The sequence below is a fragment of the Cryptomeria japonica genome, chromosome 5 (assembly GCF_030272615.1).
Source record: "Cryptomeria japonica chromosome 5, Sugi_1.0, whole genome shotgun sequence".
Lineage (NCBI taxonomy): Eukaryota > Viridiplantae > Streptophyta > Pinopsida > Cupressales > Cupressaceae > Cryptomeria > Cryptomeria japonica.
The window spans coordinates 397786723-397858811 of record NC_081409.1 but is presented as its reverse complement, the minus strand read 5'-3'; the positions used below and the strand labels follow the sequence as shown (position 1 = coordinate 397858811).

General features: G+C 35.4%; 2 pseudogenes; both read right to left on the bottom strand.

The window, feature by feature from the left end:
* Positions 1-24072: 24072 nt before the first annotated feature.
* On the bottom strand, positions 24073-24785 carry LOC131875941 (photosystem I P700 chlorophyll a apoprotein A2-like; annotated as a pseudogene).
* Positions 24784-66783, bottom strand: LOC131875940 (photosystem I P700 chlorophyll a apoprotein A2-like; annotated as a pseudogene).
* Positions 66784-72089: the final 5306 nt, after the last annotated feature.

The window sequence follows — 72089 nt, the reverse complement described above, 5'->3', positions numbered from 1 at the left end:
TGGACCCCACCAGTGAAATTCAATAAACATTTGAATTATTTTTGTGTGACCAAATGATGCATAAATGATTGTAATTTTTTGTAACTATTTTATAATTGAAATAAATAAGGTTTCTCCATATCCCAGCAGCTGTAGACAACCTCCATTGAAAGTGATGAGAATATCTCATTATTGGAAATGTCAGGTCTCAAGAGTGCAAGACCATTGCCCTGGCTCGTTGGAGTGACTCGAAGAATCCTAAAGTGAGACTTCATCATTAAAACCAATGTAATAGGGATATGGAAAGGAGTGGTATCAAATATTGTATGGAACGCCTTTCAGAAGCATCCATTCAGACCAAGGACATCGAGTTTGACAAAATTTCCATTTCCAGTAAGCAAAGAACTCACCAAACGCTGCAACAACCACATCATGAAGCATCAAACAAAACATTAGTGAAGTAGTGAGCATGTGTTTGTGTGGTCAAAGAATTGAGATTTGGAATGTTTGCCATTTCATTTCCAATTTGGACATTTGATCTTCCATCTTCTTGACTTTGGGGAGGTGAGGGAAGGTTATAAGCTAATTCTCCACATTTAGAAGGGAGTTACTTCTCATATAAAGCCATTGTTTTGGGACCAAGCAAATGTATGCAAGCATATATGTAGCAGGAGATTGTATGGTCGATGTTTTCTAAGCCCAAAAGTTTATTGGAGCTTGTTCAAACCGATTTGGCTTCCAAACTCATTCATACTTCCCTTTAACATAGTTAAATGGGTACTAGATGATCCTTACACTGGAGAAACTGAGTTTTCTCCAGTTCAAATCTCAGTTTGTTCAGTGTAAGCTTGTTTATTGTATTTAATTCTGAATTTGAGTGTTAAGAAATTTTCCAAGTCCATTTACACATGTTAATGTTGTTACAACAACCAGTGCTAATGGTATTTGTGGTGGGAAGTTTATGTTTGTTTTGAGTTCTCCATACATAGCATATTCATTTCCTAATAGTAGTGTGTGGTATGACCACCCTGTTTACGCATTAGGAAGACCTACACGACTGGAAAGGAACATATCCTACATCTCTCTTACTTATTAATCTATACTTGGCATGCATAGTTCTAGTGTCCATACTCCATGCTCCTAATCATTTATCATTTATACCATGTTATGTTTGATCCATGCCCTAGTCCATTGTTTCAAGCAACCTAACAAAACCAATATCAAGTATCACAAAATTTAGCATTTCTTAAAGAGATCAATCCAAATGCATTGGAGACTAAAGCATTAAAATGAATTTTTTTATCAAATTCATATCATAATGGTTTTTGTATCTTTGTAGAGAACAAATCTTGCAAATGTTAATGACAAGTATTTTCGTTGCCTTTGAATTGCTTGAAGGCCAACCTCATTTCAAACAAAGCCAAAATCAAAAGACTACAACAATAATCCCCACCAAAGGCACTAGACAAGTTCCAAAGTTAAATGAAAATACATTAACATCCATATGAGAAATAAGATCCAATGGGGATGCTCATGTGGCATGTCATGTTTCTTAGTTAATCTAAAACTAAACATATTAGGTATATACTTGTGTATCCTAGAAAAGAAGAAGATAAAATATATAGTTAGATGGTAAATTTATCGCCAAATTTATTATAATTTAGAATTTTTTCAAACCCTACTCTACAATTTAAAAAAAACTACTAAAATTCTCAGCGATTTCAATTACAAAAACATGCAATCCAAGATAAACTCATACAAACGCCAACAGACAAGTGAATGGCTTTTCAATTGAGTAAAGAGAGATTACATGGGATTATTGAAGGGGCCAACTTTGTTGACAGATAACTGTATTTGCGATCTGAGGCACCGTGATTTACTCTATTTATGATCGCCATAACCACCACCCAAATCATGGTCAACTTATCTATGCTCCCCACCATGATTTTGGGCACTAACAAAATGAAACCATAAAAACCCTACAAACCCTAAGCTTGGAGGAAAAACCTTGTTAAGATCATGTCTATGTTTTTCAAAAAACAACTGGGAAAAACAATAGTCTTCCCACCAGCATATTCTTTCTTATACTCCAAAACATTTGTGAGCGGTTTTTGGGTCAACTGGACTAACAGTGGACGTATCAGCTGGTAGCGATTACTTTGACTATAAATTTATAGGTTTCCTAGAGTGAAATGCGAATGGTTTATGCATAGATCCGAAATACACTAGCAATTGCACCTTGGTGTACATTAGGTACACCAAAGAGGTGTGGAAGGGTAATTAGGAAAAATAAACGGTCTATTTTTTGTATACAATTATACAATATATGAACTCAATTGGTTGGTCATTTAGTAGAGGGTGTTTGTGCAACAAAGGTCTTAATGGATAAGTGTTAGCTTCAAATCAACTTGAAATAGAGTGGGAGAGATTGAGTGAATAAGAGAGTTAGGTCTCTTAATTCTACATTTGAACAATAGGTAGTTCATTGTGTGGATAGATACCTCATTAGAGGGATTTGGAGGACTTTGACACAAAATTGGTAAGATGTGGCTTATGAGCCACAAAAAAATAAGGACTATGGGAAAAATTATGTAACCATGATTTAGAGTTGGTCAGTATCATGCATGCTCTCAATTTATTGAGTCATTGCCTAATGGGAATTTTTTTTTGATAAAAAATAGATTGTCATTATTTGGTTTACATATTTAGCTAGGAAAAGTGAAAAATAAATAAAAAGATAGCTAAGCTCAACAAAATTGGATTCATTTTATCATAAATATTATGTCATAAAAAAATGAAAAAATACGATATTATTTTTATATAAATATTCTATTGAGATTCAAAGGATGCATTTGTATTCTATAAAATAAAAATTTAAGGCATACAATTTTATATTTGAGGTGCACAAAATGACATATTATATTCATCTGGGAGTGGCTAAAATGTTGCATATTTTGAAATAACACATTTTTTGGCTTGAAATGAAGGCTATTGTGACTCAATTTGGGGTTCAATAATTTTAGTGCTAAAAGGTAAAAGAAAAACATGGGCAGTATAGTGGCCTATTGTAGATGACATTCTAGAACACAAATGGTTAGTGGTTGGCATGGATTTTGATTTAGGTTTGTCTAGAAATTGACATAGAAACAACACTATTCTAGTTGTAGTAGATAGGCTAACTAAAGATGCCCATTTCAATGCTAGGAATGTTAATGAGGATGATATTATTGTAGCATATAAATTTGTCAAAGAAGTGGTAAGGTTATGAAAGATTGTAGATGTGATTACCTCTGATTGGGATAAATTATTTACATCATGATTTTGGACCATATTGATGGTTGCCTTTGTAACCAAATTAAATTTCAATTGTGCTTACAATCTAGATATTGATGTACAAAGTAAAAGGTCAACTAGGTGTTTGAGGATATATTATGAATAGTTTGCTATAGATCAATCAACAAGGTGGAAATATTTTCTCCATATAGTTGAATTTATATAGAATCACTCATATCTAGATTTGAGTTTTTATATGACAAAAAATATAAAATGTCGTTTGGGTAGAATAGTTTGTATGATGTGTTTCTATTGGGCTTGAAGTACTTTAATAATACCATGAATGATTAGATAATAAGATAAAGGATGAAAGATGTTTCAAATAGGGAAAAAATCCAAGAAAATTTGAAAAGATTTCTTAAAGCCACTCATAGGAGGAAATTGAATGGGAAAGATGATTTTTGTCATCTTCCACATTCAAGGATTAGTCTCAATCGTTGATCATCTAAAGTAGGTTGTTCATATCAAATAGATGTAAAAATATTTAAAAAATAATAGTTAATTTTTAAAAAATATATAATTAAGTAGTTATTCATTAAATTTATTATATATGTTATAAAAATAAATAACAAATAACAAATATATTTAAATCTGTTAATTCTTCTCCTCGTTCTTCTTTTGTGGGTCTGGCGGATGATACCAAAATTGTTCATAGTTTGATTTTTTATAGTGATTCTTTTTTGCCCATTCCAAGGTCTCCTTCTTCTCTTTCCATTTCTGAAGAGAAGATTCAGCTTATTGCTTCAGATATTTTATTTTCAGTTTCTTCTGGTCTATTTGATGAGAATGTTGCAAAGGAATTTCCTGAATTTTCTTTTTCTTCTACATCTGCCTCTTCGGGGCTTGTCCATGATGGTTGTTATTTTTCCTCTTCTCAGCCAAATTTAGTTGAAGGTGTGGATGTGAAACTTATTGATAGTCCTTCTTCAACTATTTCTAATGTGTATGGATTTGATTTCTCTCAGAAGCTAGCCTTGGAACAATCTCCTTCTATTTCCCCCCTCTATTGTTAAAAATCCTAAGAAGAGGGGTTGAAAACCAAAATTGGCTAAAATCAAGGAGGAGATTGTGGCTGGTATTCAATCCACTATTGTAAAGAAATTTTCTTCCCAAGTCAAAACAAGGAGGGCATGTTGCTCTCCTTGTGATAAATGAGGATTTTATCTTGGAATGTCAGGGGCTTAAATGCCCGTGACAAAAGGGGAAGGATCAAGAAATTTCTTGATTCTTCAAAAGTGGATATCATCTTATTGCAAGAGTCTAAACTTTCTCAGGATTCTTTTGATAACATAATTTCCAAATGGTCCCTTTGGAAAGTTGTTCATGTTCCTTCTTTGGGTGCTTTTGGTGGTCTTATAACTTTATGGAATCCTAAATCAGTCAAAGTTGAGACGTTATCTTTCGCTTCTCATTGGCAGTTCTTAAAGGTTGACTGGTTTGAAGTCTCTTTTGTTCTATTTAATATTTATGGTCCGACTTCTCCTTCAGATAAAACCAACTTATGGGATTCCTTATCTGAATTGTTTTTACGATATGATGATTTTTTTATTGTTCTTGGGGGTGATTTTAATGCTCTCCTTTCCTCAAATGAAAAAAGAGGGGGTAATCCTACAACTCAGAAGGTTATTAATGACTTTTCTTCCTTTGTACAAAACAATGCGTTATTCGATATTTTCCCTTCTAATGGTTCTTTCACTTGGACTAATAGGAGATCTAAATGCCAGATTGCCTCTCGCCTTGACAGATCTCTTATTTCCCTAAACCTACATTTGAGCAACTTTTCCTTTTCTTCTGAGATTCTTACCTCCTCAGATTCTGACCATTTCCCAATTTTTCTCAATTTTGATAAATTGGATCATGTCCCCTCTGTTAGACCTTCTTTTAAGTTTGAGAAAATGTGGTTCACTCATCCTCAATTTCTTTCTTTATTAAAGCAATGGTGGATAAGTGCTTCATTTTGCAAAGGTACTAAGATGTTCCAATTTTATTCCAAACTAAAATTTGTGAAATCTCAAATTATGGCTTGGAATAAATTGGTCTTTAAGAATATTTTTCATGAAAAAGAGGTAGTTGCCAATGATTTGAAGGTTGTTAATGAGGAAATTATTAGACATGGCACTAATTCCTCCACTAATGATGCTCAAAAAAAATTGCAAGCTTACTAGGAGATCCTTTGCTCCCGGGTTGAAATCTATTGGCAGCAAAAGTCTCATGAGGTTTGTCTTAAAGAAGGTGACAGGAATACTGCCTTCTTTCAAGCTGCAGCCAAGCTTAAAAGAGCTGCTTCTACAATTTTTAGTATTAAGGATTTTAAGTTTGGTTATGTCCTTAATTCAGATCAGCAGATTAGAGACAAGGGGGTGTCTTTTTTTAAGGAATTGTTATCTCCTTTTTCTTCTTCCTCTATGGATCATCATGTGGATTTTCTTTTAGATTCTATCCCCTCCCTTGTTTCTCATGAGGATAATGACTTTCTTATGAGGCCTTTTTCTTAAGATTCATTCTATTGTTTTTTACATGGCCTCTGACAAAGCTCCAGGTCCTGATGGGTTTACTATCTTGTTCTTTCCGAAATGTTGGGATTTTATTGGTTTTGACTTATTAATGGCTTTGGAAGAATCTAGGAGGGGTGGGTATATCCTTAAAAAATTTAACATCACTTATATTGCCCTTATCTCGAAATCTAAGAATCCCCAAATTTTTGCTGAATTTAGACCCATTTCTTTGTGCAACTCTATTTACAAAATCTTCACCAAGGCTATTTATTTAAGACTTAAAATTCTCCTTCCTCATATCATCTCTCCTCAACAAGGATGTTTTGTTTCGGGTCAGGAAACTCACGAGGGAGCAATTGTTGCTCATGAAACTTTACATTCCATAAATTCGTCCAATATCCTAGCTTTTGTGGTCAAACTTGATATGATGAAGGCTTATGATAAAGTTTGCTGGGCTTTTGTGCTCATAGTTTTGAGAAAATTTGGTTTCTCTAAAAGTTGGTGTAAATGGATCAAGAGTTGTATTTTTACTGCTTCATTTTCTGTCATCATTAATGGAGCTCGCTCTGGATACTTTTCTTCAACCTGGGGTGTTAGACAAGGAGATCCTTTATCTCCTTTCTTATTTATCATTATGGCAGAAGCTTTTAGTCGATTGGTTATTAAGCAAAGGGATTTGGGATTTTGGAAAGGGGTATTAATTCCTAACTCTAATATGTCAATCACTCATAACCTTTTTGCCGATGATACACTTTTATTTGGATCTTCTTCTATTCAAGAGGCTACTCATATTAAATTTATTCTGGATACTTATACTGCTAGATCTGGCCAACAAATTAGCCCCCATAAATCAAAGATCTTCATTTTTAATACTCCTCAGTTGGTGGCTAATAGACTTGTGAATATCTTAGGTTTCTCAGTAGACTCTCTTCCTTCTACCTATTTGGGGATTCCTTTCTTTATGTGATCTGCTAAGTCTTTTTTTTGGTATTTGGTTATTGAGAGACTTAAATCTCATATTTCTGTTTGGAAGGCTAGGTGGTTGTCTCTTTCAGGTAGGATACTTCTCATTAAAATGGTCCTATCTGCCATTCCCAATTACTATATCTCAGATCACTCATCTCCCAGATCAGTCATCTCCCAAATTGAAAAGATTTTTTGATCTTTTCTTTGGAAAAATAACATGACAAAAGATAAAAAGATTCCATTGATTTCTTTGACCAAGATGTCTCTTTCCAAGCAAGTTGGTGGTGCTAGGATTCAAGACTTATCTTAAAGAAATAGGGCTTTTGGGGGAAAACTAGTTTGGTCTATGTATACTAAGCCCCAATCTTTGTGGTGCCAAATTATGCAGGCTAAGTATTTGGATTCCCAGAATCCTGTTAGGATCTTCACAATTTCTAATCCTCCACAAGGGTCTGCTATTTGGAACTTTATGATCTCATTTAGGGAAGTGATCTCTAATTTTCTCTCTTGGCAGGTCCATTCGGGGGAGGATATTCTTTTTTGGAAAGACTCCTGGAATGGCTTTCCCCCTCTTTCGCAGCATGATTCTCTTGTTGATGTTTCAATTGTTCTTTCTCAATCATGGGGAGTTAGATTGGTTGATTATGCAGATAGCGTTGATATATTTTCTCACAAGGTCTCATGGAAGGATCCCTCTACTCTGCCATTGTCCTAGCAGGAAACTCAAAATTTTAAATCTATTTTACAAGACCGAGTGGCTTTCCTTTCTAACATCAAAGATCAACTTATTTTGTGCCCTTCTAAATCAGGAAACTACTCTGTTAAAGAAGGATATTTTTTTGTTCAACAAATGGCCAATCAAAATGCTCCTCATCGTGCCTTTTTGTTCTATTGGAATAATTCAGTATTACCTAAAGCTAGTGTTTTTTCTAGGCTCGCGCTGCAAAATAGAATTTTGACTAGTGATCATTTAGTCAAATTTAATATTGCAACGTCCTTTTCTTGTGTCTTATGTGGTAAAGCTCTTGAAGATGTCAATCATATTTTTCTTCATTGTGAGTTTGCGAGTAGTTGTTGGCATTTTTTCCTCCAAAAGTTATCTCTTTCATTCCCTTTACCTTTATCTTTATGGGACATGTTTCAGTCTTGGCCAGTTTTGTATTCATCTTCTTTATTTGCTTGTTTGTGGTTTATAATTCCCTGTTTAGTCATATGGGCCATTTGGTGGGAAAGAAACAAGCATATTTTTAGATGTGACTCATCGGATTTATCGGTTGTTCTTGGGATTTTGGAAAGAAGTATTATTAAGCAAGTTAATGCTCATGTCCAGAAATATTTTAATATGAATTCAGAGTTCTCTTCTTGGGACAATTTTATGATCTCTTCTTGGAAAAGTATCATTATTCCTATATCACCCACCTTTCCAAGGATTCGAAAAATACCTATAGACAAAAATTCCATAAAATGGCATCCTCCTAATGCCCCTTTTTGTAAATTGAATTTTGATGGATCCTCCCGTGGAAATCCTGGTGATTCAGGAATAGGGATATTTTTTCGTGATCATTTGGGTTCTTTATTAGCATTAAAAGCTATGCCAATTTCTCCTAGCACAAATGATATGGCCGAGGCTTGTGCTCTTTTAGAAGGTCTTGTTATGGCTAAGGATTTGAATTTCAAATACCTTCATATTGAAGGTGATTCAACTATTGTCATTAATGCTTGCAAGGCAAGAAAAGCTGATAATTGGCATTTCAGGTATATTCTTGAACAAATATGGACTCTTATTGATATGTTTGAGCACCTCATCATCTCACATGTTTATCATGAAGGTAATGCATTGGTTGATTGCCTCGCTAATATGTGTTGTGACAAAACTGTTATTGATTCCTCTCGATTGGGGGGTGATTTGATGAGCTTCCCAAACCTATTAATTATATCCTGTAGAGAGTTGAGGATTTAATCTTTCTTATTATATGATTGCTCATTTATACGAGTTGATATTCTCTCCTCTTGGTGAGGTATTTCTTTTCATAATTCCATTTGGTTTTGATTTGAGGTACTTTGCTTTACTTGATCATCACTTGGCACTCATTAATGATGAGTTGGTTGTTATTGATGTTGTTCGTGTGTTTTGTAATGCCCCGCCAGGAAACCCCGAAGGGATTAAGCCAAAACACAAGAATAGAGTGCAATAATTTTTTTTTTAAAAGTTACACCACATAAGATACAACAAGATATCAAAGATTCAGATTACATAGCGGAAGACATCAACTAACACCTAAAGAGTTTCCCAACGAGATTACTTAAATTTCACAATTCACTTAACTCACACAATTAATTCCAATAAGCTGATTATTTAATCACGAGATAATTCTTAATCAGGATAATTTCTTTCAAAAGATGGAGATACAAATCAAAACAGCAAAGATTCATCCATTAAGATCTATTCATAATCCTCATTCAAACTTTTCATTTAAATTAACAAGTCATACATCTAATATCTTAACACACTAGGATTTCATCATAGACATAAGAGATCTATTCAAGCATACTTAATTTCCTTAACAACAACCGAATATATTCCATTACTCTAAGTTACGTTCTTTCATATTCCATCTTATTGCATTTAAAAGATGATTGCATACATGCTTCTACGATAAATCTCATCTAAACCACTTAAGCATTTGATCAACATGGCATTCACGAAGTGACTGAATATAAGCATTTAAAGTTAATTCCATTTATCCACTTAACCATTCTAACATAAGCTAATCATACATGATAAAGCTGAATAAAGGAAACATAAGAGAATACATCACATAACACCATAATGATCTCGGAGTTCACCCCTAAAGGGCTACATCTTCGGGTCTGCTCAACTGCAAGACCCCTCTGATAAATAATAAAGTTAACAATACAAGAGGTTACACCATTACAATCCGGCCATCAAGGCGAAACATAACAATATACAGACGACCGCATCGGTCAATTAATACATAAACGATCCCTGAAAAGAACAGGATCCAGCTGAACATACTCAAAGCTAAAAGCATAAGTCCAGAAGAGCATCCATAAAACTGAGCCATCACCACCCAAGGTCTAACATGAAACCAAAACTCACAAGGGCAGAGACAAAGGACAACCCACAAAGGTACTCCTAACAGGACAAAACAACAACACACTAGCGAACGTAGGGACAAGTGTCATCACACAACCTGGTATGGTTACCATGGCAAGTCTTCATAGGTCCCGGTCCCATACACTGGGTTACCCTGGCAACCTAATCCAAACTTCCGGCCCATCCAAGCCTCGTGTGGACCCACACATCCTCTCGTGAAGACAAGGATGGTAGTTTGCCATTTCAGGCCTTCTCACAGCATGTCGAGTCAATGTTAGCACTCGTCCCATGTGTGAGGCACAATTATCTTACTTAGAGATTACATTCTAATCTACTGTTAGGTTATCACTTATTAGACTCACTTTTGATGGGTTACCCAGCAGCCACTTTGGGCGTGACCCCCAATCGAAAGCCACTTTCCCATACGACACTAGACTAAACTCAGACGAACTCAAAACCAAGGAATAGGCATGGTCAGACGAACGGAGTTCAAAAGAGAGAATCAACCATCTGGTCAAACACGACTCCAAGATGATCATTACTAATGGTACTCTGACTAGAGACCTGACCAACAACGGTCAACCACGAATCATCATTCGACTCACACAAAGAGGATATGACCAAATACGACACTACCACAATACAACAGTCAACTCGGAATCGAGGACTGAAACAGGTGCCCCAAGTCAAGCCATACGACAGGGTCCTATCAAACAAAGCAAAACTTGCCATTTCATAAGCAAAAGCGAATACAGAAATTAAACTCACATAGGAATATTCAACAGATACAATCTTTCCGAATTGATCTAATCATTAAAAGTCGATCAAGTTTTCTACAAGATCTAAATCAGATTACAGTTATCTACCTCATCTAGGGATAGGTTGATTCTTGGTTTTCTAACTCTCTAAGGTTCAAAGCATCGAACAGACATATAAAGCCATAATGAGTTTTTTTAAACCAAATTCATATTAGTAAAATTCAGACAACCATTAATCCACTAAAATAAGATATTAATCTCCAATTAAAATGCCATTGACATACTGGTCCAAAACTGACCTCTACAGTTTCATATTTTTCAATCCCAGATGCACTACACGGATCACGGAAATATAAATATAAAAAGAGAATCTAAATGAAGATAATCATTTCCAAAAGCACATCGTTTAAAATTCAAATATCCAACGATAAGTATTTCACTTGCTTCTCAATACTCAAATGATATGTTCTGGAATAATATTTAACAACATCAATTAGTAACTACATCGTATTTCAACGATTTTCCAATAACATATTATTCTCTATTATTTGAAAACAATACTACCTCAATTAGCCGAATGCTCTAATCAGCTAGAAGGTAAGATATAAACTTATTAATCCAAGATTGGTCCAAAGTATAGCCAATTAATATTCGATGACGAAATTATCAATTTTAGAACTTAATTAGAAAAGTGCATAAGCCACAAAATGAAATTGAATAATAATTAACTTATAAATTTCATTATAAAATTAATTAATATCCAAATTAACATTTATCAAGATATTGCCACCATAGTCCTAATTAAGAAACTAATTTCCACTTAACAATAAGATAACTTACATTAAAAAGATATTAAATATCATATGCATTTTTTTTTGAAATATAAAAAAAAAATACATTAAAAAGAACCATTTTATAAACTATGTTTAAAAAAAAACGCATTTAAAAAAAACATAGGCGAGGGCGGGGCCCACCTCCCAACGGGATGGCTGGGCGCCCAAGCCCTAGCCGCTGGCGGAGAAGGCTCGCGGGCGGTGCCACGGTGGTGCCCGCAGGTCCGCGGCACCCTGTGGCCACCGCGGCCCCTGCGGCCACCACAGTGAGCCACGGCCGCTGTGGAAGGCTAGCAGAGAAAGGGGGCGAGCAGGGGAGGGGAGGAGGAGCGGGTGGAGCTCCGCTCCCTGCCCTCCAAACCCCAACCAATCCGTTTTAAAAACAAACGAACGCATAGCTCGCTGTATAATATATTTTTTTTTTTGTAAAACACACAGTTTGATGAAAAAGCGTTTAACACAGCGCTATTTAATTTAAAACACAATCCGAATCTTCCAAAAACAAAAACGCCCAAATGAACTGTGTAAAATTTCGGTTGAATATAAGTTCGATTTAAAAGAACTAGGTTTTGGTATCACGTTTTCTTTGATAATTTTCATTCTCTCCAAACACAATGGGATTCCAAACCACTCAAACAGCATTGAGGAATAACAAAACCTTAGATAATTCTCCAGCCAAACTCAAAATGGCCAAACAAGGAACTATTTTTACCACAATGATTCAGCTATGCTAGCAAGAACACCGGGCATAGGCAAGGATCTTAACCCACAAATCCAAGAATAAAAACTAAAATCCATTTCAAAAGAATGGAAATACACATATATTTTTTTTTAAAACCAAATGGATAAACAGATCCTACCTGATCTCGCATTCCTGGCAAGATCTGCCGAAGAACCCCAATCTCCAGCTACCAAAACCTTCCTTCTCCATCCAAAATCCCCAAATTTCATCTCCAAAATTTCTTTCCAACCAAAAATTCTCCAAAATGTCCCCTCCTCCAATTTTCCCCCAAATTTTGGGTTATATGGAAGAGTTGACCAAAATCCAGTTTTGGAATTAAAATTTTTATTTAAAAATAATTCTCAAAATTCATTCCTTTCTGACTATAGCAACAAAATTAAACTTGCTTTTCGATTCAAAAATCGATTCTCTCATTCAACTGAAATTTACTCTTTCTAATTCAAAAGCCAACAGAATACAATCAATCTATTGCGATAAAATACAAAACTTTCTTTTTTTAACAGCATATCTAAAATGCATTTAATATTCAAAATTAGTCATTTAATCGAGCTCACTCCCAATTTAAAATAAGCAATTCATATCAACGAAAATTGCATAACGAAATCCCGATTAATTTAGCCCATTAAACTCTAATGCACAAATACATATTTAATCAAGATAATTACTAAGGACTAAATAATCAATTTAACCATGCACACCAAGCACGCAAACCGAGAAGGTCAACCAAACAGACGATTCACAAACCCAAACAAAAAGGGATAACCGACGACGACTAAGGTCAACTAGGGTCTTACGACCACCTAATCCAACTCTAAGGATTAAAGAGGTACACTCAAACCTGCAAATCCAGGTGAAGACGAACCTCGCACTCATGCGGCGTTGTACCTGAAATCTCCTGCAACCAAGAGTCATACATGCATACGTATATAAAATTTAATGAAAGCATTAGCTCAATATTAATACCATGAAATAGGAACACCGAATAACTTGCATACAACTAGTGTGAAAACCACATCAACAGCTATGCGTTAAATCAAACATCTGACTATAACATTATATTAAGATAAACTAATCAAGATTAAACCAAGGTTTGAAATAGATTAGGGTAGGGGTACTACATGTTTGGTACTCTCTTCTGGTGCGAAATCTGGAGATATTTATTTTCACATTGGGAATCTGTCCTTCATATGCCATTTAAAGTTTGGCATAGCATTGTTTTCATGATTATCTCTGTATGCCGCTTCTTTTGGTTTGTCAATTTTTTTATGATATATCTCCTCTTTCTTTTCATTTACGACATAAAAATTTTGGGCTTCATTTCTCTCTAGCATTTCCGCATTCACCTCTTCTCCTTTAGCATTTGTCTATAATGGCGGACCGCAGATCTCATGTCATTGGTGTCAATCATGTTTTGGAACCTTGTGTTTCTTGTAAATTCTTTGTGTTCTGTAGTATATATATATATATATATATATATATATATATATATTGGTTGTAGTTGTTTTTTGGTGCAGTGGCATGTCAATTTTGGTTGCAAGAGTTCTTTGTTGCAGGGCCTTCAAGATATCCTAGGAACTTATTTTGTAAATAAGCTTGCATGCTCCTATTCTATAAAATGAGCTTGCATGCTCCTATGTGTAAATGAGCCTCCATGCTCCTTTGTTGATCTCTATTTTGTAAATAGCTCTGGCTAGAGGATTGTTCACTACTTCTCTTCTATAATCATGTTGATGAGCAATGACTAGAGTTTTTCTTGCTAGTTCTTTTCTCTGGGAGCTCAGTTTGAACCAGTTTTTAAATATATTGTAAAAATTATATATTATTAATAAAATATATCAAGTGGCATTGCCAACTTGCCAAATATATATATATATATATATATATATATATTAAAACTAATTAGGTAAATATTATATGTATTTTGATTTAATAAAAAATTATAAAATATTAAACATATATTATTTTAATCGATATTCATTAAATATTAAATGTTATATTCACTGTATATATAAAAATATAAATAAGTATTAAATTTTTAAACTAAAATGAAATTATTATTATAATTTTTTCACTGAATGAAAATTCATAATGGAATGGGCAATGTTGTTTTTATTTTTAAATCCTTTTCTACTTACATACAGAGACATTTATGTGTCCTTTCTCATACGAAAAGTCATGTTGGATTTATGCACAGGTCAGTGAAAGTCCTCAAACGAAAGGTGAAAATGACAGGTGGGAAAATGACCAACAATGAAAAATGAGCGAACAAGATTTCAAGTCAGGTTGTTCCCTTCCAATAAGGGAACACCTTCGGTGTAATTAAATAATTTAAAAATAAAAAAATACATTTGTTTGTTAAAATGAACATTCAAATTATTAAATGACATGAAGAGACAAGTAAATGATTAATAAGTTTATTTTTATCATGTTGTTATCATAATGATTAATAATTTTGTTAGGGGTCAAATTTGGTTGATTGTCAACATATACGAGATCATAAATATATTACAATTAACTTTATGTTGATTCTTGTATTTATTTAAAAAATGGCGAATTTAATAAGAATTAAATAAATTTTTATATCTTATATATGTTAACAATTAGCAAAATTTGACCTAGTCAACACCTTAGTCAAAATTTTATATATCTTATAATAAAAGAGAATCATCTGTAAAATAAATGTTCTTCTAAAATATCATATGTGAAAGCAACCACTTAATAAAACCAAATCAAATGATATATAGGATTTGGTCAGCTTATTTATATATCTAACTATTGTCCAAGCATAAACCTGATGTTTAGTTGTAATAGAGGAGTAATAGTCATTTATTTAGTCATTTTTATTTGTGTGACTAATTATTTAGTTGTGTTCCTTACCCGATGACCAAATTAGTCATTTATAGTTGTGTTGCAAAAAATGACTAAAATTTGGTCATTTTTACTTGTCGTGACTAAAAGTTTTAGTCACCTGGTCATTTATTTGCCATATTTCTACTAGTGCCTCCATGGAGCAGATTCTGCAAGTTGTTGAGCTGGTTCTGAGGTTTTCTTTGTGAGATGGATTTTCAAGTTAAAACCAAGTATTGGTGAAAGAGGAAGATCAGTTCAAGACAAGATTTACAAGCAAATGGGGTACTATGGCATATAAGAAGACGCCATTTGGTTTGTCAAATGTTGGTGCCACTTTTCAACATGCCATGGATATGGCATTTCATGGTTTAATGTATACATTTGTACTTGTTTATTTGGATGATATTACTATTTATTCTAGGAATTTAGATGAACGTTTAACTCACCTAAGGAAGATTTTTGAGAGGTGCAGGGAGTATGGTGTATCTCTTAACCCAAAAAAATGTGTTTTTATTGTTCATGAGGGTAAGCTTCTGGGACACGTAGTGTCAAAAGAAGGTATTACTATTAATCCAAAAAGGGTAAGAGCTATTCTTTCCTTACCTTTACCAGCACACAAGAAAGGACTGCAGAGTTTCTTGGGTAGGATAAATTTTGTGAGGAGGTTTATTCTAGATATTGCAGAATTATTAAAACCTCTAACTTCTATGTTGAAAAAGAATGTTCCTTTCAGCTAGTCTAAGGATGGAAAGAGGAGTTTTGAGTTGATAAAAGAATAACTTGCAGTTGCTCATACTTTATTGAATCCATATTTCTCAAAAGTCTTTATTTTGTATGCTTATGGAAGCATAGATAACATTTCAGCTATGTTGGTTCAAGAGAATGAGCATGGTTTAGAGCAGCCTTTGGCCTTTTTCAGTCAAGACCTTAAGGATTATGAGGAGAAATATTCTTTTGTTGAAAAACATGTTCTTGTTGTTGTTAGGAGTTTGAAAAAGTTTAAGCATATGCTTTCTAACAACAGGATTAAGTTGATGGTTGCTCACCCCTCAGTTAAATACTTTTTGCTCAGGATTTGAATGATAAAAGGATTGGTTGGGTGACTAAGGTGATGGAGTTTGATGTGGATATCAAGATCACCAAGCTGGTCAGAGGTAAGAAATTGTGTGATTAGCTTGCTGATCACACAAACAACAATGAAGAGGGTGAGGAGAAGATTGTTTTAACCCTCCAAGATGAAGAACCAACAACTGTTCTTGTTCCTCCTACTAGCTGGGTACAAGAAATGACTCATTTCTTGCTAACTAGTGAGTGTCCTCATGGACTAAGTAGGTCAAAGAGAAGGTACTATAGACTTTAGTCCATTCCCTATGTACTCTTGAATGGTTTTCTGTTTAGAAAGGATTTCCATGGTGTTCTTTTGAGATGCATAGATGTTGATCAGGTTGGTAAGGTTTTGCATGAGTTTCATGAAGGATCAGCAGGTGGACACTTTTCAGCAAGAGCTACAGATCTTAAAGTTATGAAAGGAGGCTATTATTAGCCTAAATTATTCAGAGATACACATTCTTGGGTTAGAAAATGTAAATAATGTGCCATGTTTGTAGGAAAAGAGAAGTTAGCAACACTGTCATTGTAGCCTATTCAAGTAGAATAACCCTTTATGAAGAGGGGTTTGGACTTTGTTGAAGTCATAAATCTGCCTTCAAGTGTTGTCCATAAGTGGGTGATCACAGTCATTGATTATTTTACTAAGTGGAATGAGGTTGTGGCACTCAAAGAAGCAAATGAGACAACTATTTTGAACTTCTATGAAGAGCTGATAATCAGATTTGGTGTTCCTGAGTCTATAGTTTCAGATAATGCTCTTGCCTTTGTAGGCAGTAGAATATCTGATTAGGTTGTTAAAAATGGTGTTCATCTCAATGCCTCATCTAACTATTACCCTCAAGGTAATGGACAAGATGAGTCCACAAATAAGAACATGCTATGGATTATTAAGAAGGCCATGGAAAAAAATCAGAGATCTTGGCATACCAAGTTGAAATCAACTTTATGGGCTGATAGAATCACACCAATGAGATCTACTAGAATGTCACCATACATGCTTGTGTATGGGAAGGAAAAAATCCTACCAATTTCACTTGAGTTTACAGCCCTTGATCTAGCTAACGAGCTTGATATGATTGAATAAGAGCCTATGACAACAAGATTGGCTCTATTGGTTGAGCTGGAAGAAGTTAGAAATGATGTAGTGAGAAAGATTGAGCATCACCAAGCTCAAATGAAAAGATCATTTGATAAGAGGGAAGTTTCTAGAGTGTTCAAGCCACAAGGAAGGTGACAATGTCCTGAATGGGATGAATTCAAAAGAAGAACTGACAAGCATACAAAGTTTGATGTTTTTTGGAGAGGGCCTTACATTATTTCTAAGTGCAAGAAACACAATGCCATCCAACTGTCTAAGTTGGATGGTGAAGTTGAGCCAATCCCAGTGAATGGGATTCACCTTAAGCATTACTTTCAATGTATGCCTAAAATCTATACATATTTAAACAGTCTCAAGTTGTTAATAAGTGCTTTTGCACAATAGGTCAGTTTGCAGTTTTGTTTTCCCTAAGTGCTTAGTGCACAGTTCTGTAGGAGTTATAAGGAATTTTGAACATTGTTGTCGTGCATTGTAGTTATTAAAGGTAAGTTTTCACTATATGAAGCAGAAGAAAATGGGTATTCCTTATTACACATAGCAAATACCCCCTTTAAATAGTTGGTGTGTGCTGCAACAATGTTCTTCAGAGTTATTTTGTTGTTACCCTATCATAGGTCATTTATTAAAACCATATCATAATTCCTTCTTGGGTATGGGAAGGTTTGCAACAATAGTTATATGATTTTCTTGAGTAATGTTGATGTAAAATTTTATGATGATAATTATTCCCGCTTTCCCCTTTCATTTCAAGTATTCATGTTCGTTGTCTGGAGGAGAGTTCGAGCTCATGGTATTTGATACAATAGTGTTTTTCCAAAGGTTTTTTGATACTTTCTTTTTTGGCAGGAAGGTTTTTGGTTCATGGGATTTGGCACAAGGCTTCAAAAAATTTTGTCTTCTTCCATTAATAGCAGTTGTGGAGTCTACATTTGAAAATTATCCGATGGGTTTTTTGGGAAAATTGTCATATGGGCTTTATGCAAAACTGATATTATATGTATTGTGACCGCATTTTGTATGTGGTTTTGGGCGGGGTGCATAAACTAAACCGTTAGATACTATAGGTTTATTTTATGAGCTGTGACCAGAGGTTTTCTTCCCTGGGTTCTTTCCTCCAGTATGCTCTTTGAATCCTGTGTAAAAAATAAAAAATATTAATAAAAAAGTTTAGTGGAATAATCCACTTTTATTGAAAAAAAAAAACAAGTTGTTTCAGCTTACTGTCACAAACCACATACCTATAATCAATAAAATAAGACTGGTTTTGAGGAGTTTTCAAAGTTCTTGTTGTGTTATAGGTTGTTATTTCAGTCTTCTAAAAGTTTTAGTGACTCTGTGCCCAATGGAAAGCATAAGGCAGTTGGTCAAAATGTTCAGCAGGCAAACATATAACAGATGTTGCCAAAAATGTTACCTATTTTTGTTACAAGCTTAATCGGGTAGAGCTTTTTTGTTTTAACATACAACGAGGAACATTTTATTCTATTGTTTTTATATTCATGTGCTTGAAGTGAGAAAGGAAAAGATTACATTTCCATGTTTTCAAAATTCAAAGTAGAAGAATGCACATGTTTCTGAAAAAGAGCAATCTTTATTATAATGAATGTACAATGTCTCACAAAAGTTGTGAGACTAACTAGTGGTGCAGACAAGAGATAAAATATACACTTGCAAATGCAAACATAAAGAAAAAATGCAGGTAGGGAAGGGTGACTCGTCATTGCCTGAATGACGAGTCCTCTTTGATTTGTTTGAGCATCTGTAGTCCTTTTCATCCTGTATCCAGCTATGCTTCCTTGTTGCCCCTGAGTACATGCATTTGAGAAGATAGTGTTGTTAGAACAATGAAAGGCATCATTCCATATCTGCATCTACATCTACAAATTTATAACCTATTCCTCATATGCATCACAACAGTTAGTATCTCATCAACAAGAAATCATATAAGCATTGTTTTGTCTAACTTGTTTGCTTCATGTGCAGATACAGTAAAGTAATATGGTTGTTTATCAGTTGATCATGAGTGGTGCAAAATGTGGCTCCCACAAGGGTTGAGCCCAACTCATAAAATTAGCAATTACAAGTGAATCATTTTGTGCTTGTATAATAGATGTGTGAAAATTTTCTTCATTATTTTTATACTAGTGCTCAAGAAAGTTTAGAAAGCCCCATGCCATAAGGGTTTTCTAGACTTTCCCCAGTATTAGTATGAGATACTTTTTTGTAATCAATAGGAACTACAAAATAAGTGAACATGGTTATCTTCAAGCAACATGATTGCTGACATATGAAACGTTAAATCAGTGAAATGATAGTCTCAAAGAGAAGGGCATATATTAGAATATCAAGGAAAATCACTATCCAGTTTATCTCAAACCTATAGGATAAAGTAGCAATCATTAGTGCAGTGATAATCTTGTCATATTTGTAACATGCAGCTAAGACAGAGAGCACATATGTTGCAACATTGAAAAATAATAATGAGGATTTTGAACATTAAGACAAACACCTTAGTTAATGAAAGTGTAGTCATGAAGTCGCAACCCTTTGAGAAGATGGAGGCCTAATCAATCATAGTAGTTGTCAAAGGGGTTGTTTTCTTATTTTGAGTATTATCAAGTAGCTTAAGCCCTCATATCATTCAAGGAACAATGAGGGCATCTCAAGGTGAAATAGTGAAATGAATAGACTTATGAGCTCATTGAAAGTAGTGATCAAAATATGACAGTAATTATGACTCTAAGCATAGCACTCACCAATGATGACATTAGCTGGAGGAAGTTCTTGAATTTAGAAAAGCACCTTCAGCAAAATGTGAGATATAATGTGTAGTCCCAGCTTTAGCTGCATAGAATTTTAGAAGCAAGAACATGTAAGATGCAATGGGCAATACAATGATCTTAACATAGCAGTGAATAGATTCAAGGTAATTGCTAAGAGGGCAATGACATTGACAATAAAGAAAATAAGAGAAACAAGTCAATTAATAACAATATGCAGTCTCCTAGAGGACAGTGGTATTGGTGCAAAGTGACAAGTCTTCATGTTGTGCACTCAGTTAGGAATAAAGTAATAAAATGTATGAGTCATTAACAGCCCTAGATCACTGCCTATAAATTCATGAGCACACAAAAATAATGCAGTCCCAGATTTGGAATATAAAGGGCAAATCACAGAGTCGAAGGCATTTTCAGAATATTAGTAATAGAGGAAGGAGTGGAGATACCTTCAACACTTCATTAATGGAATAAGATCATAGGTATTGAATTAGACGTTAAACATTAATCAAGCTAGCTACAATGTTTAGAGCATTCAAATCCCATTGATATCCCCAGAAATTATAGCATTCACCATTTAAAATTTAGTCACTACCTTAGTTAATGAGGCACAGGTCTAGAAGAAAGAAACACAAAGATAAGTGACAACCATTGAATAGCAATAAGAAATCAAAATGATAACAAAATATGAAGCTACAGGGAACAGTTCTTAGTCTTGAGTTTTTAAAAGGGATAGTGTTTAGTACACTATGAAGAATTATAGAAATACGAGTGAATCACCATTAGCAAGGTGGTAATCTTCAGTCATGGGCAACCTAACACCTTCAAAGATCTCTTGTCGCATGTAGAAGAAAATGAATCACAACGAGTGGAGAGATCAATAGCATACATATGACTATTAAGGTGCAGTACATAGTCATATCAGTCCTCATTTGGACACTCATAGTTAATAGTATCCCTTCAAAGGAAGTCATAGTCCAAAATGCTCATGCTGGCAGAGTGATGACTACAAGAATGATTGTTTTGGGAGAGAGAAAATTTGACATAGAAGACGGTAAGTATGAAGGTAAAAGTAGTCTCAAATCCAAAGTAAGTCACCATGGAAAGAGTAATATTAGGATGCAAGGACCAATAATTCATGGTCATAGTAAAAGTCACAGCCTCAATTGAAAAGTGCAGTTTTTATTGAAGATCAAAACAAGAAAAATCAGCCCTTAATATAGCAGTCCTTTATGTGTTTGAGTAGCCTCAACAACAAGTGAGTATTAGTCAAAAGATAGTGATGTCTAAAATTTCAAGGGACATAGATAAGAAGTTACAAAATATACAATCACAAAATCACAAGTATTGTAACAAAATGCTTAAGACAGTAATAACAAATGCACATCTATGGAAGATGACTAAATGCAGCCATATAATAGACTGAGTATATGAAGAGCAATCCAGTGATCACCAGAGATTGTTAAACAACAAAATCACACTCATTGTGATAGAAATACATAGTCATTATGGTCAAATCCATAGAGAACTAATATCTATTAAGAATAAATAGTGAAACCAAGGAGCATCTGAGAGCATGGTATGGTGAAATTGTAGTTTATTGTAGTCTATAGCTCCTCTTTGATAGTCACAAGAACACAAAGTATAACAATCTTTATCTGAATCATGGACAGTAAGAAGGAAAGTAACAGTTCATAATATAGTCATACAATGAGCAACATGGTGAAATAGTGAAGGAAGAGTAGACAATAAGGGCAGCCTCATCAGTATTTGACAAAGAATTCAAGGATTTCCATAATGACAGTGCTTGCAAACAACAATACATAAAGATGTAAGAAGGAATCATAATGCCATGAATCAGTAAAGCCACTTAAGTCTCATAATAGTGATCAAAATAATGATCACAATCATATTAATTCATATTTTGAGCAAGTTACAACTTCAAAGGTGAAGACACAATATTCATCATAGAGTTCAAGGATCATATTAGCAGAAAATACAACTCACAAAAATATTAGTTTACAATCACCATAGAAAGAAAACAAATTAGAAATCAAAACACCAAGGTAATGATGTAGTCTTGACAGGGCATACATTAACATGACAGTCATTTTGCAGTCATCTTCAGGCTTAAAGCAACATAAAAGTTTGTAGGATTTTGTTAGCCAAGGGTAAGACTCAACCATGAAAAAGATTCAAAAAGGTTGTAGACCTTGAGTATTAAGGTATTTTTTTTCTGGGGAACACAGTGACATTGATATTTGCCTATCAAGAAAGAGGAAAATCAAACATAGCAAGTGAATATATAGGGTCAATGTACAACAAAGACAAAGTCTCCATAAAGGGTATTGTTAAAACTATATAGTATAATCCCCACATCAGTGTCTCGGGAAATGGATACAAATGCATTTTGAAAACAAAATCTAAGATCCATGACGTAGTCAAAGCATTGACTGAGAGAAAAATCTTATAGGACAACATAAGATACAGTGAAAAGAGGTTGAAAGAGAAAACCCAGAGCACAAAATGAACTTACCTCTCATTTCCTGTCAAGTATTCTACAAATGATCAGGACGACAACTACAGTCACAGTTTTTCCAAGTTCAAACCCTAGTTCCCATGGTGACTACTCTTCAAACAACAAAATGACACAATAAAATAAAGATGATTTGTGACTCATCTTTTCATCTTATGTCTTAGGGTTGAAACCCTAATGAAACCTGATAGGGAAGATGGGTTACTTTTTCTTATAACTTTATAAAGAAATATTTATTCTTCATATCCATGTCATGGTAATCTTTTTGTAATTCCTTCAAGTATTTTCAAACTCTTAATAGTCAACAAGTCTTTTTAGGGTTTTGTAAAACTCCTTTGCATGTTTATTAATTTGTAAATCTTTTTCTAAGTGATGTTATAGATCACTTTAAGTTAAAGATATTTTTAAATGCAAATTTGAGTGTTTTGAAATGTTGTGTGAAGTTGAACTAAAAAGAGGGGTTAGTTAGGTTTGTCAACAAGTAGAGTTAAAGTTGGTGATTTGTCACCAAATTGTGAGTCCCACTTCAGTTTAAGAGTGATTGGGGTTGGTGTTTTAGTTAAGGAGGTTTTTTAGGGGTGTGACTCCTTTTCACTTTCAGTTTGATCGCTGGTTTTGAGGGATTTTGGGTTGAATCCACCCAAGGAGGTTGTTATCATTTGGACAACTCTTTTTGCAGTTTGAGGGAAGTGATATTTTAGTTAAATCTTTGATTTTGAGGAGAGGCTTAGAGTTGTGACAACACATCTTTCTTGGAGCCAAAATTCAAAATTCAAATTTTGCAAGCTTTTGTATAAGTGACTGTTTGACACACATTGTTCTCTAGATCTGGAGTTTGTACCTGTTCAGTAGCAGAGATCCTTGCTCTTGTAACTCATTATTTATGAGTATTTTCAGATTTTCATGAGCATCATTTAGATTTTGTAATGATAAATACTCCTTATTTTCAATAAATAGTTGGTTTCTTCTCTTATTTTCAGTGTTCTAAATGTTGTTGTAAATATTTTTTGAATAATTAGTTGTGATTATTATCAAATAATCCTTTATTTTATCTCTTTTCCTTCAATATTCAGTTCATGGTTAAGCATGCTATACTGCAGATTAGTGATTGAGTTATACTATCTGGTAAATGAAGTTTTGAAAACTATCTTTGTTTTCCTTCATACAAATATCAAAAAGATTGAACCTTTCATATGATGCGTTTATGCAAAGTATGCAGTTTTGAGTTGTGAATAGTTTTCATTATTGGATTATTGTGAGTTCCTTGTCATAGCAAAGTCATTTTTAGTCATTTGTGGATCACCTTTTTTTAGCAGTAGTTTAATTTTATGCATATCCTTCTTTCTTTTTTCTCAGAAATTCAATTAAGTTTTAGGTGATCAAATAGGAAGCCGACCTATAATCTGGAGGTCTTCTCTCATAATAGGATACCTACAGCTTGAGAGTAGTTCAATGTGTCACGGGATTGTAGGAAATTCAAGCTTGCATCGGGTGCAAATCCCCGTGATAAAAATTTCTATACATATGACCAGCAATGAAAAACACAAATGAAATAACTAAATGATGATGTACGATATCAATTAGCCACAAACTTTGAGTTTGTGGGTGAAATCCCCCGAGAAGAGTTAGAATAGCAGTTCCTGCCCCTTTAGTAGTACCATATAAATGACTACTGGAATCAGGATTTTGAGCATAAAGATTCCACTGACCTATAAAAGTGGTTCCAACCCTTCGGGATGCAGTAATACATCTAAAAAATTATCCCATCTTATGTGTTCTCCTCTTGACTCAAGAATAGCTACATGAACTAAATGCCCCATCCAGGCCAAAGAACTGACTTTGAAAAGCCCTAACAAATGATGATTGAGATGAGATTCGACATTTTTAAACCATGAAACACTTGGTTTCCATTGAGGTTGTAGATGCAATCAACCCACTATTAAAAAGAGAGCAAAAAGAAATAGCAAGAAAAGAGCTCCACTATACAAATCTTCATTAGTGCATAATCCAATTGTATACCGCCACTGATAAACACCAGAATAAGCAATATTGACCAGACCGGTGGCACCTCCTTAGGTATAGGCTTCTACGATCGGTTGACCAAAATGAGGATCCCAAATTGCATGAGTAATAGGTCTTACATGTAAGAGGTCGTAGACCCATGCTTCAAAATTGCCTTTCCAGTACATTATCCTTATTCTATTCGGGATTATAATCTCTAATGAGAAATATAGCTCCATGAGAAAATTCCCTTGTCATAATGAATTTGACAATGTATTGATGATGAGTATACAATGCAACTTGGGTAGTAAAATATTGTGCTATGAATGCATAGGCAACTAAAAAATACATGTGTTGATCTACCAAGGAAGTAACAACTCCCAAAGAAGCTAGAGAAAGACCTAATTGAAAGTGAAGAGAATTATTTATTATGTTGTAAAGACCCTTATGTCCATGTCCTAATAAGCCTTTCAGAGGAACATGTGCTTCTAAAATATCTTTTATACTGTGTCCAATCTGAAAGTTGGTTCTATACATATGACCATAAATGAAAAACACAAATGCAATAGCGAAATGATGATGTGTGATATCAGTTAGCCACAAACTTTAAGTTTGTGGGTGAAATCCCTCGAGAAGAGTTAGAATAGCAGTTCTTGCCCCTTTAGTAGTACCAAATAAATGACTACTGGAATCAGGATTTTGAGCATAAAGATTCCACTGACCTGTAAAAAGTGGTTCCAACCCTTCGGGATGTGGTAATAAATCTAAAAAATCATAAAGACTAATAATTACTTATTTCGGATTTTTAAGTCCATATTGTAGGGTGGATCTCTAAAGGTATCAAATATCTCCCTCCAAACCGTACATACAACTTTCCTCGAGTATGGCTTTCCACATGATTACATCTGCATATATAAGATATTAATTCTTATGCATTCAAAATATATTTACTCATTCTCATATTGAGTGAACCAAGGGAAAAATCCACAAGAGGGTTAATGGTTGGATTAAATCAAAATAAACATAAAACTCATAAAAAAGACCATTATACCTCCATGAAGACAATCTCTTGTTCCTCAAATTGAGCCTTTGATGAAGTGAAATGTGCCCCAAATTTTCCACTTGATTGGATTGGATCCAAGATGGGATGTGGGGTTCTCTCCAAATTGCACAACAAAGGGTGGATATGGATGAAGGATGAGTGATCAAGATGGATTACGGGTGCAAATATGGCTATAATGTGGATGCAAAAGTGATGATTCTAGAGATATTAGGTGAGCATGAGTTTACTTGATTTTGAGATGGAAAATGAAGGGGAGGAGACCCCAATTTATAGATTTGAGAGGGGATGAATGGATGGTCAAGATTGAAGATGAATCAAGAGTGGAGATTGAAGGAGGGAGAGCACATGGATTGAGAGGACATGAGGTGACAAGTGTGGAGACCAAGAGATTTTTCATAAAGACATTTCTTCTTCACACTCCAAAATGTACATGGGGAAGATATCCCCAAGTACATTGGGGGAATAAAAAGGAGTTAAAAAATCTTTGGGGGATGGAGGAGGAATTAAAAATTCCTAATTAATGAAATGCATGGGGAAAGGGAATGAGAAAAGGAATTTAAAATTCCTTGGGAAGGTGAGAGGCATAGGAGAATGTGAGATTTTGAAATCCTTGAAATGACCCAATTGGGTGCATTTAAGGTGGAAGGTGAGGAGGGGACAAGTGGATTTAGCCATTTATGGCTAAGAGTTGACTTTATCGATAATCATGGGGATAAGCCACTAGCAAATGATTAAAAGAGATGATTAGGTGGGTTAATAGGAGATTAAGAGACAAGTGGGATTTGTAGGAGGATTTGACAAGATGAGAGAGAATGAGTGGGGGAATTTAAAATTGAAGAATAATGTTAAGCATAATTATGAGGGATTCTAGAAGAATTAATTAAGGTAATGGAGGATTTAGAAAAGTGGTTTGTAGGAATCACTTGATTTAGCTAATTAAGTTTAGATTAATTAACTAAAGGGATTTTAGAAGAAATAAATAACTATATAACCTTATAAGAATAGGGAATAATTGATTTATTGAATAAATCAATTATCTAGACTATAGTGACATGATTAATTAAATTTAATTAATACTAAGAAGAATAAAGGCTAGCATAATTAAATTATTTATGTAGAAAGGATAAAATTAATTAAATATTTAATTTAATTAATTTTGAACGTCTACATTGAGTATCCATTTCCTTTTTTTTGCTATGATTACAAATCTTGTATTTTCTATATCTATACGATTAAGTCCTTAGGTTTAAAAAAAGAGTAAAAAAAAAGGAGGTGTTTTAAATCAATGCTATTTGAATTGAACCTTTTCCAAAAAGGTCAAGACATTTCCAATAAATTGTGCCATCAAATTGATGACAAAATTCATGCACGTTCCAATGGACCTTATACACAAGTGACACAACAACCTCTCAAAGGAAAATCCCACCGAGGAGGGCGACGAATGGGAGAAATGGAAGTTTGGGCTCTACAAGATTTTGGTGTTTCTTATATCTTACACGAGATGCTTACTTTAAAATATGACCATATGGATACTCGTGAAAAAAAAATTGGTGCAATTTTAATGGAGAACCAATGCCTAAACCTAGCACTCCTACAAAATCTTTCTATTGCTCAGTCGAGAACTATGATCTTTAGCTCTAGAATTGAATCATACTATTCTATCTGAGATAGACTTTTAGATAGATAAGAAGGAAGTTTGATCAAAATGAATCAAAATTTATTTTTTATGAGTGACCAAGATAAACATGAACAACTTCGAATTGGGTTAGTTTCTCCCAAGCAGATTCTCGCTTGGTATGAAAGAAAATTACCTAATGGAGAAAGAGTCAAACAAGTGACTACTAAACACACTTTAGATTATAAAACTTATGAACCAGTAAGAGATGGATTATTTTGTGAAATAATATTTGGACCTAAGAAAAGGGGAGTTTGTGCTTGTGTAAAACTTCGAATGATGGAAAATGACAAGGAAAAATTCAACTCCAATTTGTGTACTCAATATGGAGTTGAACTTGTTATTGATCCTCGAATTTGAAGATATCGAATGAGATACATTAAACTGGCATGTTCAGTTGTTCATATTTGGTATTTCAAATGATGTCCTAGTTATATCACAGATCTATTAGATAAAACTCCTAAAGAATTAGAAGACCCAATATATTGCGATGTGTGACTTGATCACAAGCTCTGATTATACAAATCCATAGGAACTGTCATCCTATTCAATCTAATTGGCATGCCCTTAGCTCTGACACATCCCTCGGGAAGAGTAGTATGAAGCTCAAAATTAGAACCATCTTAAAAAGATGTTGATAAAGAGGAATCAATCTAGGGTTAATATCGTGTATATTATTAAATTTCTAATTAGACTTTGTAAAAATATTTTTCCACTATCACCCCTAAAAAACCAAACTTTTCCTTACGTAAAGTTGCGAGAGTACGATTAACCTCTAAATATGAAATCACTGCTTATATACCTAGTATTGACCATAATTTACAAGAACATTTTGTAGTATTAGTAAGAGGTGGAAGAGTTAAAGATTTGTCCGGTGTTAAATATCACACAATTCGAGGAATCTTAGATGTCCTCTCAGTAAAAAAATCGTAAACAAGGTCATTCTAGTGCATTGTATATTCTTATCTAAGATTTGATTCATTTTATGATGATGCCATGTCAATTGCTAAAAACATGTAAAGTTTATGACTAACCCAATAACGAACGTTTTGTAAGGGGACTAGAGCAGGCTAAAACAAACTAATTTGTAAGGATATTATATGTCTAAGGTTTAATATTGAATTAATTTCATAAGTTTTCCCTTGTTGTAGTGTGTGTTAACATATAAATTAGAAATGTCTTAACCTTTTTGGAATAGGTTCAATTCAAATAGCATTGATTTAAAACACCTTCTTCTTCTTTTTTTACTCTTTTTTTAAACCTAAGGACTTAATCGTATAGATATAGAAAATATAATATTTTTAATCATAGAAAAAGAAAGCAAATAGATACTCAATATGAGAATGAGTAAACATAATTTGAATGCATAAGAATGAATGTCTTATATATGTAAATGAAATAATGTGGAAAGTCGTATGTATAGTTTGGAGGGAGATCTTTGATACCTTTTCTTCTACTTTTTACCATAATCTCCCCAAAGTCAGAGGAGTTCAGTCATTTTCTAATTTTATTTTTCCTTTTTGGACTGAAATGATAAAATGATAGTTCTACAAAAATATTAGAAACTCCAGTTCTGTGGGGAAAACTATAGTTCTGCAGGGGAAACTATAGGTCTGCGAAAAATTGGATTTGTTTTTTGCTGAGTTCTTGATTCTCCCCCAGTAATATTCTATTACCAACAATAATACTAATTCTTCTTCCTTCCTAAGGAAGACCTACAGTAATGTTGACTGCTCTCCATTATTCCATAAGAATGATTGTATCCTCCTAAGTCAATTAAATAAACTGTCTACTCCTAATTCGATCACATAAATAAAAAGGTGTAGTTTTTTTTTTATTTCTACTAAATCAACCAGTCATAGTTGTGTAACCCTATTCCTAATAAATCATCCCCTAAGTAACAGGTTCAAACTAGAATAAATCCTAGAGAAGCAACAATTGTCGGTTTTTCCTCTTTCCAACCCCTATTTATTCTAGTATCTAGATAAATTGCAAATAATCCAAGTTATTAGTGCCTAAATCTCTTTTGGATCCAAGCTCCAATTAGATCCCCATCCTTCATTGGCCCATACTGCCCTGAAAAGTATACCTATAGTTAAAAGAGAAAATCCTAGACCAATGGCATGGTAACTCAATTGGCCTAATTGGTTAGTAAATAACCATTTACGATAATTTATAAATGAAAGGCAAAAAGTATGTTTCAATTCCTTTTTTTCTTAGTCATGTGATTTCCCATTTTTATTGAAGAAAAAGGAATTCTTCACACTAATAAAAATCTTTTGATTTATTTGGGATGTAATGACCAAACAAACTATCGATGATAGGGATCCACATAAAAGAGTTGCATAACTGAGCAATATCTTACTTACATGCATCATTAACCAATGAGATTGTAAAGTGGGTACTAACATTGCAAATTGTTACATTTTATCTAGAAGACCTAAACTAGCAAAACCATAAGTTAACATAGCACTTGGCACAGTGATTGCACCTAACCACCAAGCATCCTGGCCCCATACTTTTATAACTATATGAATCATGGAGGAAGTCCATGAAAGGAACATGAATGACTCATACAAATTACTTAATGGTAAATGCCCCGAATAAAGTGAACGAGTAACTAATACTCCCGTTATACAAATACATGTCACTATCATGCCCTTTCCTCCTGAATTACTTAGTTCTTCACTTTTATAAATTAAAGTTCCCCAATAAATGAGAGTGACAAAAAAAGTAAGAGAAAAAGAGACATGAGATGATATATGTTTTAGAGTTATATATATCATAATAAACTTGTTTATTTTATTTAATATAGGATTCATTTCATAAGAGAAAGATAAAATCGATTGATATGTCATCAATTATATTGACATATATCGAACAATGATAGTAATTTACTATATAGGTACTCCATAAATAATACATGGATAGATATATATATATATATATATATATATATATATATATATATATATATATATATATATATATATATATATATATATATATGGATTTTATATGGAAGGGATTGAACCCATAGTATCTTATTAACAAGAATGTCACCACTCAGATTCAAACTGAGATTCTCTAGCACTGCTTCCTAAGAGCAGCGTGTCTACCAATTTCATCACAGCAGCTTGATATTGTTTAGTTACTATATTAGATCATAAATATATTATATATTTAATAAATTTTAAATAGTTGGTTCTAAAAGAACTCGTGCAACTCGGTAGACTTCACGTTGGTTTGTGTTGTAACATGTGAATATGTAAGGGAACTTTATTTATTGAAATAAGGGGTCTTTCAAGGTCGTTGTTTCTAACGATGTGCGATATGATAGAAAGTTCAACTTTATCTATTTGTTCCATATTAAATATTTTTAGATATTGAAATAAAATACCGAGGGATAATTTAAATGAATTTGAAAAATAAAGTTAACAAAACTAAACGACCTAGTTTAATATATTATTTGAATACTTGATATATAATGTATTCGAAAAACCTAAACTATCTAGTTTAATATAGTATTCTCAATAGGGAAATAATTATTTCTTTTTTTGTTGTTGTCCTTGACGGTGAAATGGCAGACATGCGAGACTAAAATAGTCTTGTCTCAGTAGACACACGCACCGCAAAATGGCCCGTATACCCCACATGCCCCACATATCTCACATGTGCTTGCTAAAAGAACAACACAGATGTGTTGATACATGAAGCGGTAGTACCTTTGTCCACCTTATAGACACATAGATCTCCTGACCTGCTCAACGAGGACATAATAGCTCTATATTATTCCCCCAAGCAGAGAGGTATATTGTCCGTCATGTGGGCCAACAAGAGAAGATGTGCTCTATAAAAGGCATATGATATGCACGAGGTAAATACCTAGCATGCATGACTATTGAGTGTGGAATTCTGAGTCCTCCTCAAGGCACACATATTGGAATAAAATTTTCAAGGGGAAATCAAATCGATATTGTGTATTTCTAGCTAATTGAAAAAAAAAACAATGGAATTCGATTATATATCGATTATAATCGATAGGTACCAATCGACCCATGGAACCTATGAAATATTTCATAAAAAAATTTATTATGTGTCCATATTCCGACACGATTTCCGGATCATTAGGTCCAAGCTTTACTCTGGTGGTTCTCGTCCTTATGATATGATAGCAACATACATTCCACTATTTTCCACGCTGAGCAATAGGAATGTTTGATCCTTGTAGAGTTGGATAAAGTTTTCTCAAAATCTTTCTGAGTTATTCTAATTCACTATTTTTTTTAAGCTCGATGTAAACTTACAAAGTGGTTATAGCTCATCGATTTAATTTACATTAACCCTATATTCTACCCCTAATTGAAAAATAAATCCATACCTGGTCTATTAAACATATATTTTTAAGAAGATAAATGGTGAGCTAAGAGAATCTTCGAGTCAAAATAATGGATGCCATAATCCACAGAACTAATCATGTCATTCAAGTTGCACGTTTCTTTCCACCACATGCTTTTAGATGAATTTTTATCATAAGATAGATCTTTGATCTGATACAAAATGGATATGTAATTATGAATAGTCATTAACTCAATTTCTATAATATATATATATATATATATATATATATATATATATATATATATATATATATATATATATATATATATATATATATATATATTTCTCTAGTTAGCTAGGTATTCAACTCTTCTTTTGCTGCATACATTACTTCGATAGTAATGGTTTCAATCCCCTTTTGTCGTTCAAATTTCTCAATATTTCTTTCTACCTTTTCTCTGGCAAAATGAGTAATTTTACTTAATTCTAGTTGACTTTCAGGATTCCAAATTAGGCCTATATCCGTAGACAATGATTTGGATATTATTTATTTAGTATCATGACCACAAAAAATATCTAGAAGATGGTCCTCCATACCCAGAGCAAATCAGTTATAAACTAGATCAGCTATTTGATTAGTACCTTCGTAACCTAGAAAGGGTTGGTATCCCAAGGGGAAGTTTTGTATATGAACTGGTGCAGAAATAACTCCACAAGGAATATATTTATCTTCTCATAATTTCTTTTATGATGATAAATATTTCTAAAGCCTTGAACTAGAAATTCATTTATTTTATTTGCAAGTTTAAAATCTTTACGAAATTTTTTTTGGAGTTCCTTCTTTTCTTGTTTTTCTTTCTCTTGTCTACGTTTTTCATCTTGTCGAGCAGCATGTCTTTCAACATGTCTATCTTTTATGGATTTTTGTGCTCTTGGAACATTTTATTTAGTTCTTGCATTCTCTCTAAGCGTTTATGCTCATCTTCTAGCTTGAACGCCTTTTTCAGGTTCTTCACTTCTTCTAGAGTAGTCACCAATTCTAATTTTTGCAATCTCTGCTCCTTTGTCTTTTGTCTTTCTTGTTTTTGTTTTCTTCTTTCCTCTTTTATTTTTTGAGGTTATCTTCCATTGTCTTTCTTATTTTCATTGTCTTCTTTCTTCTTTTTAAAGAGATAATCTGGTTCTGGTATGTTTCTATTATTTCACTTGACTTAATCACTCGCACTCTCAATTTAGATAGATCTATTTGGTTCCTCATTTATATATATCTAGTTTCTCATTATACTAGTTCCTCATTTTTCTTGCCATAATGATTCAGCTAGTTTATATTAAAATATAGATCAAATTTGAGATGGAGAAGTAATATATGGATTACTCTTTCTTTTTATGCATAGAGATTAGATAGAAAATCTGAATATTTGAATAAAATGAAAAAGAATTAACCGAATTTGAATGTAGAGGTGATTAAGAAATCTGTATAGGTGAATATATAGCCTACAAAAAAGTGAGCTAATCCAACTAATCGTGCTTGAACAATGGAAAGATCTACCGACTTATCCCTCCATCAAACTAAATTAGCCAAAGGTGTGCTTTCTTGAGCCCATGCAAGAGTTTCAATTATTTCTTGCCAATATCCATGCCAAGAAATAAGAAACATAAATCTAGTAGCCCAAACAAGATGCCCAAATAAGAAGATCCATGCCCAGATAAATAAATTGTTCATACCAAAAAGATTGTATCGATTAATTAGTTGTGAAGAATTTAACCAAAGATAACCTCTTAACCATCCCATTAAATAAGTGGAAGACTTGTTAAATTGAACTTCATTTTCCTACCATAAGGTGATATGCGTCCAATGCAAATAGAAAGTAACCCATCCAATGGTATTTAACATCTAGAAAAATGCTAAATAAAAAGCATCTCAGGCCAAAATATCGCAAGTATCGCCCCGTCCCAGACCATTGCAAGGAAAAATATAACCAAAATCTTTCTTATCAGGCATTATCTTAGAACTGCACACATCTAAAGAACCTTTTACTAAAATCATTGTAGTTCTATGCAAACCTAGACAAATAACATGATGAACCAAAAAGTCCTTGGGACCAATTGTTAAGAACAATAAATTTTTATTATCGTTAATAGCACTCAACCAATCGAGTAACCATAAGATTTTGCCAGCATTGAATGCTGGATCATTTGCTGAAGATAAGAGTACATCAAAATCATATAAGGTCTTACCATGAGAATATTGTATCCATTGAGAAAATATGAGTTTTATACATATGAATAGCAATGAAAAACACAATTGCAATTGCTAAATGATGATGCACGATGTCAGTTAGCCATAAAATTTGAGTTTGTGGGTGAAATCCCCTGAGAAGAGTTAGAATAGCAGCTCCCACCCCTTTAGTAGTACCAAATAAATGACTACTAGAATTAGGATTTTGAGCATAAAGATTCCACTGACCTGTAAAATGTGGTTCCAACCCTTCAGGATGCGGTAATACATCTAAAAAGTTATCCCATCTTATGTGTTCTCCTCTTGATTCTGGAATAGTGACATGAACTAAATGCCCCATCCAAGCAAAAGAACTAACTCCAGAAAGCCTTGACAAATGATGATTGAGACAAGATTCGACATTTTTAAACCATGAAACACTGTTGGCATTATGTGAACCAGTATGAGGACATAATGACATTGTATGTTGTCATTGATGTCAATATGCTGAAGAGGTGAGAACCGGTATAACACTGTGAACTGGCATGTGTGCCAAAGTGAAGTGGTGTACTTGTTCAAGGTGAACCGGCATATGGTTATGGGAACCAGCACATGGAAGCATTGTATGACTACCAGTTGGTAGTCTCAACTTTAGGGTTTCCGGTTGAAGTGCTTCAAGCCTGTGTGGCTCAGCCGGTGACTTTTTGTGATGAGTTAGCATGATAACAAAGAACAGATCATGTTGCCACGTAAGCCTTGTGTGCGTGAAGGATCTTGCATGAAGGAGATTGTTCCTATCTACCTCAGCAATGTGAGAAGTCTATAAAACGGTGATAACGTCTGATGGGTTATCAGCCGCCATGAAATCGGTGAAAAATGAACGACGGAGATTAATGCAGTGTGCTCAACGGTCAAGATTGAATCGTTTGAATTCCTTAACCTAATAGGTTTAGGGTTTAGGTTTTATGCTACCAACCTAACTATTTTCCTATAAGGTTGATGTTGTGACTCTTTCTAGGGTTGTTGGCAAAAGTTGTGTGTGTGTATCCAAGAGAAGGGATACATGATTCTTGTGAGACCAAAAGGAGAGAAGTGATACCTGCAGAGTGTAAGTGTAGAAGGTGAAGAGGAGCTTAAGTGAATCTACATTGGCATTGAGTGTTGTTACAAGATCATTGTAATATTTGTTGATCTCTAACCACCTCAATAGTTGGAAAATCCCTTAACAGGGTAGCCTTAACCGGCTTGTTGTAAATCCTTTAACAGGGTAATTCAAAGCTATTGAGTTTGAAATCCTTTAGCTATTGAGTTTTTGAAATCCTCTAACAAGGTAACCCTTAACCAGGTATTGTAGCCATCCCTTAACTAGGTGATCTCTAACAGGATCGGTTCCTAGCAGAACCTATTGTAATGTCTCTAACCGAACAAGGCTTCTAACAGAGCGGACTTCTAAAGAGTTCAAAACTAGCTTGTGGGCATTCATCCCCATCATGGTTTTTCCCAGTTGGGTTTCCACGTGAAAAATATGTGTGTCATGTGTGATGCTTTTATCTTGTGATGCTTTTCTATTGTCTGTCAAGCATATGATGGTTCTGTGTTTTATGCCTGTCAATAAAACATGTTGAACTAGCTATTATTATGATCTGATGATAGATTACCTATTTATGCATAAGGGTGAATTGGTAGTGTAATCTTGAGTTGAGTGAAAAGCTAAGTGAGTAACCGGTTAATGCTTGTCTTAGTCATTCTTAGCTTTACCAGTTGCACTCTGTTTCAAACCGGTGTCATTGTTTGCCAGTCATTTGAAGTGTCTACTGTCAGACCGGTTTAGGACTGTATTTTTGTCTGGACTGATTCACCCCCCCCTCTCAGTACCAGGTTAGTACTATCAGTTCATCATTGAGTTATCGATTGGTATCAGAGCGTCCTCCAGGTCCTTTGTGTTATAGGCTTAACGGCTTGAGGTAAATATCCCAGTCAAATGATGAAGAGGGAAGGTCCAAAGTTTAACAAAGAAAATTTTAGTATATGGAAAGACAGAATGAAGATATACATTAGAAGCATGGGTGCTCAACACTGGAGCTATGTTGAGAATGTCTATGTTGCTCCTACCGGTACTCTCACCGATGACCAAAAGAGAGAGATACAGGAGAATGGGCAAGCCATGGAAGCCCTAATTAGTAGTTTATCTGACATTGAGTTTATTGATGTCCAAGATAAGGAAAATCCCAAAGAGGTATGGGATACTCTTGAAAATATCTATGGTGGTGATGAGCATGTAAAATAGGCTAAGGAAGAAAGCCTTAGAGGGAAGTTTGAAGATATGCAGATGGTTGAAGGTGAGACCATTCAACAGTATGGAATAAGAATCAAAACCGTTGTTGGAGATATCAAGAGTGCAGGTGGTAAAATAGAAGATTCCACTGCGGTAAGCAAAGTCCTAAGATCCCTATTGTCATTCTATGCAGTAAGGGTTGTTGCTATTCAGGAGCTGAGATCAATAGACAAGACTAAGATATCCCTGGACTCAATCATGGCAAAGTTGACAGCCTATGAGCTAAATAGCTTTGAAGGCAGTGTTTAAAAGACTGAATGAGCTTTTAAAGCTTCTACTGTACCATCCAGAAAAGGAAAAGAAGCTAGCACTAGTGGTGAACCAAGATAGAGCAGAGAAATGGATGATGAGGAGATTTTGATAGCATTTGAAGCTCTCCTTGCCAGGAAACTTCCTAAAGGAACCGGAAAATACAAAGGTAAGCTACCTTTGAAATGCTTTTCTTGTAACCGGATAGGACATATTGCTGTAAATTGTTCTAATGGCGACAACAAGGTCAAACTGGAAAGGTTCAAGAAGTTCAAAGGAGGAAACCGGAGAAACTGTTTTGTGGAAATCGATGAAGGTGTCATGGATGAGGAATCTAAGGATGAAGAAAATGAAGATATTGTGTTTGTTGCTATCAAAGAAGATGTGTCAGACAAGAAGGATCTTGTCTCCCAGTTTGATAATTCCAATGAGTGGATCATTGACAGTGCCTTATCTCACCATATGACTAGTGACTGGAGCAAGTTTCTATCCTTGGAGGAGTATGATGGTGGTGTGGTTCACTTTGGCAATGATGCACCATGCATGGTCAAGGGAAGAGGGTCCATCTCTCTGAATGGAAAGAGTAGTGCTGACAATATGTACTAGGTTGATGGTCTCAGACACAACCTTCTGAGTGTTGCCCAGCTGAATGACAGGGGCCTTACTCTGGAATTCAAGAATGGAGTATGCAGAATCAAAGGAAAGAATGGTGAATTGGTGGCCACCGGCATGCAAACCAAAGGTAACCTATTTCATCTGAATGCAAATATAAGTACATGTCTTATGGCTAAATTTGATGATAGCTGGATATGGCATAGGAGACTCTGCCATGTAAACTTTGATAACATTGTGAAGGCTAGTAAGATCAAGGCAGTTAGAGGGTTGCCGGTGCTAAGCAAACTGGATAATACCTTGTGCAGAGAGTGTCAATTGGGGAAAATGTCTTCCTCAACCTTTAAAGGTAAATCTTTCACTACTGACAACTTGCTTGATCTTATGCATACTGATTTGTGTGGTCCTATGAAAACTAGAAGTGTGCAGGGTGATAGGTACTTCATGATTCTCACTGATGACTGCTCAAGAATGATGTGGGTCACATTCTTGAAAGACAAGTCTAAATCCTTTGTAAAGTTCAAATCTTTTAGAGCATTAGTGGAGAAGGAAAGTGGTAAAAGGATCAAGTTCCTGAGAACTGATCAAGGAGGGGAATTCACTTCTAGTGAATTCAACAAGTACTATGAAGAACATGGCATCATGAGACAATTGTCTTCCCCCTGGACTCCATAGCAGAATGGCCTAGCAGAGAGGAATAACCAGATTATGGTTGAAGCAGCTAGAACCATGTTGATTCAAGGAAAGGTAGCTCACATCTTTTGGAGAGAAGTGGTGAGCACTGTAGTCTACACAATGAACCATGTAGTCATCAAGAAAGGTAAGGATAAAACTCCTTATGAGTATTGGACCAGTAAGACACCTATGGTCAGCTACTTTAGAGTGTTTGGTAGAAAATTTTACATCAAGAGGAGTGAACACCAGAGAAAATTTGATGCGAAATGTGATGAGGGAATATTCCTAGGATATTCCACCAAGAGAAAAGCTCTCAAGTGTTTCAACAATAGGACTCAGAGAATTATGGAAAGCATCAATGTAAGAGTTGATGAAACCTCTGAGAAATTGAGGAAACTGACAGTGAGCAAGCGGTAAACGAACTGGTTGCAACCTTCTGGGAATTGGTTGTTAGTCAACCAAGTACCAGTAATAGTCTTCCTACACCAGCAAATATAGATGTTGATACTGATGGAGATGAGGATGAAGAAGAAAAGAAAGAGGAATCTATCAAGACCATTCCTTAGTATGTCAAGCTGAATCATGATCCTAAGCAGATCATAGGAGATAAGGATGCAGGAATCCTTACAAGAAGAAAGGTCAGAGAAAATGCATGTATGATCTTTGAATTTGAGCCTAAAACATTCAAAGAGGCACATAAAGATGAAGACTGGATCAAGGAAATGGAAGAGGAACTTGACCAGATAGAGAAAAATGGTACATGGTCTTTGGTACCCAGACCGGAGCATAAAAATGTCATTGGTACCAAATGGGTCTTCAGAAATAAGCTGAATGAGGATGGCACAGTGATTAGAAACAAAGCCAGATTGGTATGCAAAGGATATGCTCAAGAAGAAGGAGAAGACTATGGAGAAACCTTTGATCCTATAGCCAGATTGGAAGGAGTTTGTATGCTTCTTGCATATGCAGCTTTTAAAGGCTTCAAAGTATATCAAATGGATGTAAAATCTGCATTCCTAAATGGTGTACTTGAAGAGGAGGTGTATATAGAGCAACTAGATGGGTTTTCCCTATCTGAAGACAGTGACATGGTGTGCAAGCTACATAAAGCCTTATATGGTCTAAAGCAAGCACCTAGAGCATGGTATGAACGCCTGCATTCCCATCTTGTGAAGATTGGATTTGAGAGAACAAGTAAATATAGCAATATCTACTTGAAGTCTGAAGGAGATCAGATCCTAATCTATGAGGTATTTGTTGATGACATTATCTTTGGTGGAGATGACAAGATGAGTCATGAGTTTGCAGATGAGATGAAGAAAGAGTTTGAGATGTCACTCATAGGGGAGATTAAGTTCTTCATTAGACTGCAGATCAAGCAGATGAGAGATGGAATCTTTATCACTCAGTCCAAGTATGTCAAAGAGGTGTTGAAGACCTTTGGCATGGAAGATAGCAAACTGGTTGGTACACCAATGGTGACCGGTTGTAAACTATCCAAAGAGAATGACTCAGTATTGGTTGATGAGAAGAAATACTGATCAATGATTGGTAAATTGCATTATGTAGTGCATAGCAGACTAGATATTGCACATGCAGTTGGCATTACTAGAAGGTTCCAGAAAAGTCCAAGAGAATCCCACTTGGTTGCAGTCAAGCAGATTCTTAGGTATCTGAAGGGAACTGTTGACTATGGATTATGGTAGCCATATAGCAAGGATTTCAACTTGAAAGTGTTCACAGATGCTGATTGGGCTGGTAATGTAGATGACCAGAAGAGCACAACCGATGGTGCATTCTTCCTTGATGGTAGATTGGTCTCATGGATGAGTAAGATGCAGAGTTGTATCTCTTAGTCTACAGCAGAAGCAGAGTATGTTGTAGCTTTCATGAATTCCACTCAGACAATTTGGATGAAGCATGTATTAAATGGCTTCAAAGTTCCTGTATCTGAACCGGTAAGTATATTTTGTGACAATACTAGTGCAATTAATATCTCCAAGAATCTGGTTTTACATTCTAGAACCAAGCACTTTGAGCTTAAGTATCATTTCTTAAGGGAAAAGGTTCAGAACAAAGAGATTGCACTGGAACATGTTTCTAGTAAGGAGCAGTTAGCAGACATATTCACCAAGCCTCTCCCAAAGACTACATTTATGTACTTAAGAGGTGAATTAGGGGTGTTTCCCCTTCAGGAGGTAAACTAAAAGCATATGCTCCACATCAGTCAAGTATTGCATAGTCAAATTTATTTTGGATTGATGTGTTGAAGGATGCTACTCCTCAGGGGGAGCAACATAATGGAATAGGGAAGCTTGTGCCTCCACTTTGGCATTGTTGTCAAAGGGGGAGAAGATGTGAAGCGGAGAAGATATCTGCAAAAATTGGGGAAGAAGATGTGAAGCAGAGAGATATCTTTTTATATTGCCATCAATGCCAAAGGGGGAGATTGTTGGCATTATGTGAACCGGTATGAGGACATAATGACATTGTATGTTGTCATTGATGTCAATATCCTGAAGAGGTGAGAACCAGCATATGAGAGAACCGGTATAACACTGTGAACCAGCATGTGTGCCAAAGTGAAGTAGTGTGCTTGTTCAAAATGAGCCGACATATGGTTATGGGAACTGACACATGAAAGCGTTGTATGACTACTGATTGGTAGTCTCAACTTTAGGGTTTCCAGTTGAAGTGCTTCAAGCCTATGTGGCTCAGCCGGTGACTTTTTGTGATGAGTTATCATGATAACAAAGAACAGATCATGTTGCCACATAAGCCTTGTGCGCGTGAAGGATCTTGCATGAAGGAGATTGTTCCTATCTACCTCGAGAATGTGAGAAGTCTGTAAAATGGTGATAACATGTGATGGGTTATCAACCGCCATGAAATTGGTGGAAAACGAATGATGGAGATTAATGCAGTGTTCTCAACAGTCAGGATTGAACCATTTGAATTCCTTAATCTAATAGGTTTAGGGTTTAGGGTTTATGCTACCGACCTAGCTATTTTCCTATAAGGTCAATTTTGTGACTCTTTCTAGGGTTGTTGACAAAAGTTGTGTGTGTGCATCCAAGAGAAGGGATATGTGATTCTTGCAAGACCAAAAGGAGAGAAGTGATACCTGTAGAGTGTAAGTGCAGAAGGTGAAGAGGAGCTTAAGCAGATCTGCATTTGCATTGAGTGTTGTTACCAGATCATTGTAATACCTGTTGATCTCTAACCACCTCAACAGTTGGAAAATCCCTTAACAGGGTAGCCTTAACTGGCTTGTTGTAAATCCTTTAATAGGGTAACTCAAAGCTATTGAGTTTGAAATCATTTAGCTATTGAGTTTTTGAAATCCTCTAACAAGGTAACCCTTAACAGGGTTTAACCCTTAACCGAGTATTGTAGCCATCCCTTAACCGGGTGATCTCTAACAGGATCGGTTCCTAGCAGAACCTATTGTAATGTCTCTAACCGGACAAGGCTTCTAATAGAGTGGACTTCTAAAGAGTTCAAAAACAACTTGTGGGTATTCATCCCCACCGTGGTTTTTCCCAGTTGGGTTTCCACATGAAAAATATGTGTGTCATGTGTGATGCTTTTATCTTGTGATGCTTTGCTATTGTCTGTCAGGCATATGATGGTTCTGTGTTTTATGCCTATCAATAAAACATGTTGAACTAGCTGTTATTATGATCTGATGATAGATTACCTATTTATGCATAGGGTGAAATGGTAGTGTAATCTTGAGTTGAGTAAAAAGCTAAGTGAGTAACCAGTTAATGCTTGTCTCAGTCATTCTTAGCTTTACCGATTGCACTCTGTTTCAAACTAGTGTCACTATTTGCCAGTCATTTGAAGTGTCTACTGTCAGACCGGTTTAGGACTATATTTTTGTCTGGACTGATTCACCCTCCCCCTCTCAGTACCGGGTTAGTACTATGAGTTCATCATTGAGTTATCAAACACTTGGTTTCCATTGAGGTTGTAGATGCGACCAACCTATTGGTAAAAAGAGAGCAAAAAGAAATAGCAAGAAAAGAGCTCTAGTATAAAGATCTTCATTAGTTCGTAAGCCAATTGTATACCACCACTGATAAACACTAGAATAAGAAATATTGACCAGATCGAGGGCACCTCCTTGGGTAAAGGCTTCTACGACCGGTTGACCAGAATGAGGATCCCAAATTGCATGAGCAATAGGTCTTACATGTAAGGGGTCATGGACCCATGCTTCGAAATTGCCATGCCAAGCTACGTGGAAAAAATTACCAGAGGTCCACAGAAAGATTATAGCTAACTGAACAAAGTGAGAAGCAAAAATATTTTGATAAAGACACTCTTTGATAATATCATCATGACTCTCAAAGGCATGTGCAGTAGCAATACCAAACCTAATACAATGATTAGTTGGGTCCTAGGCCAAGCCTTGGCTAAACTTTGGAAATCTTGATGCCATAATGATTTTCAAATCCTCCTTGTCATTATCCTACTACAATAATTCTTGCTAGGAAGAATGCCCATGTTGTGACGATTCCACCTAGAAGGTAATGAGCTACTCCTACATCACATCCTTGGACAATACTCAAGGCTTTGGGCTAGATAGCAGGAGCAACTTTTAATTTATTATGAGCCCAAACAATATATTCAATAAGTTCTTGCCAATATCCACGGCCACTAAATAGGAACATTAAACTAAAGGCCCAAACGAAATGAGCACCTAAGAAGAAAAGACCATAGGCAGATAATGAAGAACCGTCAGATTGGATTACTTGAGAAGCTTGTGCCCATAGAAGTCACGAAGCCACCCATTAATTGTAATGGAACTCTATGCAAAGTTCCCTCCTGTAATATGAATTACTAAGCAATTTACTCTAGCTCAATTTTAACAAGAGTTTTTATTTTTGCATGGGACCAAATTCATTTCAGAACTATTTTTCCTTCCAAATATTTTTCTGTTGGAGTTTGCCTGATTCCTTTTATCAAGCATAATGATGTGAATCGTACTTTAATGGGTTCTAATATGCAGTGTCAAGAAGTTCCACTTGTTCAACCTAAGAAGTGTATTGTCAGAATTGGATTGGAGGGTCAAGCAGTTCTAGATTCAGGAAGTGTAGCTATAGCCAAGCAAGGGGAAAAAATAAAGTATATTAATGGTAAAAATATCACCATAACTTCATCTATTGCTCAAGACAATAGAGAAACATAATTGATTCTATATCAATGGTCTAATAGTGATACTCTGAATCGAAGCTTGATTCTATTGAAGTGACACGACGATCATAAGGAGACATATGGGGTTGGTGGATCAAAATTGAAGCATTTTGAGTAATTAGTATTACCCATTTAGTAAATGTCCCCCACGTAGAAGGAAATCTCCCATTGAAGCATTTAACTCAACACTTATTGTAAATACATCCCCTATTACATATTGCATAATATTGCAAACAACAACTCCTTCTACCATTCCTCCACCTCGATAGTGAAGAAAAAACATAAAATCCTTTGTTTGATCTTCTTGATTTAAAGAAATCATACTTTTCATAATTTGATTAGCTGGTTGTTTTTCAAGTGGTATAGCTAGGAAAATATATCTCCCAAAATATTAATCGAAGATATAATTTGACCCAGTTTGCTTCCTCCTCTTCAAGCTCTTGATAGGGCACTTTCAGCATATTTTCTAGGTCCATGCTCAAATACTCTCTTTTTTACTCTTTCGCATTTAAAGAAGCCAAAAACAAAAAAAAAGACGAAGAATTTTTTGTTTTTGTCATTTTTCTCATAAAAATGGATTTAAAAGATTTTTGTTTTGGATTGCAATTTCAAGTATTGCTCCCCTTGGACTGCTTATAGCAAGATATGGATCAAATAATAAATATTCTTTTTTAGGTGGTCTCTGAGCTATTGCTCAAGCTATTAGTTACAAAATTCCTTTATCTTTATGTGTGTTATCTATATCTCTACGTGTGATTCGTTGGAATATGAGATTCATTTTTTCCTCTTTTTATTTCTACTAATAACTAAAAAGAGGGAAAAACATAAGTGAATGGGATTCCTTCATTCTGATAAAAAAACTAGATAGTCATATGGGTGAGATCAAATAGTTTACAATTCTTGCAGTAAGATGATTAAGTCTCGTACCCCATGTACAAGAGTGAGAGCATGCACAATCAGTGAAAACTGTGTACCTAAGTTCATATATTAGCCATTGGGGTGCAAAAACGGGGAGGCAAAGGAAAAAAGTATGAAGTTACTATCATATATACCAAAAATCAAGCAAAGGTAGATGGTGAGAAACACCAAGATATAAAAAAGATTAGTGAAAAAAAAGAAACTAATATCTAGACTAGAAATATTTCCATAGAAATGGGATAACAATAAGGACTTGACATTGGTAGGGATTATCAAGTAGTACTTCTTTAGAACCCCAATCTAGAGTATGTTTCTATCTACTTAAAAAAAATGGCTATCCAGAACGAAGTAATCCTTTCCACAGTTTTCTTTGTCCCACAAAAAAAAATATGAAGGTTGATATAGGTTCAAGAGCTCCTATTATTTGTAGCAGACAGAATCTCATTGGTTCAATTTATGAATACTCTGGTGCTTTTTTAGGAATCTCGTTGTTGAATCCTACCCTTTTCGATAAAACTGTCTATCTGTGGGTCATCAACATCATGTTGTTTAGGTATTCTGAATTTAGGATTACCTAATAAGACAACAATTACAATCCAGGAAGTTATAAGTATCCATGCATGAACTTGAAACCCCCCTATTTGCCAATAAAAATTCTGACCTACTTCCACACTGGATATCTTGTAGAAATAATTCAGCATGTTAATAGGAAATTGTACAATATCCATATTACCTTTTATATAGAAAGATGAACAAAAATAAATGATTTTGGTTCAATGACCGATTCCTCAATTATTTAAACTATCATTAGTCGGGCTACTAAATAAAATAATGGAATGATTATTTGATTGATTAAGAAGATTTATTTATTTCTATTAAAATATTTAATCTTAATCTATTTTATAAGATTTTGGAATAGTAGCCAACTTAGTTCTAGCTTCTCTTTTTTAATTTTTAATTCACTTTTTATAGTACAATTCTCTACCCGCGCAAATTGCTAAAATTAATTTATTTAGGATGAGTCGAACTGGTCCTCTACCATCATCATTGGATGGGATTGGCATATCCACAAGATCTGGGTCACAATCTGTATCAACTAAGAAAATTGTTGGAATACCCAAAGTTCTATATTCCCGAATAGAAGTATGTTCTCCTTTTTGATCGAGAATTATTACAATATATACCCAAAAAATTGTCTAAAGATAATTAATTAAATAAGCAATTATTTAATTAATCCCCCTTCCTAATTTAATTGAATTCATTAGGCAATTCGATTAAATTCTCCCTTTCATCTACTTATTAATAAATCTAAGGATTTATTTAATAGGTTTATTTCAATAGTCCCCTTTGATTAATTAATTCAAATTAATTAATCTCCCCCCCCATTTAAATCAATTATTCTAATCTTCTAATTAATTAAAAAAATCAATTTATGAGTTGTTGAGAATTAATTACTCTTTTTCGTATTATTTGAATTTTTAAATTCAAATTACCCACATGCCTCCTAACATCTAACCACCTAACCTAACCATCCCCCTAACCTAACTCATTCCACCTAACCTTGGGTTTACCTAACCCTATCCTATCTTGCACATTCTAACCTCCTCATCCTAACCTCCTATGGTGTGGATATTTTCTTCTTGAGACACATGGCACTTTGGCCACATGTCTCCTCTCTTGGACACTTGCCCTTTTATGAGCAAAGCTCCTTGACACTTGTCACCACAGAGATGACAAGTGTCTCTTCCTCCAATTTCACCCTTGATATCTTCATACTCAATCTTGACTGTTGATTCCTGCCACCTCACCCTTGGCCTTAGAAATCCTATAATTATCCCCCATTTTGGAGCAATAAGGATCCCATCTCATATCAATTTAGGCATTGTTACTATAGGCATATCCATTCTAGCATATCATTTGAGCATTGTTATTATAGGCAATTGCATTTTAGATCTAGTTTAATTTGATCATTTTCTAGCATAATTGTTGAATCATGTAGCTTAATCAATCTCTTTTCTAGCTTAATTGTATCATCATCATAGCTTAATCATGCACATCATTATCTTAATTAGTCTCTTAGATCAATCTACCATAATCAATCCCATCTTTGCATATCATTATCATTTCAAATCCTCCATCTAGGTGTAGTCAAGTCACTGGGATTGCTTATCTAGATCTGAGAGCAAATCCATACTCGCATCTTTTAGGAGGTGATAGGTCGCTTTGTCATGGTTCATCTTTGTCTTCTTATTATTTTCTAACCATGCTTGTAATGATCTATTCAGTGTTTTGTGTTGCAGCTACAGGAATCGCACATCACGGGCACGACATTTTGGCGCCCACTGTGGGGCCAGAAATCTCATTTTTGGCCTCTCAAGCATCATCAAATCTTCATTTCTGGCCTCGTATGAGTTCCTTTTTGTGTTAGGTCCTAGAGACAACTGAGAGGGGGGGGTGAATCAGTTGTCCAATAAATTCAACCAAAACTTATTGCTTAATACTGGTAAACCAAACTTTATGCCGGTAGACAGTCTTAACAATTAATTGCAATACCGGTAAAGATTAATGCATGAAACAGAAAGACAATAACATCCACAACACATAACGCAAATATTTTTACATGGAAACCTTGTAAGGGGAAAAACCACGGGGGTAAGCCTTACCCACAATCAAATGATACTACTGCAGATAGTATCTGTGTACAATATGGATTTTGCACATGCAAAAAGGCCAGCTACCTAGAGCTCACTGCTCAATCACAAAATGAGAGTCACACTGACTACAATTGGATGGTTAAATCCAATGATAATGTACTGCATAAAATAGCATCTTCATATGCTGGATTCAATACTATAATACCCTAAAATTGGTCATCTAAACCATGGGCCCCTAATCTCGACAACATCACCAAGGTCCTAACCAAAGGCAATTAAATCAATCTTGAGCACATTATTAATTCTTTAATTATCAAAAATCACATGGCAAATCAATCACTCAATATTAATTAAATATTTATTTAATTAATTGAATTATTTCAAGAATAATCATTTTGATCAGTTATCCCATTTTAATTTATTAAATATCTTTGCCTATTTAATTAATTTATAAATTTGCCATTCAATCATGCGAAAGGATTAATTTATTACAAAAGATGAATTAATTTATTACAAAGAGTTGAATTGAAACAAGACAAAAGTCAAAAAAAAAAGAATTGAATTGAGAGAGAAATCAAACTTGAGATATTATTTCTTTTTCTAAATTTAGAACTTGAAATCAAAAAAGCAATTTAATTGAATTGTTGAATTATTCTCTTAAATTGGAACTCAAAGCTTTTCAGAAAAAGAAGTTCAGTTGCATTAAGAAAACTCTTTTCTTGATTAAATTGAAGAATTATCTATTTTTATCAGATGTGCATGGAACTAATTTATTATTATTTTCCAATGCAACTTGGACTTCTAATTTGAATGCATTTCAATTAAACTATAATTGGAATCTATCTCAAGGTTAACTCAACCTGATTTCTCAATTATTTTCAATTAATCCTAAATTGAGCTTTTTGTAATTCTCTATAAATTCAGTCTTCAGCTCTCATTCCAATTCACCCCAGAGATTTTTGAGAACACGCTTGGAAATCATTATCACGCTAATTTCACTCTGGAGTCATTGAAATCATTGTGCCTTTTTTAGATTACTTGCATCCATTTTACATTCATTATTGCTTGCATGCATTGTTGCTTGAATTTGCTTGAATTAATCATCCATCTTGCATCCATATAGCTTAATATCATATAGATTAAATCCTTCATCTTGGTGTAGTCTAGTCACTGGTATTGCTTATAAAAATCTGAGAGCAATCTTATACTCGCATCTTTTAGAAGGCAATTAGTCGCTTTGCTATGGTTTATTTCTTATTGATTATTGATTACTAACCATGCATATAATGACTTAATTGAAGTGTTGTGCTTGCAGCTACAGGTTCACTTTTTCACACACACATTTCTAGCACCCACCGTGGGGCACAAAGACTACATTTTTTTTCAGCCTCCAAGACTGACTGCTTTATTTTTTCTTATTTTCCAGGTTTCAGATTTTTCGGTTTTTCGTCCGTACATCTCGTACGACAATTCTTACAGTCTGAAATGACAAATTTCAGGTGTCGCATGAATTACAAACATATTATCGTACGAGTATACACACTAGTCGTACGAGCATAAACTCTGTCGTACAAGTAGTAATCATTTATCGTACGAGTCAACATCATCAACAATCTGGTCTCGTACTATACTGTTTCCTGTCTCGTATGAGTTGAGACTCTGTCATATGATTTTGTATTTTCTAGTAAAAGAGGCAAAATTTCATATTTTTCATTTCTGACGACTGACCTTGACTATTTATCTATCTGGCTCAGAGTTTTTCACAGCCTAACTAGTTTTTGCAGAACTGTTGTCGAAGAATATTGCTTGTCACACAAAGACAATATGACTACTGATTCGTTGTCTTTGCAGGTTGCCTAAGGAGAATCAACTAAACATCGTGTATTCTTTAAATTCATTTTTTAGGAACCTAACTTGCTATTTGGTTAAAGAATAAATCTGTCTTTTGTGCTTTTAGAAGATTCTGAGAGGTAGGAGAGTATGCTCTTGTCTTTTTCTAGACAATCAAAAATCTAGACCCTTGAAGCTTTTTCTTTGTTTGAGATTTGTACATCTTTAGCAGGCCTGCCCTCCCGAGGGGTTGAAAAACTCTTAAAGCCATTATGGCCGGTGTGAGGGGAATGACCTAAGTGGGAACGGCTAGATGCCAAGTACTCCAACCCACTATAAAATAAATGTGATTTGATGAAAATCAAGTCAACGGCAGTGCTCGGGAATATCTCTCCTCTGTACCTTCGGGTATATTAAACCTTGGTTTTCAAGGTTGGGAGACCTCTTAATTGAGTTTATACCTTGACGTGCCGAATGGATCCCTGACTAAATCCAATTTAAAATTAGAAGCTACCCGGTTCATCTCCGAAAGGGGGATAATCTTTGTGCAAGAGAGATAGTAACTCTCCCAAGATACTTGTCATTTCGTGCCCCCATTAGCGTTTGGAGTCAGATAATACGGTGTTGAGAATCCATTGCGTGAGACTCAGTGGCCATATTCTGATTAGCTATTGGGTGTGTACCTGAGTCTACAAGCAAAGGTTTTCTTTCCTCACCAAATTCCTTAGGGTTTGCATGCTGTGATTGAAGTCACTATAAATACTACTTGTTTTCTGTGTTTTTCATCCCTGAAACAAAAAAAAAACTAAAATACCAAAAATCAGTGAAGACCAGAAACAACTCAGTAAGTCAAAACTCTGTCTGTGTCAGAAACTAGTCCATCCTAAGTCAAAACTCTGTCCGTGTCAGAAACTAGTCCATCCTAAGTCGAAACTCTATCTGTGTCAATCCTATTCAAAAATCAGTCCATCTCAGAATTTGTCATACTCAGTTGGTCATACTCAATAGTTAGAAAACTCAGAATTTTTAGTCTCTGCCCTGTGAACAGTCATACGAGTCTAATAATTTATCGTTCTGCACCAGTCCTGTGTTGTATGAATGTACTCAATTGTCATTCTAAAGCAGATTCTCTATCGTACGAGTCTAAATCATTCATCATCCTGCACTGTATTCTATCTCGTACGAGACAGAATCGACCTCAGTATTCTGTCGTCCTGCACATGCCCATCAGTCGTATAGTATAAGACAGCAACTCGTACGAACCATAAATTTTGTCATCCTGTAACTGATAAATTGTCATCCGGGTCAGAAAACCCAGTTGTATAAGTCTCTGGTTTTGTCAGACAGAACATTCAAAATTGCCAAAAACACAATCTACAATGAGCATAATACTGGTTATCATTTTCCTGAGCATAAAACAGATCAAGATAGTGTACCTCTGCCATTTTTTGTTGCACGATTTGGTTGATCACCCTTCAGCTAGTTCAATCAAAACTACCTATCAAACTCAAGTCACTTAGATAACGTCTTACATAGGATATATCGTTCCTGAATCAGACTGAATCTTAGTTACAATTTTAGAATCAACCCAGGAAAATGTCTTAGACAGGATAGATCATTCCTGAAATCAGACAAAATCTCAGTTGTTTCTCCCAAAACAATACGCTAAACAGAACAAACTAGCTCTGAAATTGATCTTGACCTCTGCATCACAAAACAACTCTAGGTCAAACTAATCCATAAAAAAGCCTATTCAAACTAGGAGTTCTCATAAGACAAAAGCCAAAGAACAAACCTTCACTTATCAAGATAATCCATTCTACGTGAAGGATCCCCTCACTGACATACCATCGTCATCAGGCGGACCGATTTTTGATGAACCAAAATCTCCCACTATACATGAGAGAAAATACAATGATGGAAACAAAAACGACCATAATATTCCTGGAAATCATAATGACTCCTCATCATCAAGTGAGACTGACGAAGCTACTGAACCTCCAGGTAAAGGAATCCTTGACTGTCAAAAAGACAAAGACTTTTGGAAAATGATGAAAACTATCATGCTCCGAGAAAAGGAAGACTATTTCTTAGAACTAGAAAATCAAGGTGCTAAACTTCCTATTGGATATGATGTTCAGACACTTGTTACTAAGAGGAAAGACTCACCTATACTCATGGTACACAAACAATTAATATCTTTGTGAACAGAGCTCACAGACCTGAAGAATAAGGACAATTCCCTGAACCAATATTCTCTGGAAGCAATATGTCCCTTCCCATTTGACAAGAACATGCCTCCATTCCCTTCATGAGTGGAAATCCCAAAATTTGATAAATATGATGGTACCTTAGATCCTCAAGATCACGTCAGAGAATTTAGTGCTGCTTGTATGGAATTCATGCACGATCAAATGTACCTTATGCGTCTCTTCCTAAGGAGTTTAGGGGGTCAAGCAATGGAATGGTTCTCAAGTCTACCCAAAGGAATAAAAACATTCAAAGAACTAATCCAACTGTTCTTACAACAATACTCATACAACATTCGACATCCTATGACTATGATCGATCTTTGTAATACTCAACAAAAAATAGGGGAACCTCTTCTTACTTTTCTCCAACGCTGGAGAAGGATGTTCTCTAGGTACCCACGACCTATCCCGGACTCTAAGAAAATCGATATATTTGTCAATAACTTGGTCCCCGAACTGAAATATAGCATACAAATGCAAGTACACCCATCATTTAACAAAATGGTAGATAATGTCATTCGAATGGAAGATGTGCTCATAAAAAAGGGAGATATCACACCTTGGAAAGAAACACAAACAGGATCCAGTTCTAAAGAGAAGAACAAGTATTGGAAATTTGCCAAAGACAACAACAAGAATGTTGTTAATGATGGAGTAGTAGACACTGTCAAAACCAACTCAAAATCAACAATATTCAATCTGGCCAGTGTTACACAAGCGCTTAAAGCCAATGAAATTGCAGCAGAAAATTAGCCAAAGAAAACAAAGGAATGGTTCAAAGAAAAGCCTTGGCTTTCCCGACTTAAGCGTGATTTTACTCCTCTTGAAGAATCATATGAGTCGGTTTTCAAAACTTTATTGGCAAACAACTTGATAACACTACTAGATAACTCCAGCCCATATGATCCAGATGTCAAACCAAGATGGTGGAGAGAAAATGAATACTGTGACTTCCATCGGAATAAGGGTCATAACATAAACAATTGCATGAAGCTAAAACATGAGATTCAGGACCTCATAGACGCTGGTAAAGTTGTTGTTGGGAATCACCCAACCAATGTTGATCATAAAGCATTTAAAGATCCTTTGCCTACTTATGAACAAGGTGATTCCTCAAAGACCAAAGGAGGTGCCAAGGTAAATTATGCTTATGCCAGCCAGGACAACATTATCAACATGATTGAACCTTCACACTCAGAATATTGCAATGTGATTATAGTTCAAGATAAACCAAATGAATCACGATATGAAAAAGCTCTAACTAGATCTCAAAAGAAAGTCACCCTCCAAGGAGCTAGCTCTTCCAAACCGGCTCAAGAAACATCAAATCCGACAGCTGTGCCAAATAAACAAAAGGAATCAACCTTGGACAAATTTAAAAGATTAACCTCCTCATCATCATCCTCTGGATACAGCGTAGTTGAACAGTTGAAAAGGAAAAATGCTCAAATTTCAATTTTTGAATTGCTACAGCTCTCACCTGCTCACAAGGAAATTCTACACCAAGCATTGCTCACTACCAATGTTCCAAAAGATTTAGACATTGATTGGTTTCAGTCTATGGTGGGTCATCTAACTTCACCTCACTATTTGACCTTCTCTGAGGAAGATGACAACTCTTTAAATCATCCACATAACCAGCCATTGCATATTGAAGCCATGATCCACAAACATAGAGTTAAACGTGTTTTGATAGATGGAGGCACAGGGTTGAATATCTATACTTATCATCTGCTTACACAACTAGGATTCCTTGAAAATGTCATTGACCTAGGCAAGAAAATAACAATTAAAGCCTATGATGAAGAAGAAAGGACCTCCAAAGGTTTGGTATCATTACCACTCAGAGTGGGACCGGTAGAGAGAGATGTCCTTTTCCAGGTTCTCGATATTCCATTGTCATACAATATATTGCTGGGCAGGCCATGGATTCATGAAATGAAGGCAGTACCCTCAACATATCACCAATGCTTAAAGTTTCCTTATAATGGAGCTGAAGTCAATATTCCAACTGATACAAATGTCATCTGTAGTGCATTGACAAAAGGTGCAGATACTTTTGTGCCTCATAATAGGGAAGCCTCTCCAAATGAAGATCCAGAAACATTGATAAAAGACTTAGAAAAGAGATTGAAGATTATAGATACTGGCATCGATAGCTACAAGATAGAACTAGTATTATCATTAGTTTCTCTTCCTCCATCGCCAAAACAGTTAGGCAAGCCATCAGAGGCTATGAGAGCCCAAACTCCAACTCCAAATATTATATATGATGGTCTCTTTATACAGTCTTCTACCTCCTTGGCAGATGATATAGAAGAGGATGCTATGCTTAACTGGCTCTATAAGGAAGATAGTCCAAATGAGGAGGTACAACATTGTGAGATTTCTTCAAACCAGTATGGTTAGGGTTACAAAATGATTCAGTGCATGGGGTACTCAGGTACTGGTCCTTTGGGCAAACAAAAAGAAGGTATTACTGAACCAATTCAGCTACAAACCAAATCCACACATGATAAAGCTGGACTGGGATACAATCCTAAAAAGACATCAGAACAAAAACATGTTTCTAGGTCTAAAGGCTTGAAAAAGATATCGCCTTTAACATTACATGAAGCACACGCTAAACAAATGAAAGAAGAGTGTAGAAAAGAGAGAGAGGAATCAACAGTCAAGAAAGAAGAAATAGTCAGTGCTCAAGCTTCGACGGTATCAACTACGATAATACAAGAAGTTGAGGTTCCTAAATATATAAGAGATGAATTTGTAAGAATCAGAGAATTGTTTGCACCATTAAAAGTTCCAGTCACATATACTGGCAGGCAACAGGTAGATGATTCAGAGACTAATTCAAATGAGTATGAATGGGGTCCTGACTATCTTTCAGACACATCCACTACATAAACTCCAGAAAAATCTAGTGGTATCATAGATGATACTCAAGAGTTGATGTGCCTAAAACTAGAGAAGGAAATACAAGAAATTAGACAAAAGAGGCAAGCAAATTATGAACAAGCATTGAAAGAAGGAACAATACCAGAAAGCTTCTCATCTATGTGTCCTTATCCAGAAACAGAACAAATCAGTTATAGCACTACACAAGAAGAGTTAGAAGCTGTAGGACAAGAACCAGTTGTCAGTCCAAAAGAAGCTGAATGGAGTAGACGACAGAAAGTAGTAGAAACAATGAGACCATGTCAACAGGTGTGTCAGATACAAATGACAAATGAACTACAATATGAAGGAATTTGTAGCATTAAAGATGTTAGTATTGATACCATACATATGCTTACTAAATCACCTGAAAGAGACTTAGAAACTTCATCAGATAACTCTGATGATTCTGTTGACTCTAATGATAGTCCTGTTCATGGTACCTACTCATCCTCAAATTCTAAATCATCTGATACAAATAATGAAAAATTGCCTACTAGTCTTATTGCTGTTAAACCACGACATGACGTCCAGTCCGACTTAGTCAATGATGTTATAAGTATGCCTATTGGATTAGATTGATTAAATATTAACGTGAACTTTAATAATCATGATCTGACTCTTCCTTGTCTTGAGACACTTATGCAAGGTATCATTCTGGAACTCGACTTTTCTATCCGTAGCTGTGATAACAATACTGTGAACGCTCTTGAACCTATCCAAAATTTGTCCTTAATACATCCCGGATTGACTGTACTTTACAGAATCAACCCATGGATATACCTATTTTTGCCAATGACTATACATTATCCTATTATCTCAATGCAGTCGAACCTATTAACTCTTCCACCGGTGAATGGAGTGAAAATATGACTGAAGAGGATATCAAGTATCTTAGTCGCAAAAATAAGAAAGATAAAAATAAAAGATCTGATGGCGAAAACCACATTGTGGTGGTGTCAAAATCTAAAAAAGAGAAAATAAAGGGCATACCTAAAGGTGAAAACCTCTGTGAGGCACCTGAAGGTGAGATACTTGGTATACTACCCAGTTAGTTTCAAGAATGGTCTTCCATATTGATCGAGCCAACTCAGCCAGTGAATATTGGGAATCAAGACATACCACAAATTATTCACATAGCTCAATCACTATCAGCAGAAGAATTGAAGGATTTCACTTAGCTATTCTTAGAGAAGAAAATCAATTTTACATGGACATACTCTGATATGTCAGGCTTGGATCTTGATCTCATTATGCACCATCTCTCAATCACACTAGGAGTAGAACCAGTTAAACAAAAACTTTGTAAGATGCACCCGCATGTCGCACTATTGGTCAAAGATGAACTAGAGAAACTACTCAAAGCTGGATTTATCAGAGCGATAGATTATGCTGAATGGATTTCCAACATAGTACCTGTGTCAAAGGCAGATAAATCTATCAGAGTTTGTACAGATTTTAGAGATCTCAATAAAGCATGTCCAAAAGATGACTTTCCATTGCCAAATATTGATATGATAGTCGACATGACAGCTGGGCATGAGATGTACTCACTAATGGACGGATTCTCCATCTACAATCAAATTAAAATCGCTCCTGGAGATCAAGAAAAGACAGCTTTCACCTGTGCATGGGGAACCTTTAGTTGGAATGTTATGCCATTTGGGTTAAAGAATGCAGGAGTGACCTATCAAAGAGCAGTTACAACTATCTTTCATGACATGATGCATAAGAATATGGAAGATTATGTTGATGACACCTTAGTGAAGACTATGAAAAGATCAATGCATATTCAAGAGTTAGGTCCTATACTTGACAGAATGGAAAAGTTCAAGCTCCGATTAAATCCAAAGAAGTGTGCATTCGGAGTGACATCTGGTAAACTACTTGGCTACATCATTTCAAAGAAGGGCCTCGAGGTTGATCCTGAGAAGGTCTAGGCTATAATGGAAATGCCACCTCCAAAGAACATCAGTCAAATGAGAAGTGTACAGGGACGTCTCCAATCCATTAGAAGATTTATTTCTCAACTAGCAGACAAAGCTCAACCTTTTACAAAGGTACTAAGGAAAGGCATATTATACATTTGGGATCAAGAATGTGAACAACATCTTCAGCAAATCAAAGAGTATCTATCAAATCCATCGATATTGATGCCACCTATTCAAGGTAAACCACTAATCTTATACATATCAGCAACTGATTCATCATTGGGGGCACTTTTGGCACAATAGGATGACAACAAAAATGAAAGAGCTATTTATTACATCAGCAGGACATTGGTGTCTTATGAAATGAGCTACAGTATAATAGAAAAAGCATGCTTTCCATTAGTCTTCGCATCACAGAAACTGAGGCACTATATGCTCGCACATTCAGTCAAGCTGGTGGCCAAAATTGATCCACTCAAGTATCTTCTTAATAAAGCAACACTCACCGGATGATTGGCAAAGTGGGTAATGATCCTTACAGAGTTTGACATTGAATATGTGGAACGCAAAGCCATAAAAGGACAGGTAATTGCTGATCAACTTGTTGAAGCTCCACTTGAGGATACTCAACCACTACACATTGAGTATCCAGATGAATCAATAATGCATCTTACTCAACAACCCTGGAAGATGTTCTTTGATGGGTCCTTTACTCAAAATGGTTCTGGTGCTGGCATACTATTCATTACTCCTCAGAAGTACTCAATTCCAAAGTCTTACAAGATTCTATTCCCTTGCACAAACAACATTGCAGAATATTAAGCACTGGTAAATGGAATAAAACTAGCAATTGAATGGAAGGTTGCTGAATTACATATTTATGGAGATTCTCAGCTAGTCATCAATCAAATCAATGATACATATCAGACTTAGGATGAGAAATTGATGCCTTACAAGAGGATGGTAGATGATTTCAAGAAGTATTTTGCTTTTGTATCATTCCAACAAATTCCTAGATTAGCGAATAGAGTAGCAAATGCTATGGCTACCTTGGCATCTATACCTGAGCTACAGGAGTCCAATTTTCACTTTGATTTCCTGGTGGAAGAGTTATATTACCCTGCTTATGATTCTTCTAAGACCCAAATAGTCTGTTCTATTATTGGACACGACTCATCCCGATACAGCCATATCTATTCCTTCCTTTATGACCAAATTATCCCTGAAAACCTTACTCGTAACGAGAAAAGAAACCTAACTTGAAACACTTCGCAATATGTTATCATAGCTAATGATTTATTTAGACGAGGTTTGGATGGTACTTTGCTTAGATGTCTAGAAACTAAAGAATAAAAACGTGCATTATCGGAAGTCCATGAAGGTATTTGTGGATCTCATTCGAATGGTTTTACTTTAGCTCAGAAACTATTACGGGCTGGCTACTACTGGCCAGGTATGGAAAAAGACGCCATAAAATTTGCTAAGACTTGTGAGAAATGTCAGCTTCATTAAAATCTCATACATGCCCCAGCGAGGGATCTCATACCATTCATTACACATTGGCCTTTTCAGCAATGGGCCTTTGATCTCATTGGTCATATATATATCCTGCTTCATCCAACGGACATAAATTCATCATAACGGCCACTGAGTATTTCACCAAGTGGGTAGAGGTGATTCCACTCATCAAAGCAGCTGGTAAACAAGTCGCCTTATTCATCCTAAACTATATAATTTGCAGGTATGGGATACCTTCGTCCATCGTGACTGATAATGGAGGATAGTTCAAGAATAAAGACCTGGATGAACTTTGTGAGAAATTCAAAATAAAGCAACACTGGTCATCAATCTATTACCCTCAAGGTAATGGACAAGCCGAGGCATCTAACAAAAACCTACTAACTATCTTGCACAGAACAGTGAACAAATCCGAGAAAGATTGGCATCTGCAGCTCAATTCGGCACTATGGGCTTACAGAACAAGTATCAGAACACCTACTGGGGCTACACCTTTCTCTTTGGTGTATGGGTCCGAAGCAGTATTACCTATTGAAGTAGAAATACCATCTCTAAGAGTTTCATTGCAAGGTCTTGTTACTGATGAAGATCATAGAATATCTAGATTGCAAGAACTCAAATTGCTAGATGAGCGTCGACAAGTGGCGTTTGATCATCTTAGAGTGTATCAGAAGAGAATGTCCAGAGGGTATAACAAGAAAGTTCGACAAAGAGAATTTCAATTTGGTGACCTAGTTCTAAGAGAAAATCCAAAAAATCAACAGTTTCGAGACAACAAAGGGAAGTTTGAACCCAACTGGTTGGGTCCCTATATCATTACTGCAGTCTTTGGCTATGGTGCCTATCAACTCTCAACATCAGAAGGAGAATAGCTCCGAGAACTGATTAACACCATCCACCTGAAAAGATTCTTTACTTAGCATTCTCTGCTCCAGCAAACTGTACAGCTGAAAAAGTCTTGAAAAAATTCTAAAAAATGGAAAAATCATAAAATACAAAAAAATTAGAAAAAAGAAAAAAAGAAGAAAAAAAAATATAAAGAGAGAAAATGCCTTGGTGAAAACCTAGTAAACACGCACCTTGGTAAAAAAAATAAAAAATGATGATGACTCTCTGCCAAACAGGTGAAAACCTGGCAAACAAGCGCCTCTTGTACTCAAGCGCTCCATCTATCAACGCAACATTGGCATTTCCCACTTTCAAGTATCTTTTGCTTTCGCTTGTACATATTTTTAGTCACTTTTGTGACATCCTGGTTTGTTGGAACCCTCATGACTTGAAACAGATCAATGTCCTTGTCTTAGGTTACTCAACAGAGCATATTACATATCCTAAGCAGTGTCAACCAAGTCATTATTCCATCAGTGAAACCTGGTCAGCCACTCTGAGTCAGTCACCTGTCTCCTGACTACTACAAAGTTTTTATCACTGAGTTCACAAGCAAAACAACATAACGAAGAAGAATTACTAAACAGTTTGAGCTATGAATGGAAAATTTTCTTTGTATGTTGTCTTTTATATTGGTTTTCGATTATTATCTCCCTGAGTAACTCGAGGAAGTCTGTATTGACTAAGAGGTACAAGGATTGGGGGCATAATATTTTCTTTGTTTTTTGCTTGTAGGAATGATCCCGATGATCTGGAAACATATAAATTAGCTGGGTGTCTGTGATAAGAGCCTTCACATTAAGGTGAAATCGCCTCACATACCTCGACTCCGCTTAATTGTATGCTACAAGGAGGTCCATGTTATTTATTTGTCTATTTTGAGGGAATTTCTTTATGATGCAATTTGGGTCCCTACGAAATCTGTCCAAGAATATGAACAAAAAAAGGGTCATTGCGGACAAGATAATTAATATTGCACATTGAAAAAGAAAGGAACTCTACCTTACTTGTTGTGTTCGTTATGCTCAGTGATGAATCTTAAGTATTTTAAATCCAGTGACTAGGTTTAGGTTGCATTTTGCATATCATTTTGCATTTCATTCTGCATTTTAGTGAATCTAGGATGATTTTGGTGTGATAATAATAATCTCTTTATCTTCAGAATGAGAGCTGAAAGCATCATCATTTCTTACGCTAAGTGGTCTATTTATCATTATTTATCCGATCGAGTACTTGTGTTTTGAGATGTTTAGCTGCATACATAACATTTCATATAGATTCATTCATTTTATTATTAATCATTTGTATTCATTTTATTACATAGAAAAAGAAAAAAAAAAAAATTTGCACTGCTCATTTTCATTCATTTATTTGCATATGAAAAGAAACAAAAACATAGACATCCATTATCATTTGTAATACATACATTCATGCTGAAAAAGAAATGCATACATATAGAATAAAGCATATAGAAACATCTCATAATCGAATTGACACATTTGCAATGAAGTCAAATCGGATTTCGTATATATATATATCATCTCAAGTCTAAGAGTACAAAATGATGTCCAATGACATGTACAAACTCCCATCGGAGCAAGAATCGTATAGGCTACAAAAAAATGGGTGTGTCTACAAAAAAAAAAATATCCGAGCTACAAAAAGAATCATCTAGCTGGCACCCTCTCCCTCATCGCCTGGTGGAGGAGGAGGAGCCTGATGCCTGGGATCCTATCGAGGTGCTCGCGCTCCCTTTGATCTGGCCATATACTGTGAATAAGGTTGCACCTGCTGTGCAACAGGAACTACAACACTATACGCAACTACATAATAAAATGCCCTAATGCTCTGGAGAAGGACCTCCTATCATAGAGACTCTATCTCTACTCTCAAATCCGCTCAGTCCTCACCTCAACCAGTTGTTGGTCTCGCTCCGCCAGCTGAGTCTGCGCCACTAACAACTATGACTATAGCTCTGCAAGACGTGCTCTCATCAACCGACCCATGTCAGCCCCCTGCTCTCTCGCAGGCTCTCCGCCGCCATCTCCACCACCATCTCCACCTATGGCTCCGCCCTGCTCCTCTCACCGTTGATGGACCTACCTCAGAGCTGCTCACTGCTCCTCTCCCCCACCCAACCTCACGCCTACTCTGCCAAGGGATCCACCCTCACCCCTCTATTATCCAATGTCATCTCACACTCTGCTGCTGCTAGCACCAGGATCACCACCAGTTCATCGTGGAGCATCTGGTCTCTGACCCTGTCCTTGCCTATGACCCTATCTCTGTGCCTGTCCCTGTGCCAGTGCGGGGGCATCATCCTCCACATCCTTGATATGAGGAGCATGCTCTCCAGGATCCGTAAACCAAGGGAATGGATGTTGCTATAAATAATCCCTGTACTGGGGCAATACCCCCACATCTGCTATGTCCTCCAAGTAATCCCACCTCAGGTGGGGTAAACCTGTCAGCTCCTGCATAGCCAAGGCATAAGATAGCCTAGTTGCCCAACCCTGCCTCTCCTCGTCAGCATACCTAGCATATGTTGTAAACACCTATGAGATCCCCTAAGGCTGGCCATATTGCCTCATCACTCGTGAAACGATGAATCGCTCCACAACAGTCTGTGATCTCCCAATCAGTGGGCATGTAACAAATAGATCTCCGCACACTGCCCGCCAGTCATCCCATAGCTCTAACCCTCTATATGGTCAACATATGATAGCTATCAAGTCATCGAGCTATCGTCTCCAGAAGTCTGTCTGGCCCAGATGGGGCTGCGTGATATATCCAGCATATCTATAAATGATCAGCTGTCCTGGCTCCCTGCTGTCTGTCACTATTGGCTGACACACGGGAAGGTGCTCCCAAGCCCACACCTGCAAAATGTACACCCTAGCAGCCATGCTCTGCCCCTCTCTATAAACAATTTCATGCATCTCTCGATACATGTGGGCCAGTAAGCAAGAACCCTAACCAAGTCTCTGAGGGGACTCTATCAATCGCTCAAGCATCCGGCCCCATCCACTCTGGAAACCCTATTGCCCTCGGTCTGGCATCAAAAAGAACCCAATAAAACTTGCCAAGACACATGCCAGCGGATACTCCTCACTGTACCTGCTCATCAGTATATCCCAACTCATAGAATGAGTCAAGATATCTGGATCCCTAAATACATTCCTCAGTGCCTGCAGTCCAGGTAACAATGCGGTATCATAGTCCACCTTATCCCCAGCAAAAGGGATACGAAGAATCCTGTACATATCCTCAGGAGTGATGGTCAACTCCCCAACTGGAAAATGAAAGGTATTATGCTCTGAATGAAATCATTCTACCAACGTTGTGAGCATCCCGTGGTTCACACGGATATCAGGTAACCTCATCAAATGAGCCAAGCCACATAAATCAACATGAGCCTACTCAACCTTAGACAAATCCCGAACTAAATCCATTGTGGGTGGATATACACATCTGAAGAGCACAGGAGGTAAACAAACCTGCAAAAACCCAACAACAAATATCAGAAAACATTCCAAATTAGCCTGCAAGAGAAGTTAAACATCATGCAAATCCAAATAAGTTAAATACAAAATCAAAATTTCATGTTTACACTTTCAAAAATTGTCACTATTTTTCAAATGACAAAACACAGTTAAATAGAATCTCGTACGAGTCAGGAATGCCTATTGTACGAGAAAACAGCCTCAAACGACAAAGTTTTATACATCGCACGACAAAATGGTCTTTTAACCGGCCTGTCGTACGACACAAGGGTTGCTCTCGTACGACAATTCTAATGGGTTGAAACGATAAAAAAAAAATTGCCAGTTTCTCATACGAGACAAGATCCTGTCTCGCACGATAAACCGAGAAACCCGACTACAAACCCGTCAAAAACGTGAAAAATACACAAAAAAAATCAAATTTGGAAATATACAGAGGCTAAAGATCGATCACTTACCGCTGGCTCATAGTTTCGGGGTCGATTATGTCTTCTCTGGAGCTCAAATCGATGCTGACGAGTAGGGACCACCATTTTTCTTCGCATAAGGGTTTTTGAATTTTCAAACTTGGAGGGTTAAAATGAATTGAAAATGACACTTTTGTCCTATATATAGCCTAAAACCTAATTTTTCAACTTGCTCTGATGGACACGAAAATTGTACCCTTGGCTAATGTGCCTGCTCTGATTCCATTTTCGGGATCAAAATCAAAATTTGAGATCGTCTTGCTAGTCAATTTCACAATTTTGACCACTTAGCACATTTTTTTCATTAATGCTCATTCTTTCTTCAAATTGCGCTCAATTTCAACGTTGAATCTTAATTCAATTTCAATTCTACACATCCACATTTCAATTCTACCAATCAACTCTACGCTCAATTTCTCATCAATCATTGCCAAATCTTCAAGAAAATCCTCAAAATCAATTTGTGCTTAAATCACTTATTTTCGCCAAACAATTGCCTATAATCAACTGCCCTCGCTATCTTTCGATTTCACTCCCGAGGGGGCATACATATGACCTTATGACTTCACATCTCACAAGTCGAGAATTTTTTTCAAATCTTCATCAAAAGTCGAGCAAAATCTTTCTTATTAAAAAAAAAAAAAAAAATCCTTATTGCTAAGGGGCATCTCAACTTCATCACTTCACATCAAGTTGAAATCTCTCGATCATCTAAATCAATCAATCGCTAGGGGCATATCAGCTTCATCGCTTCAAATCAAGCTGATATTTGTCTTTCATCTGAATTAATCTCTTAACATTAATCAGTTTCATTGCTTCAAATCAAATTGATTATTCGTTTAAACTCAATCAAAAGTTTAAAGAGTTTTTGTGGTCATTCTAAATCTAAGCAAGTGTTCAGTATTCGTTTCTTGATCAAGATGGACGGTTTATTTTTTTCTTATCGTGTCTTGATCAATCAAGTTCAAGATCGATTTTTATCATTATTCACTATATCTAAGATCGATCAAGTTCTAGATCAGTAAGATCCACTTCTTGATCAATCAAGTTCAAGTTCGATATCTTTGTTTTATATCGTTCCTCAGTTCAATCAAGTTCAGGATCGGTATCACTTTAATCAGACCTCATTTAGCTTTGTCGCTTCAAATCAAGCTAACACCTCACTTTTTATCTAGTTCGTGATCAATCAAGTTCAGAACTGGCATCTCCTAGACATCACACTTTCTTTGAATCAAAGCGCTGCTCGCACATTAATTCAAAGAGGGGCAAATGTAATACCCTAAAATTGGTCATCTAAACCATGGGCCCCTAATCTCGACAACATCACCAAGGTCCTAACCAAAGGCAATTAAATCAATCTTGAGCACATTATTAATTCTTTAATTATCAAAAATCACATGGCAAATCAATCACTCAATATTAATTAAATATTTATTTAATTAATTGAATTATTTCAAGAATAATCATTTTGATCAGTTATCCCATTTTAATTTATTAAATATCTTTGCATATTTAATTAATTAATAAATTTGCCATTCAATCATGCGAAAGGATTAATTTATTACAAAAGATGAATTAATTTATTACAAAGAGTTGAATTGAAACAAGACAAAAGTCAAAAAAAAAAGAATTGAATTGAGAGAGAAATCAAACTTGAGATATTATTTCTTTTTCTAAATTTAGAACTTGAAATCAGAAAAGCAATTTAATTGAATTGTTGAATTATTCTCTAAAATTGGAACTCAAAGCTTTTCAGAAAAAGAAGTTCAGTTGCATTAAGAAAACTCTTTTCTTGATTAAATTGAAGAATTATCTATTTTTATCAGATGTGCATGGAACTAATTTATTATTATTTTCCAATGCAACTGGGACTTCTAATTTGAATGCATTTCAATTAAACTATAATTGGAATCTATCTCAAGGTTAACTCAACCTGATTTCTCAATTATTTTCAATTAATCCTAAATTGAGCTTTTTGTAATTCTCTATAAATTCAGTCTTCAGCTCTCATTCCAATTCACCCCAGAGATTTTTGAGAACACGCTTGGAAATCATTATCACGCTAATTTCGCTCTGGAGTCATTGAAATCATTGTGCCTTTTTTAGATTACTTGCATCCATTTTACATTCATTATTGCTTGTATGCATTGTTGCTTGAATTTGCTTGAATTACTCATCCATCTTGCATCCATATAGCTTAATATCATATAGATTAAATCCTTCATCTTGGTGTAGTCTAGTCACTGGTATTGCTTATAAAAATTTGAGAGAAATCTTATACTCGCATCTTTTAGAAGGCAATTAGTCATTTTGCTATGGTTCATTTCTTATTGATTATTGATTACTAACCATGCATATAATGACTTAATTGAAGTGTTGTGCTTGCAGCTACAGGTTCACTTTTTCACACACACAAATACCGGTTTAGTTCTGATTACCTTCACAAGATCCTTCCTTCAACCTTCAAATCATGTCTGTGTGTATAGCTCTGCTTATTTTTGTATATACCCTATTCCAATACTTTTTGCATTCACACTTCAATCTCACAAATGAGATCTTACATTTATACCATAACCTAAGACCAATTGAATAGGTTGGCTCACTAAAAGATATTACAATAAAATCAATTACAAGTAAATCAATATCCGATGCAGATGTCGGTTCAATGCATTTACAATAATAATAAATCATCTCCATAACATGTCATGCTGATCTGGAATAGATATGTTTGTCGATATTTATCCTGAACCTATTTGCCAGTAACAACAAATATGCAAACCCGAATAAACAATTAACCAAATCGCCAAAACCAAGTGATCGAATAATGTTTTTGACATAACCAAGTAGTTTCCAAGTCATTCCAAGTGTCGATGAACAATATAATTTGTTAGTGAACCAAATACTAGTGGCTATGCATAAGTCTTTGACTTGTCGATGAACATAACCAAAATCTCCAAGTGCTGATAAGTGTTGACAAGCGATGACAAGTGTTGACATCAATGACAAAACCATATCAACATATCCAAAATGCCAACAATCTCCCCCTTTGGCGTTGATGGCAACACAAGATGGAAAAACCATCAAAGTGCCAAAACAGAAATGCCAAAAACCAAAAACCAACAATCTCCCAAAGAGATCATTAACCAGAAATAAAAAATACATAATATCTCTCCCCCTAGGAATAATCTCTCCCAAAAGAAAAAGATAATGTGTTTTTCCATATCAATCACTCCCCCTTTGACATCAAATGCCAAATCAATACAAAACCAAATACAAAATACCAACTACTCCCCCTGACAAGTAGCTCTCCTTGTAGTACCCCTACCCTAATCAGTTTCTAATCTCAGATTAACCTTGGTTAGTTTATCATAATATAATGATTATAGTCAGATATTTTGATTTAGGGCATAGCTGTTAATGTGGTTTTTGCACAAATTTGTATGCAAGTTATTAATTCTCCTATTTCATGTTATTATCTCGAGCTAACGCTTTCATTAAGTTTATATATGTATGCATGTATGACTCTTGGTTGCAAGAGATTTAAGGTACAGTGCCACATGGGTGCGAGGTTCGTCACCGCTTGAATTTGCGGGTTTGAGTGTACCTCTTTAATCCTTAGAGTTGGATTAGGTGGTTGTGAAATCCTCGATTGACCATAGTCATGCTCAAGTGAGTGTCGTCAGTCATCGTTAGTATTCCCTTTGGTTGGGTATGTGAGTCGTCTGTCTGTGTGGCTTTCTTGGGTTGCGTGTTTGGTATGTGTGGTTAAATCAAACATTTAATCCTTAGTGTTTAATTTGATTTAATGTGTGTTTACGCATTAGTATTTTAGAGACTTAATTAAATAGGCTCCCTTTTTATGTGATTAATCGTTAATTGAATTTCTCAATTCAGATTGGTAGCAAGTTCAATTAAATGGTTAATTTAATATGTTTACGTTGTCGAAAAAGAAAGATTTAAATTTAATTGCAATAGAATCAATTTTAGCTTGTTGCAGTTAGAGATAGAAAGGTTAATTTCAGTTGTTTGAGAAAATCAATTTTAGATTGAAAAGCAAATTTAATTTATTGATATAGTTTCAAAGAATGATTTTTGAGTTTTATTTTAAATAAAATATTTTAATTCCAAAAATAAATTTTGGTCAATTCTCCCATTTAACCTAGAATTTTGGAAAATATTGGGGATTGAATTTTTTTTGGAAAATTTGGGGATTTTGGAAGGAGAAGGATTTCTTGAGCTGCAGGTTGGGGCTCTCCATCAGATCCTTTCCAAGAATGCTTATTGAGGTAGGAATTTGTTTGTCAATTTGGTTATTTGTTTAAAAAAAAAAAAAAATGGGCTTGAATGTTCTTCATGCAATTTTGGTTTCAAATTCTCCATTGATTGCCTCAAGATTAGGAATTATAGTGGAAATTAGTCAAGATTGGCTGATTGCTTGTATCTTGTTTGAGAAAGGGGTTTTCTTTTTGCTCAAAATTGTATATTTTGGAAGGGTATTCAACAAATTTCTCTATTTTGTAAACCTCTATCATTCTGAAATTTTTTATTTTAAGTCTCTATATGAGACTGTTTAAAAAAAAAGGCGGGGGGGGGGGGGGGGGGGTGTTGTTAAAAAAAAGAGAAATATAAAACAAACAAAAATTAAATCATAATTGATTTTATTTTTTAAAAATCGAAGTTTATTGTTAAAAAAAAAATATTTTAATTTGGGGTTGGAAGGTGGGGAGCGGAGGCTCTACCTGCACCTCCTCCCCCTATGCGGATCTCCGACCCCCGCGGTGGTCGCAGGGTCCCCCGCGGTGGCTGCGTGGGCGTCGCAGGACCTGCGTCCACCGCGGTGGCGCCGCCCGCGGTTAGGGCATGACGGCCCAACCCCCGTGAAAGGGAGGTGGGCTCGGCTACCCTTTTTGCCGCCCCCCATTTTATGGTTGTTTTTTTTTAAATTGTTTTTTTAATATTTTTTTTTTATTATCAAAAAATATATATATAATAATTATTTAATATTATTAAATATAAATTTTAATTAAGTTTTTAATTAAGTTTAAATATGGCATTTAAGTAATAAATTATGATTATTTGTAATTAATTAATTGTATAAGTGGCAATATACTTTAATTAATTTTCAAATTGTATTTTATTATTAATGCATATTTTTTTAATTAGATACTTAATTTGTTTTTTTGTTATTATTAATTGTATATATTTGATTAATTATGGATTAATAAATATATAGTAATTAATATTTAATTTTGGTAATTTTATTTATATGCACAAGGAAATAATTGTTAAGTAGGAATGGACTATCTTTATTTGTATTCTTTATATGTTTATGTCTCCTTGATCCGTATAGTGTAACTAGGCTTGGAAAAGACGAATTTGGAGGAATTATTTTTGAACCAGTATGACAATGATGTTTAATTGAAGATTAAATATCATATTTAGTTGGTTAATGGTTGTTTAATTATATTCATGTGAACTTGGTTTAGAACTCATAATGGTGTATTTATGTATGTTCGATGCAAATGAACTTCAGTGAGTTAGAAAACCAAGAACAACCTGTACCTAGATGAGGTGGATAACTGCGATCTAACTTAGATCATTTAGAAAACTTGATCGCCATTTAATGTTTAAATGAATTTGGAAAAGATTGTATCTGTTGGTTATTGCCTATGCGAGTTTAATTTTTGTATTCGCTTTTGCTTAAGTAATGGCAAGCCTTGCTTTGTTTGATTGGACCCTGTCGTATGGTCGATTTGGGTACCTATTTCTGTCCTCTGTCTCGAGTTGACTTTTATTTTGTTGTGGTGTTGTATTGGTCATATCCTTTATGTGGGTGTCGAATGATGATTCGTGGTTGACCATAGTTGGTCAGGTCTCAGGTTAGAGTACCGTCAGTAAGTGTACCTCTTTTGAGTTGTGTTTGACTAGATGATTGTTCCCTCCTTTTTGAATTCTATTTGCTTGACCATGTGTGTTCCTTGGTTTATGAGGTCGCTTGAATATAGTCTAGTGTTGTATGGGAAAGTGGCTTTCGATTGGGGGCCACGCCCAAAGTGGCTGCTGGGTAATCCATCGAAAGTGAGTCTAATAAGTGATAACCTAATAGTAGATTAGAATGTTAATCTCTAAGTAAGATAATTGTGCCTCGCACATGGGATGAGTGCTAACATAGACTCGACATGCTTTGAGAAGGCCTAAGATGGAAAACCATCGTCCTTGTCTTCACGAAAGGATGTGTGGGTCCACATGAGGCTTGGATGGGCCGGAGGTTTGGATTAGGTTGCTAGGGTAACCCAGTGGATGGGGTCGGAACCTATAAAGACCTGCCATGGTAACCATACCAAGTTGTGTGATGACACTTGTCCCTATGTTCGCTAGTGTGTTGTGTTGTCTTGATAGGAGCACTTTGGTGGAGTCGTCTTGTTGCTTGTGCCCTTGTGAGAACCTGATTTCATGTTAGACCTTGGGTTGTGATGGCTTAGTTTTGTGGATGCTCCAATGGACCCTTTGTATTTGCTTTGTTTATGTTTCAGATGGATCCTTTCCTTTCCAGGGATCAATTATGTATTTATTGACCGATGTGGTCATTTGTATATTGGTTATGTTTTGCCTTGATGGCAGGATTGTAAATTATGAGAACCTCATGTATTCTTAACTTTATTAATTATCAGAGGGGTCTTGCAGTTGAGTAGACCCGGAGATGTAGTCCTTTAGGGGTGAACTCCAAGATCATCTTAGTGTTATGTGATGCTTTTTTTCTTATGTTTCATGTTTAGTGTTAGCATGTATGGATGACATTTTGATAGAATGTATAAGTGGATAAGATGAAATTAATTTAAAATGCATGTATGTAGTCCTCTCTTGAATGCAGTAAATTGGAATATGAAAGAATGTAGTTTTGAACAATAGAATGCATTCAATTATTGTTAATGAAATTAAGTACGCATGGAAATATCTCATTAGTTTATGGTAAAATTCAAGTGTGTTGTTAAATTAGATGTATGACTTAAATTCTAATGAAAGTTTGAATGAAGGATATAGATAAATCTTAATGGATGAACCTTATGTTGTGAACTATATTTTCATCTCTCTGAAAGAAATTATCCTTGTTTAAGAATTATCTCGTTTTAAGATAATCAGCTTATTGGATTTATTAGTGTGAGTTAAGTTAAATGTGTAATTAATTAATCACGTTGGAAAACTCTTTAGGTGTTAGTTGATGTCTTCCGCTATGTAATCTGAATCTTTGATGTCTTGTTGTATCTTAATGTTGTGTAACTTTAAAAAAAAAAAATTATTGCACTGTATTCTTGTGTTTTAGCTTTATCCCTTCGGGGTTTCCTGGCGGGGCATTACATTTGGTATCAGAGCACATGTTGCAAACACTGGGATCTCTGGTTTTGTTGTGCCCTTAGTTGGTGTGAGGTGTATCAGCCTTATGTGCATGCTTGTCCTCCCTTTTGTATGTGAGTGATTGAGAAGACCTTAACTTGTGTGTAATGCATGTGTTCGCACCTTGTTTTCACCTTCTTTATGTTGGTGCTTTGGACTGACTATATGTTCTTTGTTTCTTATTGATATCTTGGTCTACGATTACTCAGATTCTGAAAGAGAGTCGTATGTACCTTCCTTTTTGAGTGTTGTCCTCTTTAGACTAATCCATTTTGGTTGGTCAGTGCTTGTCTTGAATCTAAAAGTGTGAATTGTGCTTGTTTAAGATTATGATCTATCTTAGTGTTGTCAACTTGAAGGACTAGTATGGTAAATGTTGAATGCTTATTTTGTAGCAAATTGAATGGTTATAACCCTTCCTCCTCTCTCTCTCTTCTTGGAAATTAAAATATTTGGGATGTGTGTAATTATCTTTGATTTGAGTTTTCCTTTTTGCAAGAGAAAGGTGTGACTTCTTGAACCCTTGTGTGAGCCTTATGATGCTTATGTGTTTTTAGATAATAAAGGGCTATGGGTTTGAAAGTTCATATTGGTTATTGGGAGAAAACTATATGTTTGCATTAAGAATTCTCCATGTGTAATGTAGGAGTGACATGATTAAATTCTATCTTGAGTGAGGTGCATTAATATGTGAATAGTTGTTATGTGAAACTGCTTTGTTTGTAAAAGAAGTATTAAGGGGAACATGTTATAGTAGCTTCGAGAGTGTATTAATGTGTTCTGCGAAAGATTGTTTTAGGTGTTAAAATAAACCAGTTTGATCGAGAATTTATTTTAGCAATGCTCCATTGAACTTGCTTTTGGGTATATGTAATTACCTTATCATGTTTAGAAAGTGCAAATGAAAAGCTTGTTTGATGTGCATGCATTAGTATGTATTATTTTGTTGATAGCTCCTCACTTACCTTCTGATCATAATTTGATTTTCAATGATAGGTTGCAAATTATGATATGTGTTTGTATTGTATTAAAATAGTGAGTGTTCTTCAGAGGTCTTGTATTATCGATAAGATTGCCTATTTTGATCTCTGTTGTTTGGAAAACTAGAACATTTTGTTGCAACCATAATAATTGGAAATGTCATGTTAGGTTGTTTGGCATCCTTCTAAAACAGTAGCGAAATGAAAACCGTGCATTTAAAATGATAGGCCTATAGTGAGAAATTTTGTATTGTAGTGTGATCTTGTTGATCTTGTGTCTTTGTAGGAAATAGTTGGATTATCAAACTCTCTTTTCCTTCTCTCTTTGCCTAGATTATAAGAATTTTAGAAATACTACAAAGAATGCATTGATTTAAATAGAATGCTTATAAAACATGTGAAATTATACCGTTGCATTTTGGCTTCATATTAAAAGATGGGAGTCCTTTTTGGAAAAGAATTTATATAGTTGGTAATTTAGTTATGAACGCTTAGTGGAATTCGAGAAAGATATAGGAATGATGTTATTCCTCATGTAATTGCGAATTGTTAATAATTTCAGTACTTGTATCTAGAGTAAACTTGATTCAGATATTCATGTGGGAAGCATTATTTAAATCTTCCTTGAGTAGATGATAGCGTACTGGAAAGTACTCCCCGTAAATGTGACTAAACCAGTACTGGTGTATTCATGTGTATTGTAAGAAACCAATACTTATTATATGTGCCCATGGATTGGTGAAGTAATCAACCATGGAGGATATGACACTTATGAGTATGGGAAACCATATTGTTTATGTGATGTTGCTTATTCATTTCTCTACTGAGTACCAAACCTCAGGTTGTGGGTAATTTAGTATGTTAAGGGGTAGTATTCGAAGTCACCATTCCTTGAATAGTATGGATTGGCGTACAAGTAATGTCGGCGTGAAGCGACTTTAGCTTCTCTATTTCGAGGAATGATATAGTTATACTATAAAACTGTATCAAAGATGTACTCAATACTTTCCCTTTTGATGAATCTATTTATAGGTTTATGTGTGGCAGCCTATTCATTTCCTTTATTTGAGCATTTTGATGGCATTTCTTGAGCATAGTGTTGGTGTATTTTGGAGGATCCTTTGCCTTGTCTTCATGAAAGGTAGGTTTATCCACATGAGCTTCCAATTAGTATGTGTTGGTGGGCATGTGGGTGGACCTTAGTCATGTATACCTTTGTCTTACGACGAGTATCCTTATAGATACATCGCTATGTGGGATGTGACCTGCGCGTGCTTGTTTCCGTGAGGTACACTACCATGCGGGATACGTCCATTGCGTGTCTTCTTCTCTTGGGGTATTGCCATGCCACGTGACGACATGATGCAAGGTGATGTCGAGGTGCACACCGCCATGCCATGTGGGTAGTGTGACTATGTCGCACCACATGATGAGCTACTGTGATGGCTAGATGATTATTCCTTCCTTCCTCGTTGGTGGCTAGATGCTAGTCACATAGTGATGTTATGTGCAGTTGTGATATTCTTTATATTTCTTTGGGGACCAGCAATTTATTTTACTTTGACTTTGAAGGTTTAGCCATGATCTTGTGATCTTTTTCTTACTTGATTTGGTGTTGCAAATTCTAGATTATTTTCTTGCCTTATTGTTGGAATTGATGATTTATTATCTTTATTCATCTGTACTTTGGTGGCTAAACTTATTTATCCTTATTGTTTTTGTATGCTGGTCTTGTGTTGAAATGTGAAATTCCTCTCCAAGGACATAGGAGACGGTCTTGGTAGATTGTGTACGAGGAAGTAGACGTAAGGAACCTTGAGGATGGGGGTATGTGAGGCTATGATGCAGCTAGGAT